This window comes from Rattus norvegicus, chromosome 5 (assembly GCF_036323735.1).
Source record: "Rattus norvegicus strain BN/NHsdMcwi chromosome 5, GRCr8, whole genome shotgun sequence".
Lineage (NCBI taxonomy): Eukaryota > Metazoa > Chordata > Mammalia > Rodentia > Muridae > Rattus > Rattus norvegicus.
In genome coordinates, this window is record NC_086023.1 from 141,411,628 (window position 1) to 141,464,837 (window position 53,210).

Consider the following 53,210-nt stretch of genomic DNA (forward strand, 5'->3'; position numbering starts at 1 on the left):
CCTCGGATGTTCCATCTGCCTTCGTCCTTTCCACGAGGTTATTTTGAAAGTTGCAGCCTCAGGGCTGGAGAGATGGCTCAGCAGTTAAGAGCCCTGACTGCTCTCCCAGAGGTCCTGCGTTCAATTCAATCACATGGTGGCTCACAACCATCTCTAATGGGATCTGATGCCCTCTTCTGGTGTGTCTGAAGACAGCGACAAGTGTACTCACATACACAAAATAAGCAAATAGAATCTTTTTTAAAAAAGTTGCAGCCTCAGGGTTCTGGAGGATGAACTGTTGTTTGCAGTCCCATAGGTACTATTGAGAGGATACTCGCCCACTCTACCTTACAAGTTGCATTTGAGTCACTGGTGGACATTTTAGGAGCTGTTTCCTAGGAAAGAATCCCTCTCAACAAAGGCTCCTTCTGTCCCCTCAGATCCATCATTTTGATTTATTCTAAAGAATCGGTCACATTTAGTCCTTAGACACAAGGCTATTGATACGTTGTCGCCTTTTCTCTGGCTCACAATTTGGCAAGGTCTAGCTTTTCTCACTCCTTTCAGCCAGTCGCGGGCCCCTGTCTTCCGGCCCGGAAACTGAGGGAGCACCTCCAGTAACCGCCGCAGTAGCCAGGAAGGAGCTTAAGCGAGCCGAGCTCCAACGGTGAAAGGCTAGGTTGTGGGGTGGGGGATGGGGAGTGAGGGTGGGGCCTAGAAAGGATGGGGACAGGTGGGACACATGCAGGATTGGGCGGAGCAGATGGATAATTCCCAGTTGTGTAGTTTAGCCATCAAAGGTCTTAGGGTGCAGGCTAATGAATCTGGTCTGAGCAGCTTCTTCGAAGCCTTTAGGGCTCAGACTTTAGCGCTCTGGTGACTACTATGCGTGGAGGACGCCAACACCAGCCAAGCTGAGACGCTGCAGCCGGCTGTGTTCAGGGTTACCCAAGCGGAAGAAGATCCCGGTTGGGACTCTTAAGGATAAATTGGTAGAGTACTTTACAAACTCTGCTGGTACAAAATCCCGAGGATATCGCCCATAAGCACTTGGGTAGGAATGAGCGGCACTGCCAGAGGCAGCTCCATCTTCCTACAATGTGACAGGGCAGCTGCTCATAGAGGACCTCAGAGCTCATGGTCAAGGGGTGGATTGTTCCGGAAAGGACAATTTAAAATGCCAGGGAATAACCATTGGGAGAGATTTTTTTCCCATTGTTATCTTTATGTGTATGGGTGCTTTGCTTATATGTATGTATATGTACCAAATGCCTGCAGTGTCTGTGGAAACCAGTTACAGATGGCTGAGAGTCACCACATGGGCTACAGGAATCAAACCTGTGTCCTCCAGAAGAGCAGCCAGGGTTCTTCATTGGCCACCTCTCCAACCCTCATCTGTTTATTCTTGATGTGCGTTTTATGTTTTGGGCTGTCAGGATAGTGCCTGGGCCCTAGCACTCTAACAAACTAGGCCTAGTAACAAATCTTCGAAGCAAATTAAAGACGGACTTTTTAGTGAAAACTAGAAAAAGATTTACTCAATATGGCTGTCTGTGTTGGGAAGTAGGACAAAGAGATGCAGTGACCTTCAGGTCCTGACTTGAGGTTTAGGTGCAAGTAACGGGCCAGAATCATGCATATCTGAGCAGTTCAGGGAGAGCAATGGGCTGATTCATCACTGACCCATCGCTGTCTTGGCTGCAGTCTCTTTGAAGGCAGTCAGACAAGAGGTCGGCATGGTGAGAAATCCCTTTCCCCAGGACAAGTCCCTCTTCTCGTTGGATCCAGGCTTCAACCTCTTGTGAGATTTCTGGGCAAAGTCCAATGCTTTGTAAACGTTTGATGGTTAAAAGGAGACTGCAAGTGTTTCTTCAGAGGTTGTACTCTGAGAGACATGCCCTGGAGAGATGGCTCAATGGGTAAGAGTGCTTGCTATCAAAGCATGAAGTCCTGTGTTTATTATAGGTGAGAGCTTAAGAGAAGGAAGCAGCAGGGTATGGGCTCTGACACCTTTAATCCTGGCACTTGGCAGGCAGAGGCAGGTGCATCTCGAGTTCAAGGCTGGCTTGGTCTCTATAGCAAGTTCCGGGCCAGCCAGGGCTACACATGGACAGTATGCCTGAAGATGTGCTGAGGAGATGGGGGGAATAACTTATTATTAAACATAATTAGTGCTGTAATGATATGCTCAGTCCTCCCAGGAGCCCCCACTGTTGTTCTAATACTGCGCTCAGTCCTCACCTTTATGAAGCTTTTGAAGTGGTGGGTGTGGCCGCTTACAAAGTTTCTGTGCATTCAGCTCTTTGCACCAGGCATTTGTCCATCTTGACATGGTTCATCACTTTTTTTTTTTTTTTTTTTTTTTTTTTGGTTCTTTTTTTCGGAGCTGGGGACCGAACCCAGGGCCTTGGCGCTTCCTAGGTAAGCGCTCTACCACTGAGCTAAATCCCCAGCCTCGGATCAACTGTGTTTTACACCAAGACCTTTCTTCTTCTTTTTAAATGAGAAATTACCTCAACATTGTACTATGTAGTTCTAAAAGAAATAATGGGGAAGTAGAGTTTGTGTTGAACTGTTTATTCATTCATATGAACTGCGTAAGTTTTCCACATGACCTAGGATTTGCCTTCTGTTTGGTTTATCTGTAACGACTTGCTACAAATAAAGGTTGCATTTTACCTTTAACACTAACATGTTTTAAATATATATTTTTTTAATTTTTTGAGATTATAATTATCGATTTCCCTCCCATTAAATGCATTATATACATGTGTCTTCCCCACCCCTACCCTAACCTACGAAGTGCCATCTTCTGGCAGAATGGCATTATTGCATAGGACAGTAGTTCTGGATTTGGCAGTTTTGTCACTGAAAATGCAAATGTGGAAGTAACATACATGTGTAAGCAGAACGAGCCCCACAGGGATGTAGCTGGCAGTCCTGTCTTCTTCCTGTAGGACATGTGCAGATAGAAGCCGCTATGCACGGCCTGGAAAGAGGCTCAGGCTGCTCTCAGGCAATGACCTTACAATGTACATTTTAGCTATACATAGTGTTTTAGATGCAAGTTATAAATCAAAATATCTGTGTGTTCTGCTTGGTTAGCATATTTGTACCTGTTCATTCAGGAAAATCCGAGGTCTTGTTTATTAAAAAAAAAAATACTAACAGGAAAACTTTGTCTCCAGCATAGAAATACTGTGTAATACTTATGTGCTATGCTTTGATTGAGGATGCTCCCTAAAGCCTCAGGCATTTGAATACATAGTCCCGGCTGCAGTGCTGCTGGTGAGGGTTAGGTGGAATAGCTTGGGAGTAGAACTAGCACTGAGGTGGGCTTTGAAAGTAGGAAGCCTCGCTTACTTTCAGTTCACTCTCCGATTCATGCTTGTGGCCGAGGGCGTGAGTTCTCAGCTTCTTGCTGGTGCTTGGTACCATGCTTCTCCACCAGGATGGATTTTTATCCCTATAGAACTGTAAGCCCAAATACCCATCTCCCACAAATAAGTTGACTTGGTCATGGTATTTTATTACAGCAACAGAATAGTAACTAATACAGGAATCACAAATAGTTCAGTCCCCACACCCCCTGGAAAAGAAAAAAAACCTAAAGAAAAAATTCATGTTCTTTAAAATGTCAGGAAGTCTTCTCACCATATAGGTGGACCTTAGTCTGAGCTCTCTGATCACTGTTTAATGGACACTAACTAGCCTACCTTTTGGCCTTTGTCTGCAAAAGGAGCTGTAGGGTTGAGTGTCAGGAGCCTAGGATAGGCTAAGGCTAGCAGGTAGCCTTCCTGGAGGTGGCCTACTGCTTCTGCATGGTCTGTGATGGGTGGGCTCTATGAGGCAAGGTCCCAAAGAGACTTCACCTGCTGATGGCTTCTTGGAGCTGATATGCCTTTCCTGTCATTATTATATAATAATCTCTGGGCATTATCCCACCCTGTTGACCAGATTTTCTGCAGATCAACATAAAGATGAATCTTCATGAATTAATGCCGTTTGGATGAATGATTTTTATAGAATTCTTGATTTGATTAAAATAATTTTAGGAAGAAAATTTTTAGAGATGGTCTTAGTTCTTTGCTAGAAAGATGTAATAAAGTTAGAATCAAGAATAGAATGTGCCCACTCCTCATAATAGTAAGTAAAGTCTGCATAATAAGAAATACGAGCTTCCATAATTATACTAAAAAGAGGAATAGGCTTGCAACAAATTTGTGTTCAAGGCTAAAATATTTAGGTTCATGGATAAAGCCACAGGTATGCACTATGACTAGGCCAGGCCATGTAAAAACTGTTGCCTTAAATGTATGATAAGCATAGAGAATAAAACACTGCTTTGAACTGAAAGTAGACATCTTTCTGCAACTCCCATTTTATGTAACATGTCTGAGATATCGGAGGTAATTTTCTAAGAGCTTTTTTCTAAGCAGGGATAAAAAGGCCAAAGAAGTAAGGTTGGTGGGTTGGTGGCTCTGCCCCATCCATGCATCCATGCATCCATGCATCCATGCATCCATGCATCCATCCATCTACCCATGCATCCATCCATCATGTATGCGCGTTTGTTATGTATGAAGGTATATGTGTAAGTATGTAAGCACACGTGAATATTTGTGGAGTTGATAAGACAGATGGCTGGGCCCAGCCAGAGTGGGTATGTATGAATATATGTTTAAAAAACATAAAAAGCTAAAAGCAATAAATAAAAAGTGATGTAGACATTTCCCACTTCACCAAGTGTATGTGTTTTCTGTGTGAGTGAATCCTTCTTTCTTTTCTGGTTTACAAAGAGTTAACCCACCAAGTTAGTCAGGAACTCCTAGCAACTAGAAATAAATCCTTTACCTAATCTCCCTACTGTTAGCAGCAAGTGTCAGTAGATCCAGAGGCTTGCAGCGTCTGACTTCAGAGTAACTTAAAGTCAAGCTATGCGTATGTTATTATAGAAAACAACCCTAATATCTTGCAAGACCAAATCTTGTCCCTGCGGACACGCTTTCCCCCTCAGCTACCTTCAAGAGAGAACCAGAGCTCCGGAGCTGGCCTCTGGCAGTTGGGAAGATGACTAAGTGGGTAAAAGTACTTGCTTCACAAGCCTACTGCCCTGCAGAGTTTGATCTCTGCAACTCACTGAAACAGTCAGGTGTGGTAGCAAGCATGCATGGTCCCAGAACCCCTACAGCGAGATGGGAGGCACAGACAGGTGGGTTGGCAGCTAACTTGGTCGTGCCATCTTGTCTATGAGTCCAGCTGTCAGGCTATGCTTTGATGTGGTATTCTGTTATCCATGTATGCTCCTGTGTGCCACTTTTAGGTGTGATATGTTAGAGTTTAAAAAGCAGCCTATAAGTAAACAAATATAAATTCAGGTCAAATTCCTTCCAATTCCTAAGACCTAAGCAAATCTAAGTTTTTTTTTTTTTTTTTAAGTTTATAAGTTAAAAAGAAAAACAAGTTGGATAGTGGTGGCACACACCTGTAATCTCAGCACTTTGGAGGCAGAGGTTGGCAGATCTCTGGGAGTTCGAGGCCAGCTTAGTCTACAGAGCACGTTCTAGGACAACCAGTGATATAAACCTGGGCTGTCTCAACCTCCCCTCCCACTCAAAAAAAAATATCCAGGACTGATAATACATTATCTTGTGCTACTATTAGATACTTAAATGTCAATGCCTTAATTTCAAAACTGCGTTTTGGGTTTTCATTACAATAATCTATGCAAAAGTCGGTAAGTGTAATAAAAGGCTGATAGAACTGGACAGACAGGGTTTTGGGTTGTCCTTGGTATGATGTCCAGATTATATCCCAGAGAGTTAAGCAAGAGATATTACTGGGTATCAGGATTCCCATTTGCAGGTTCTTTTTTTTTTTTTTTTTTTGGTTCTTTTTTTCGGAGCTGGGGACCGAACCCAGGGCCTTGCACTTCCTAGGCAAGCGCTCTACCACTGAGCTAAATCCCCAACCCCCCATTTGCAGGTTCTTAGTCTTGTTGATAAAAGAATTTAAGATTTATAAGGAAGCTTGACCATTAGATTTTGAAAGAAAACCCATACGGCAGGCAAGCTACAATCTGTCAGCAAATGGGGGAGAAGAAAAAAGGGAGAGCAAAGGAGATTTCCTCATCTCATGCGGGCTCAACTCAGGAACCAGAGGCTCACAGTCCCAGGAAGCACCCAGTGAGTCAATGGCTCTGAGTCCTTGTCTGCAAACTTGGCATTCATGGCTGATAAAGGGCGAAGGGTTTGTTCTGTTTGAGACAGAATCTCAGCATGTGACTCAGGCTGGCCTTTCACTCGCAGAGATCTGCCTGCCTCTGACTCCTGAATGCTAGATGCTAGGATTAAAGGCGCATGTTGCCATTCTTAGTAGTGAAGGTTTTCTAATCACTTTTATTTTAAAATATTTCTGTTACATTTATTGTGCACGTGTGTGTGTGTGTGTGTGTGTGTGTGTGTGTGCGAGAGAGAGAGAGAGAGAGAGAGAGAGAGAGAGAGAGTGCTGGGAGAACATGTGGAGGTCAGATGGTACTTTGCAGTACTTTGATCTCCTCTCTATGACAGTTCCAGGGATCAGGCTTTCAAGTCAAGTGCCCTTATCCACTGAGTCAGCTCATTGGTCTACCTAAGATGAGTTTTGTTTTTTTTTTAAGAGCTTATTAAAGAGTAAAAGTTTAAAAAAAGAAGGATTTTAGTTTACTAAAGAAAGCAGAGGTTGGGACAAGAGCCAGATCTCCAGAGAGGGCCCAAGAGAGGACTATGGAAAAGGTTAGATTGGCTCCACGATAGGAGGTCCTAAGAAAGGAGAAAAAAATCCAGGGCTACACTGTAGGGGCTTTTTCCAGGATGTAAGGCAGAATCTGGACAAACACCAAGGGAATTTTATTGAGAGTTAATTCTCTGAGCATCACCTTCAGTCAGGGGAGAGCTTACCTGCTCTATACATGTTTCTCTGTTCCCAACCAAGGAGGTGACCGACCATTCACATTCACTGACTCTTCATTTGTTGCTCACTCAGAGGGGATGGGGGAGGGTGAAGCTCTGTCTTCCCTTGTCAGCTGTTGACCTGGCTTGTCTACTGGCCAGGTCACTAGTTGTTGATTTTAAAGATGGCGGTGGTCTCAGGCTATGGTAGGGTCCGCTAGTCATTAATTCAACTCTATTTTTGTCCTCACCTTTATGTAGTAAGCATGAGGTTCTATCAAAGAATCACCACGTACTTAGAGGGAGCTAACTCTTGCTGCAGTTAATACGATGCGGTTGCAGCTTTTGTTGGTTACCTCATATCCAGCTCCTTATGTACAGGAGTGTGGAGTAGCCTCTCTCCAGGTCAAGGGGAGCCATGCTTTGCCATAATTAAGCCGGTTACAACTGGCAGTATTAGGAGGTAGCACTATGAAAAGGTAACAATGCCTTACTTAGTTTCCTGGGATTGAGTTAGGAGGTCACACATGGTGAGACCCTGCCTCAAAACAACCCCTCCCCCCCAGACAAACAAATGTAAAAATCCCAAAAAGCCCAACTAAGAAAACTGGATGAGTCTGCAATGCCTGAGACCAGCGACTGGACCAGGGAGGAAGGGCATTACTGACAAGATCAAAGGGAGGCAGGCAGCACCCATCGAGAGGAACTGTGCTTTGTACTTTCTCTTCAGTTGGTGGTTGAAGCTGGGTTCATGACTGGACAGTTTTTTTCCACATGAGTTTAAGTTCTGTGGCTTCTCATGACCGAATATGATTTTTTTCTTAAGACCAAGAGAAAAGACAGTATTTTCGTTATTTGTGCAATATAGAGCCATCGTTTCGCTTTTCTTAAACAGTCTAAAAACTATGCAGCTAGGGGCCAGTAAGATGGTAGGTAAAGGCACTTGTCGCCAAGCCTGACAATCGTAATTCAATTACTGAGTCAGAAGGAGAGCAAGTCCTGTGAGTCTTGGATCTCCAACCGCACCGAGGCATGAATACCCTGCCCCAAAAAGGTGAGGATAGGGCCTTACATTGAAACAAGAACACAATGAATTCTTTGTTTTGTTTTGGAGACAGGGTCTCTCTGTGTAGCCTTGGTCATCTTGGACCAGGCTGGCTTCGAACTCAAGAGATTCAGCCGCCTCTCCTTTCCTCGCACTGAGACTAAATTCGTAAGCCACCAGCGCTCGGTGAATAGAATGACTTCTATTCAAAGACATCAAAACAATATCTAGCCAAGTAGCAGGCACAACAACAAATTCACCAAAGGGCCCTCTTCTGCACCCAGAAATGTTCTCAGTAAACAAAACAAAACAAACAAACCCAGCAGCATAGCCACATTTTAAATTCATCTTCTGCATGTAGGGTGGCTTCTGGATGGGTAAAGTGGGATAAGCATTTTTGAACGAAGGAGGAACTAGAGAGACATACATACTTAGTACTACCTATAATTATTTTCAACATAAATACATGCATAATATATGGAAAAGAACTTAATGTTAACTACCAACGGGGTAAAAAAAAAAAAAAAAAACAAAAAGAAAACTAATGACACAAAGGCAGGGAAAAGAATCACGACTTCAGAGGTCTTTCACCTAATCCAACATTACTGTAGAGATAAATTTTCTCCCAGCCAGCTGCTATCTGCAAACCGTACTGGGCTTACATGAGCACCCTGAACATGGAGTCCAAGAGAGATTCAAACTCTTTATATAGCTCAGGGTGACCTTGAACTTTTTCCTGTTTTGCTTTCACCTCTCCTGTGCTGGGTATTTTTCTGAGAGCCAAGAAACACTGAAACACCGGTTCCCCACCAAAGACCTAAAAGACAAGGAGTGCGCGACTACTACCACGTGGAGAGATGCTACGCTTAAAGCATCTAACTCCCGGACACACCCATACTGGGCCTCACAGGACGTTCGTTCGGCTTTACCGAAACCTCGCCTCTTGCTAGGCAACCGAATCTCCGCGGCGACCGGAACAGGAAGATGCGAGACTGCCCGGAACCGCGTAGGGCAGGCGCACGCAGTCTCTCTGGGCTCCGAGGAGACAAGGATACACAGCGTCCCGGTCGCCATGAAAACAGGCCACACCCCGGCGGTCCCGGCCCGTGCCTGCCCAGTGCGCAGACGCGCGCGCCGTTCCGCGCAGGAGCAGTGAGGCTTGGAGCCCGCCAGCCAGTGTCTCCGGCGCCAGCTACGCCGCTGTGGCTGTCACTATGGCCCATTACAAAGTGAGGGGGGCGCGGCGTGGCTCGGGGCGTGCGGGCGGCGCCGGGTGGGAGTTGGGGCGCGTGCAGGGCTTGGGGCCGGCGGCGGGGCGCGCCGTCTTCCTGCTCCGGCCCCGGGCTCCGGTCCCTGACCCGCCGTGTCTCCTCAGGCCGCCGACTCGAAGCGCGAGCAGTTCCGGAGGTACTTGGAGAAGTCGGGGGTGCTGGACACGCTGACGAAAGGTGAGCGGAGGCGGGCGGCTGCAGCCAAGGTCCGCGCGCTCTTGACCAGGTGGGGCCCGCCCGGGGACTAGCGAGGCCTTGGGGTCCCATGGGTTGAGCGCACACCGGCCGCGGGACTTTGCCTCACCCCCGTGGTCGCTCTCTGCCCGGGACTGAAACTCTTGCAGCTGTTGCAAAGTCTCTCCAACTTCCGTTGCTTTCCCTCGAGCAGTCGCAGTGGACACGTTAGCAAGAGACCTTGAGGTCCCAATTGCTCCCGCCGTATAGTGTGCGGGATTTTACAAATTTTTCCTTTGGACAAAGGCAACTAAGAAAATTACTGGATTTGAAAGTGGGTTATTAAGTGGCTCTAGTCCCCGAAGCTGGAGAGTATCACAGACAGTTTGGGCTGTGGCTTTTCAACTCTTTCAGCCTGTAGTAATTCCTACTTTGTGTAGATATCATAATTAAAGTGGAATTACAATTTGAAAAGTGCTTCAGAGCACATAAAAATGGCTATACTCTTTACTTTAAAACAATGGAAGATTACTTTTAAAGTGCATCCCTTCCTTTCTGGGAGTAAGGTTAGAGGGTATGGTGATTGAACCCAAGGATTCCCGGAAAGAGAATACAGCTAAACTGTCCTTAACAGTATATTGAATACCTGCTACATGTTGAGTAAGAACTCAACATTGCTTGGTGTTTCCAAGGGAATAGAATGGAATGGCTGGCAGGGATTGAACCCTTGGTCCTTTTGAGAATAGGAGGTGTCTGGGAAATAATTTTGTATCTGCTTTTTAGTGAAACAAAAGCTAGGGGAAAATTTGGAAGGACTTAGAAGAAAGCAGGGCTTTTAATTCTTTTACATGGATGAACTGACAAGTTAGAATTACTACTAATTTCCTTATGTAGTTTTGCAAGTCGATGTGAGCAACATATAAGGAACTGCTCTGTGAGACCACTGTACTTTGTGGCATCGGAAGTGTCACAGATGGCTTGGAATTCTGGTAAAAACCCCTCATGTTTCTTTGATGTGATGATTTTATTCCAGCCTGTGTTCTGGGTACCAAGGGCACAGCCACAGACATGTCCCTGCTTTTGGGAGCTTGTTAGGGACACACACTGTAACACAGTGCCAGCTAGTGGTTGACATATAATTTAAACCATAGCCAGGATAAAGGTGTGACATTTTACATGGAGTAGCAGAGGGCAGACCGTGAACAGAATTTAAAGTATAGATAAGTATAAAATTTGAAATCTGGATTGCTCCCAAATCTGTAACTTACTGAGCATTGATGTGGAAAATCCCATACTTGACTACATAAATTATGTCAGTCATAATTCAGGAGCCTAGGAGTATGTACTTGTTCAAGACCATGTTCATCTTATGTGGATGAGGTCCGAATGGAATGTAAGTGAAGTTCAAGTTTCCGCTTGGATCTCATCCCCAAAATGTCTCATTATTCATGAGTAGACATTTCAACCTCTGGAGATAAAGACTGATACACTTTTGATCCCAAATAATCTGTGTGGGGAGGGCAGGGGGAAAGAAATGGATGCGGTGAGTGGACAGGCGAGAGCAGTACAAGGCAGATGGACAGCAACTGGAGATAACTGAATGCAGGCTGTTTAAGAGAATGGAAACCAATTTTAAAGGGTCAAACATAGATGCTTTATACACGTTTACATCTTCCTATCAGCAACATTTCAGAGAGGATTTAAAGTTGTTTTTAACATCAAAACAATGTAAGAAGCCAGGCATGGTGACATGTTTTTAGTGCTCTAGTGAGGGAAGGCCGATCGGCATTCACTGCTTGCCTGGAGCGCATATCAAGACCTGTCTCTCTCTAAAACAGTAAACGAGAGCTAGGCTAGAGAGATGGCTTAGAGGTTAAGACTACCTGATATACAACTACAGGGACTAAAGTCGAGATACCGGCACTCATGTACTAAACCAGGCGGTCTGTGTGTGTGTGTGTTCCCAGCCTAGCCAAAAGGATGGAAGCTCCAGGCTGGGAGACCTTGTCTCAAAGGTTTGAGGCATATGCAGAAGACTGTCGACATCTTGTTTCATTTCTAATTGCACTTGACCAGTTGAAATAGGAGGACTGCTTGAGTCTGTGACCAGCCTTGGATAAAGAGTAAAACTACATCTTAAAAACAAAAAACCAAACTTAACCAACCAGCCAAAAAACAAACAAACAAGCAAAAACAACAACAACAAAAAACAAACAAACCCAAAACCAAAACCCAAATTGTATAACCTTCTAGACAAAAGCATCCAGGAAGAAGGTGAATGGATGGAATAGCATTTTAGTTATTCTGAGCAGGGTAGCAAACTTTAAAAGGCTCTAAGTACCTAGGCTGCTAAGGGCTAGCCAGAAGGCTCAGCAGGTGAAGGTGCTTGCTGCCAAGCCAAGTGGACCTGAGTTTGATTCGCAGAGGGTATAGGTCTCTGAACTGTGTCCTCTGATTTCTACCTCCTCCCCAATATTGTAATAACAGTAAATTTAGCTTCTAAAGCAAAAGCGAATATGATTTGGTTGAATTCTCTTCAGATAAAAAGCACAATTATTCCACAGAAAAGAACACAAAACTTAACACTTTGTGGCTCCAGCCATGCAGACACCAAGGCAGGAATTTGGGAGCTGGAGGGAAGTGAGGATGCAGTGACGGAAGGAAAAGGCAAGAGCACTAATAGTCACACCCTGTAGATCCTTGCCGGCCTAGTGGTGCAAGTGTTTAATCTCAGCACCTGGGAGGCAGCACTCAGAGAGGCAGGCAGTTTCTGTGAGCTCAAGGCCACCCTAGTTTACATAGTTTCAGGACAGCAAGGGCTGCACAGAGAGATGCCATCTTTAAAAGTAAGTAAATAATGACTAAGACTCCGTACAGATCAGTGGAAGTAAATGAAGAAACACTTTTAAATGTATTTTTTAAAGCAAAAAAGTAGTAGTAGGGATTTGAGATAATGTAACATACTAAGAGATGGTCAGATAGTTGCGATATAAATGTGGATTTCTCAAAAAACTGTGTATTTTGGTGTAAAAGTGCTTGCTCACTTGACATTTTTCATATTGTCTGTACTTTGTCATTAAAACTCGAAAACCCAGCACATGTACATTGGTTTACAACAGGATTTCTTAATTTGGACTCTCAAGTTATGCACATTGAAGTTGCATATTTTACTTTTGTCAGATTTTTATAACACTTGTACGGGGGGGGGGGGGTGCTGAGGCAGGAGGATTGCCATGAGTTTGAGGCTAGCTGGTAGTACAATAGTGAATTGTAGGTCAGCTTGGGTTACCTGTCTCAGCAACACACTGACTCAAGCATACACAGCCTTAGGAGAGTTTTTCAAATTGTCCTCAGCACAAGTGTGGAGACCTTGCCCCCTGCATACTGAATCCTTGTTCAGTAGGTGAGAGACAGTGTTGACAGGAAGTGCTAGCACATTGTTAATGCCAGTCTGAGCATGTTGACTGTGGTAACGTTTTTTTGGTTGGTGCCTAGCTTGTCATACATGAAACTTAATTCTTGAACGTTTCAAATGGAATGCTGTTAATTACCTAAAATGTCTTCAAGTACATTACATTAGATTTTTTGTTTTTGAGACAGGGCTCCTTGTAGTTCAGGTCTCCAGCTCATTGCTTTTCCAGGAATGATCTTGAACTCCTTAGTCCCCTGCTTCACCTCCTTAGTACTGAGAGTACAGGTATGGGTACCCGGCTTTCTTCTGGGCCATTTTCCATGTCCCACTTAAGTCAGGCTTGTATACAGCATTCAGGAGTGACCCTGCTACCTCCTTGCTTTCAAACTGTTGAAATAATGTTTGTAGTCCTTAGGATCAAAATTCAACTAAGCTTTTCTCAGTTGTCTCAGTCTGGCCCCAGACTATCTTTCCTTTTATTACCCACAACCCCACAACATACTTGACCTGTTGGTTCCCTTGTATATGCTTTGAGCTTTTCCATTTAATCTGAAATGCAGCTAGGTCTCAGATCTGCCTCTGATGCTGAGTATTCTAAAACTCACTAACCACTATTACAGCTGAGTATTCTCTTAGTTCCTTATCTTTTACGACAGATTGATGAGTTTGTTGCTAGCAAGGGTACTGTCTGACTTGTTCACCACTGTATGGACAGGACAGTCTTAGCAATCTGCTCACCGTACAGCAGGCAGACAGTGTTTACTGAGTTTCAGAATATTTCAGCCGTCTACACTGGAGACTTAATTGTTCTTTCTCTTTGATTTGCAGTGTTGGTAGCCTTATATGAAGAACCAGAGAAGCCCACCAGTGCTCTGGAGTATCCTTTTCATCTCTGAAGGGAAAAAGCCATATTTCTGACATTTTTATTTATTCACATATATAATGCGCTTTCAATACTTTGTTTGTTGAAAAGTTCTTTTGACTCTTCACCTGACCCTGGACAACCGCTGTGGTGTGGTGGTGACTGTCCTGGCCCACCCTGCTCTGAGTATGTTCTTAACACTGATGTCAGCTTTTTAAAGCATCACTTAGGAGCTGCCACCCCGGAGAACCCAGAAATAGAGCTGCTTCGCCTAGAATTGGCAGAAATGAAAGAGAAATATGAAGCTACTGTAGAAGAAAATAAAAAACTGAAAGCAAAGGTAAATTTAAAAACCAAATTCAAATTAAAAAGTAATCTTGCCTCTAATGATTATCTGACCAATCCTTACTGCAGGCCAGGGATATAGCTCAGTGGTCGAGCGTCTTTCTGGCATGAGTAGAAGGTCCTGGGTTCCATCTGTAGCATGATAAAACCACAGTAAACAACTAAACCCAAAACTCCACTAATGGGTAGCAGGGAGGGACAGTATCAGTTTCAGTCAGATCCATGGCAAACTTAAGCCTCATCTAGAAAAGTCCCAAGACCGATAAAAAGTTGGATAGGCAAGTATAGTCACGAAAAGGGAGTGAGAACCTACATCAATGAAAAGGTGGGGACATTGGCTGATACTGCTTAAAGTAAGTTCTTAAGCTGTTTAGGTCAGTCTAGGCCACTGCGTTGTTAAGACACAGTCTGCATTGTCTGAAGCATGCTAGCTCCAGGTTCTCAAAAGGACGGAAGAAAGCTGTACTCGACTTTATCTAGAGCTGAAATTTGCCTTTGCTCAAATTCCCATAAACATGAGCATCAATCAGAGTCTGAGGTTTATCACATTCCGAACCACACGATGTAATTCCCAGTCTGAACCTAATTGAAAGAGGTCAAGTCTTCTGAAGTCTAGTGTTCTTGTAAGCAGTCACAAATTTCTATAAAAGAAAAGGCAAGGTTTTAAATCACTAAGGATGCTGAGATCTGTAGTTGGTAGTTGCTCTGTAGACCAGGATAGCTTGAAACTCAGGGCAGACCTGCCTCTGCCTCCCTGTTGCTGATGTAAAACTTCCTGGCACTTTTAAAGTCAGACATCGGCTTCCCATCGGCTGACCATACTAACAGAACCATGCAGTGACTGAACAGTTCAGTCGTGAACTGAGGCGTGAGTTTAGTTCCCCAGCAATGCTAAAGATTTATACAAAAAAGGCTTTTGTTAGGTTTAATTGTACTCAACCTTAAGTAAGTGAATGGTTTAAGAAGGATAATACAGAAATTGATTACTGACTCAACTAAGTTGAATATATTATCTAATTTCATTGTATTACTAAGTTTTTTACCCAACTTAAATAAAATTCATCTAAATCCTCTGTCTTTGCCCCATAGCTTGTTCAGTATGAACCACCTCAGGAGGAGAAGCGTGCTGAATAGGATTCTTCTCAGTTGAAAAGACACTGAAAACTGGTTTTGTATCACTTGAATAGCTTGTATAGTATATGATCTTTCCTGAAAAGATGCTATAAACTTTTAATATGTTAAATTCACTCATCACACTTTAATGTTATAAACACATATACATAGAATCACCAATAAAAACTCAATATAACTTTCTTTGGGTCTTAAAGCAGGAGAATCCAAAGTAGATCGTGAAGAAAAGCTAAAGAGCCACCTAACTTTTCACCCTGACAGCATTTTATTTATTACTCAGTTAGGAATAATGGTACTGGTTGTATTTTAGCTAGAAGATTTAGCAGGGAGCTATTCCTTGGTCCAGGACTTGAGCATAGTAGGCACACTCATTCTTGACAGCGTATATTTCCTGGAGACAGCTGGACATATCTGTGATGTACAATGCTTTTGCATGGGTTCCCATGCACTTCTGCTCTTTTATAGAAATCGAGAACAAACAGCTCTTCTTTGCCACCACTTTGCCTTAGACAACTGTGCGTGCCAGTGTGAACGCTGACACCACGTTTTCCTTCTATGCAATCATGCCTATCTGATAATGCTGCCTTGCTGTGTGTGCTTTAGTGTGTTCTGGTTGCACATTAGTCTGGGTCATTTTCAGTTTGTGTAATGCTGCAGCTACCTTTGATTGTAATTTACATGCTTCCCACAGGACTACACTCTTACCCTGCCTTCCTTCCTTCCTTCCTTCCTTCCTTCCTTCCTTCCTTCCTTCCTTAGTTGAGCACAGAAGAGAGATAAAAGTCTGGGTTCATACACAAACTGGGATGGGAAAGGAGATGAACTGTCTATGTCACAGATAATTATAATAAGTAATTATATAGTGATTTCTTTCCCTTCAAACATTTTTTTGAGCCTTGAATTCACTTTATCTTTATTATCCCTGTGAAGTAGGTAGGGCAGGTAAAGGGAAGGTTGGGTGTTGAATTTTTAGGCCAAAGACTGACACACAGATTTGTTGCTAACTGTAGAAACCTGAGTAGGTCAGTTAATGGTTTGGAGACCCCCATCCTCATCTGTACCATGAAAACATTTGCTGCCTACCTCACAGGGTTGTTGTGAGGTCAAATGAGAGAATGTATATGAAAGATTTGTAAATGGTAAAGTACTTGTTTTGTTAATCCTTTTCTTTCTTTTTTGGTAGGGGACAGTCTCATGTACCAAGGGCTGGCCTTTAATTCCTGCCTCCAACTCACGAATGCTGGGGTTATAGGCACTCCCACTCCATCCGGCCCTTTCCCTTTTTCCTGGCAAGAATCACAGTCAGAGGTGTTGTCGATTACTTGCCTTCTTCCCTGACAGGCACATAAGCCCTTCTATACCACATCTTCTAGCCTTGTCTTTAAACTTTGATCATAGCACACATCCAGTCAAAGCTGGTTTAACCAGTCAAGGTACTGGCACCTGCTGGAAACTCTGACCAAGCCATTTACCAAGGCATTGCAATCAGTCACATTGGCAGGACTGTGGCAATGGCCTGCATTGTTTCTGGAAGGTGGCCAGATACTGAAAGAACATGTAGCTGGGCAGATTCTCTTTGTTTACCAATTTAGGTGCCTTCTGGAATGGATATCACTGGGCTAAGTGCTGGTGAGACACATGCAAACATCGACAAGGTGGTTAGGATGTGCAAAGAATTGTAGGCATAATGAAACAGGGCCTCATGAGAATTTGGTAGAGAGGGGACTTAGCTTCTTAGTGGTTTGTATGGCCATTATTTTGTTGATACTGATAACTACATTTTGTTTTCCGGCTACTAGTCTTCCCCACTCCTCTTGTAGTACTATTCACTCATTCATTCATTCATCTCACTGTAAATATTATGTAGCTGTGATTGGCCTGGAACTATGTAGCTGATGGTAGCCTCAAACTCAAGAGTCTCATTCCTCTGCTTCCCAAGTGCTGGGATTAAAGCTGTGTACTTCCCTGCCGGTTTAATGATATGTTTATGTCAGTAGGTCTGTGACTGTCTTGAACCATTCTGTTGCACATTAGTTGCAGTGTGTGGGCTAGATTACCACCTGTAGGTGGAACTGACTTGAGCCAGCCACTGATACTGAAGAATTCAAATTCTGGGCCTGGAGAGATGGCTCAGTGCTTAAGTGCACTGACTGCTCTTCCAGAGGTCCTGAGTTCAATTCCCAGCACCCACATGGTGGCCCACAACCGCCTATAGTGGTTATGCCCTCTTCTGACATGCAGATATACAGATAGAACACTCATACATTTAAAAAGTCAATCAATAAAGAATAAATACAACCAATATATCTTAGAAACAAAGATTTTGAGGTCACTGGGCATGGTTAGCCACCAAGTTCGGGTCCTCTCTAGGACCACTGAACCCCTCTTCCAACATTTCTTCCTGTCAAGGACTTGAATGAAGAGCGTGTACACGATGCTGAGTGGAACAGGAAATGTAAGCCATCAGTTCAGTTCCCGCTGCACTGAAGCTGCTTCATCTGTGAGACAGAAATTAGGGCTGTAGACATGGCTCATGGGATGGGGTTAGGTGAGGCCTGAAGAACTCAGTTCAATCCCTGAATCCCTGAATCATCTCCTGAGAGTTGTCCTTCTGCATGTGCACACCTGCATGCACACAATGCATATAAAATTAAAAGCTCTAACCAGACATGATGGTCCATGCCTATAATCCTAGCACTTGAAGGCAAGAGGGCTAGGGATTTTAGAATTACCTCTGACAGTAAGTCAGAGGCCAGCCTTGGCTATGTAAGACCATCTTGATAACCACCCCATAAAAGGTATGTGTGTATTTGTGTATGTATGTGTCTTCACATCTTGTCTACCTTACAAGGCTAATGTCAGGATCAGATTAAATACTTTGGATGCAAAAGTGCCTTGCAAACTGTAAAGGACCACCTGCAGGTCAGTCAGTAGTGCTGCCACATCTGTAAATACCACAGAGTTGAGAAGGTTGGGTATAGACTACTTTGGAACAGGTTTGAACATGAAAATCTGGAGTACCTATACTGCTGGGCACAAACAAGTATCAAATTCTATAGTGGTTAAAATAAATAGTTACACAAAGTGAACAGGAGTTTTGATAAAATACTAGTTCTGGTGATCTCTAATATGAGCCATTTATACTCCAAGGAAGCTTAAAAAATCCATTTTAGAGAACAGAAATATTGTCCAGGTGCTGCTAAGTACGTCTTTATTCTAAAAGTCCTATTGTTACTCTGTAGGTACCGGGCATCTGAGGGATGCTGACAAGCATGAATGTATTTTAAGGAAGAATGATCAATAGGGAGAAGGGATGTGAAAGCATGGCTGAGTTGTTCAGTGTGGTTGTCACCAGCTACAAAACTCAGTTCCTCAATCACACTACCAGCCCTTCTAGCATTCAGTGCACAAGTGGCAGCAGGTACTCTCCTGAACAGTTTAAACACGACCTCAAGTCCTGTAGAACAGTACTGTAGAAGCCATGATGGACGCAACTGAAGATAACAGGGAACAGAGAAGCCTTTCTGGGGCCTGGAGCTCACTGTTCTATCGGGTTGAGAAGACTTGGTGTGTAATAAAGACTGCATTTGAATAGTAGAAGGACTGTGGCAAAGAAGTGACTGCTATTTTGTTCCACTTTAGGCTTTGAGGAGTTTGACTGTTGGCTTGAAGCTTAATTTTGACTGATTTTGATATTATAGCAGGGAATAATCCTGAACTTCTGGTCTTGCTTTTGCTTCCTTGGTGCTGTGATAACAGGCAAGTGCTACCAGGCCTGGAGTTAGGTAGTGCTGCAGATGGAACCTAGGGTTTCCTGAAAACTAGGCAAGCATTCTTCCAACTGAGCTGTATCCCCAACCCCTTGAATAAGAAACTTTATAAAAATTATTTTTATTTTATGTGTATGAGTGTTTTGCCTGCATGTAATTTTGAGTACCACCTGTGTGTCTGGCATCCTCAGAGGCCAGAAGAGGGCACTGGATACCCTGACACTTTATAGTTGTGAGCCATTATATGGGTGCTGGGACTGAATGTGGGTCTCCTGCAAGAGCACCAAGTGCTTTTACCCACTGAGCCATCTCTGGAGCACAGAATAAAATTTATACAAAATAGAGCTTTGAAGATGGCTCAGTGGGCAAGCACTTGTCAAGTAAATGTGAGGTCTTGAGTTTGAACCCCCAAACTCACATAAAGTTGAGCATATTTATGTCAGTAATCCCAGGGCTCCCACTGTGAGCTGGGAGGTGGATAGGAGTCAGCCCAGAAATGTACAGGCTAGCTAGCTTTGCATATGCAATGTTAAACAAAAAGAAGAAACTCTGTTCCAAAAATCAAGGTTAAAGTTTAGGAAAAGATATCTGTTATCCCATTATCCTACACTATCCCATTATCATACATTCCGCCCACAAACTTAACATTTTTATCATATGTTGAATGTGATTTCCCTTGGCAGAGCAGTTGGTTCTCTGAATCCATAGATTAAACCAACTGGATTGGAAATATTTTCGGGGAACTGTACTGAGCACGTGTAGACTTTTTTACAATCTAGTCAACAACTGTTTAGACACATCCCAGTCTTTTAAAAAGGGGGTTTCTAGCTTAGGCTGTCAAGGATGTGTAGAGCAGGGTGACTTAGAACTTTTTGCGGGGGAGTCCTACATCTGCCTCTGAAGTACTGAGATTTACAGATGTGTGCCATTATGTCTGGCAAAGACACATTTAATTTTTTGTTGTACTTGTTTTTTTTTTTTTTTCTTTTTTCTTTTTTTCATAGCTGGGGACCGAACCCAGGGCCTTCCACTTGCTAGGCAAGCGCTCTACCACTGAGCTAAATCCCCAACCCCCCTGTTGTACTTGTTATAATTAATGCAGATGATATAAAGTACATGGAGTGTGCACAGGTTCACATGCAAATAGCCTATATTAGGAATTTGACCGTCTTCCAGTCAGTTAATGGGATTAAGGGTGTTCTGATATTGAGAGACATGTACATTTGAGTGCATTCTGCCTGTCTATTAGGTACTGTGGCGTTGATTTTTTTTTTTTTTTTAGGTGAGGTAGTGATGACCTTCGAGGATAATTCTGTCTTTAATGTTGAGGATCAGGTATAATCAAAATGCCAGATCTAGTAGAGCTTACTTTTCTCTCCACCAATCAGAGTAGGAGATGAGGCTATGTGGTAGAATTTGCCTGGCATGTCCCAAAGACCCCAAATTTCATCCTCAGCCCTGCAAACAACATTGTCACCTTGTAAAACCAGAACCCCTACTCCTTTTAAGTGTATAGGACTGTACTTTAAGGGTTGTCAGATTTCTACTTCTGGAGTCTGAGACATGAAAATTCTCTTACAGCTTTCTGAAGTATACAAATCCCTTCACTATTCCTAATTCCTCTAGTCTCCAATCACAAAAAGTCAAGTCCTCAGTTGCTGGGTGGGATACTGGAGGAGCACTCTGGCTAAGTGGGAGCGAAGAAGATGGAGTGCGTGGAATATAAGGACTGTATCCTATCAGCGATCTGCTTGCAGAATGATGTTTTTATCATGCTTGTATCTGTTTTCCTCATTGGGCTCCAGTTACCAGCATGGGCAAGTTATCAATGAGACTCATAAATGCCTCTCGAACATACTGAATCTATAGGTCTGGACCGGCTCTCACACGACCTCCTGTGGACTTCCTCACCCAATTCCAGAGCAATAATTCTGTCCTCATGGCCTTTCATATAAAATATGCACTAAGTCAACTTACACAGAGGTCCAATCTCTGTTAATCTTCAAGCAACTTGTGGGCAGGGAGGGTCAATTCAGTTTCAGTTTCCAGTGCCTTCCTGGTACCCAGGACCTGGCAAGCATATCTAAATACCCGCACGGCAGCTGCAAACGGGGGATGGGGGAGTACAATGAATTCTTACCCAGACGCCTAGAAGCATCTTCCCTGCGGTACACTCGGAGCCCGGAAGGAGGCGGGGAGCAGCCCAGCACGCGCAGGGAAGGCAGAGGTGCGTGCGGGCTGCCCCCAGGGCGAAAGCCCGGAGACCGACGAGAGGCGCGGCCCTGCCATCTCCTCGTGACTCCTCCCCCCCGCGCCGCCCCCACTTCAGCCGCTGCTAGTCAGGTGATTCCGGGCACGTGATAAGCACCACTTACCCTGCTGCCCTGGGAGTGGCAGCCTGCCCAGCCAATAAGAAGACGAAGTTTGGCGGTAGCCCAATTGGAGCTGGGTTTGGGGGCGGGCCTTACGGCGGCTGCTGCCGGGGGCGGCGGCAACAGCGGCGGCCTAGGGAGGCGGCGGCCTAACCTGGCCTGGCCTGTCAGGGCGCGGGCGGTGGTGGTCCAGCACCATGTCCCTGCAATACGGGGCGGAGGAGACGCCCCTGGCCGGCAGTTACGGCGCAGCCGACTCATTCCCCAAGGACTTCGGCTACGGCGTGGAGGAGGAGGAAGAAGAGGCAGCGGCGGGTGGCGGCGGAGGCGCGGGGGCCGGCGGCGGCTGCGGCCCGGGAGGCGGTGACAGCTCCAAGCCAAGGATCTTGCTTATGGGACTACGGCGCAGCGGCAAGTCCTCCATTCAGAAGGTGAATGCCCCGCACCCGGCCTCCGGTCCTTGGTCTTGCTGGGCCCACGGCGCTCAGGAGCAGCTACTCGGGCGGCCCGAGAGGGTGGCGGCCTGGTGCTGCGTTCCGGGGCACTGTCCACACCTGCGAGCGTGGAGCCTGGGCGCGGTTCGCCCAGGGTTCCCGACCTGGGCCTCCAGGTTCGACTTCCTCGGCCGACGGCCGAGCGGGGCGAGGAGGCGACGCTGGCTGGAGGGAGGAGGCAGGTGCGGGTCACCGCCCTAGAACTCCTCCCTTCTGGTCGCTGCCCTTGTGGCATTGGCGAAACCGACCCGCCGTCCCCGGTTCTCACGTGGAGAAGTTGGTGAGCGTGCTGTCCCGGTGCATCTCCTTTAGGTGACCTGGAGTTTTCAGGGAGCCCCTCCCAAGCTCCAGACCGTAGCGGCTCCTGAAAGTGTGGCAAAGACACTGGACACCTCAGTACCTTTTGTTGTCAGCCTGTTGGAGACTTTTGTAACTTTTATTTTGGGCGTCCTATCACTGCATCTACTTTATGTAGAATTTGTAGCCCTGTGGTTGCAGTTACAGGTGACAGTCCCGAGTAACTGGTCACAACGATCTTTGGAGACTGTTTTGCAGGCAGACAGACATCAGTTCATTTGTTTTCACTTGGGTCTGTCATGAACGAATAGAATGCCTAAGGCTTTTTATTTTTAGTGAATAGGGATTTAGAGGCAGGGCTGACTTCTTTCAATCGGCCGGCCATCCCCATTACAAACAGAGCGAACTTCTGGCAAAACTATGTCACAGACACCCAGGCTTTCCCATTTCCACTCTGACACAAAGGTCTATTTAAAAAATAAATCTCTGGTATTTTGTAGAGGTGGCCTTTTTACAAAGCAATACTGCCGCCCCCCACTCCCCTGCACTCGCGGGACTACTGTTTTATCTCCTCACGTCTGCGTCAGAGTTAGACTTTTGAGGGGAGTGCTCACGCTAGGTGAGCAAAGTACCACTTGAAACCCGTGAGGACTTTCTCTTCCAGGTTAGCACTGAGACACAAGTTTGCAGTGTGTTGGGGTTGTATCAGGCAAGCCTTAAAGCTACATCTCCAGCCCTGCAGTGGTTTTTGTTTTTGTTTGTTTTCTTCCTGTATCCCAGGCTGGCCTAAAACTGAATATACAGCCAAGGCTGACTTTGAACTTCTGACCCTGAGCCTACCTCCTCAACTGCCGAGATCTCAGGTGTGAGCTATGACGTTGGCTTTACGTGGTACAGGTGCTGGAAGCCAGGGTGGGATGCATGATAGGCAGGCACTGTGACCACACTCATCTACATCTCTGTCCCTTCTGTAACGATTGGCAACTTACCGTCTTTACCATTTCTTGTCTCATGGAGCTGCCTCTTCTGTCTTCCCACAGGCCTCCCTATGTCTCACTCTGGACAGTTTAAATGTAGGCAGGATCCACTCTATTTTCTTTTCTTTATTGTTCCTAAGAGCCTGAGGTAGGCATTTGTGTTATTTTTGAATGAGCACAAAGTCTCAAACATTACCTAGAATAGTTTCATGGTCTTAAAACAGGTCTTGACAAGTTTAAATCTTCGATCAACAATTGTCATGTTGATGCCATGGGGTTTCTATATAACTTGTTTAATAGTTAAATAGTCTGAAATTGTCTCTGTTTCTCCTCACAACCCAATAGAACCTGACAAGGTGGCACTATAGATTTCAGTATTGGAGGAGGCAGAGGCAGGAAAACTGAATTTTTGAGGTTAGTCTTGGCTATACAGTTGAGGCTCTTCTCAAAACACACCCCCCCCCCCAAAAAAAAATTAGAAACACTGAGACTAAAGAAGCAAACAGGTGGAAACAGCATGGGCCTGAGATGGTGGTGCTAGAAAGCCGTTAAAGTAGTAAAAAAGCAAAACAAAAACAAAACCCTCATCTTCACAGCGAGTGGAAGCTTGCTCGGTGCCTTTTGTCAGGAGTTGATTAACAGCAGCAGTGATCGACCGTCCAATTATTCCTTACTTATTCACTTTGCATCAAGGTCCCAGTGGGAATGTTGGTGCCATGGGATTTCTAATATAACCTGTGTAGTTAAATAGTCTCAAAATTGTCTCTGTTTCTCCTCACAGGTGGTGTTTCATAAGATGTCACCCAATGAGACTCTCTTTTTGGAAAGTACCAACAAGATTTATAAAGATGACATTTCCAACAGCTCCTTTGTCAACTTCCAGATTTGGGATTTTCCTGGGCAGATGGACTTCTTCGACCCAACCTTTGACTATGAAATGATCTTCAGGGGGACAGGAGCATTGATATATGTCATTGATGCACAGGTAGTTAGGCATGATGGTGTGTACTTCTCTCTGGTGGCAAAAGTCAGAGAAACAGGAAAGCTGTGTGTCTCCTTTGTTGTGTGCTTGAAGCTACTCTCTTCCCAGTAGCTCTCCTTATACTGTGTGCACCTGAGAGGTGTCTGTCATTGTGAGACTGCAGACTCTCAGGTGTTTAGGAGATGTCACTCACATGTCTTGATTCCCAGTTAATGGGCATTCACCATTGGCTTTCTGTCTGTCAGTCAGCAGTAGCCATTGCGTGCTTTATAACTAGTACAGGGTCACAAGGAAGTAGCCCATCGGCAGCCCCAGGACCACAGGATCAGAAAGAACAGGAGAGATTAGTCCATTATAACTCTCCTGATTTGTTTACGTTGATTTTAATCTAAGAAGATATGCTGAGGGCCCACGTGGAAGGTAGTCAGATGGCTGGGCTCTGTCCCTACCCTTTAGTTTACCTTTGTAAGCCGAAGCATTAGGAAAGCATTCTGAGTGGCGCCAACTTGGTAGTGAGTGCTTTCTCTTATGTGGTCTGATTTACTCTCCAGAGTATTGCGTGGGTAGTTATTCCCATTTACAGATACTTGACTCAAGACCAGGCTTTAAGCAACTTGCTTGGAGCCATACATCTGATAAATGGCAGAGCTGGGATTACTTAACAATTCTATTAGGAAGGAATATGCATTTTACCTTTCTTTTCCTATTAGTAACATTTAAAATTTAGTCACTGGCATTTGATTTTCTATGTTAAGAAACTAAAGAGCTGTTTACTAGTTATGTGTCAGTATATTTGAATATTTAGGAATAATTAAAATAACTTTTCTGTGGCTGAGGAAAGAGGTAGTTTGAGACTTTTCCTAACCTGTTACTTGGGTTTTATAAGATTTCTTGTTAAAAGCATCTTGTTCTGACTTTCAGGATGACTACATGGAGGCTTTAACTCGACTTCACATCACTGTATCTAAGGCCTACAAAGTGAACCCAGACATGAACTTTGAGGTTTTTATTCACAAAGTTGATGGTCTGTCTGATGATCACAAGATAGAAACACAGAGGGACATTCATCAAAGGGCCAATGATGACCTGGCAGATGCTGGGCTGGAAAAGCTCCATCTTAGGTAACAACATGGGTGTTTGATGTGAGAGCCCTAAATGTATTCCGTCTGTTGTCACACAGCCAGGTCTCTGACTGTGTGCTTTTCCCAATTCCGTAATAGTTTTGATCTCTTTTGTTGATTTCTAAGCTGTTTTGTAAGCCTTGTGCTACTGAGAAGTTACTTTTCCCCTTTTTTATTTTCCTGATGATTGAAGTCATGTGAAGTGTTTCCATTGACGTTCTTGCAAACTCTTCTCAAGGGACTGTTTCCTCATGGCATGAGTCTGCTTTCGGACTTCTCCTCTCTGGGTTTCTTCACTTTTTAACCCCCACTGGTTTTGTTTAAGAAATATGCCATATTTTTTGTGAAAGTTGATTTTGGGTCTTAAAGGTGTATGCTTTCAAGTTTGAGCTAATTTTAATGTGTCTTAGCTTTTAAAACAATTTAAACTTCTTAGAAACCCTGAAGTTAGGTAGATTGGCCTTTTGCATTTACATAGTGTTGCTGTTGGGTTTGAAGGACTGCTGGTTTACAGTTAAATATTAACTTACCTTAAAGAACACATACTAATTTGGATTGATAGTTATGTATTTTGTGTATTTGTATTCTAAAAGTATATGAGGGATGTGTTTGCATATCTTTTATAAGAAGAAATGAATATTTATAACTATTAAGAGGTTGTCCACTTGATCATAAAAGCAGCTCAAAGGGGAAGCCGAGAGGAGATGCGGGTGTAATTTCCTTACCCTTGGTTTGTTACAAAAACTTCCTTCTATACTTAAGTCAGTTGTCCTCTCCCTAAGGTTTCCTGGGCCTTAGGCTGTAGAATCTTTCAGGGAGTTTCTAGAAAACATTGTGTGAGATATCTCATTGACCCTCTTGTATTAAAATTTTAAAACATGAGTAATACATGTTTTAAAAAAAAAAAGTGAGAAAGTTAAGTCTTGTAAGAGTTGTACATGGTGTTGTACTTTAGTAATCCCAGCACTCAGAAGGCCGAGTCAGGAGGACAGTTGCAAATTTGAAGTCAGCTAACCACGGCTACTTAGTAAGATCCTGTCTTAAAAAGCAAAAGTAAATACATGTTTATAAGAGAAAGTAAAAGTACCATCCCATGAAATCCCTCAATCTTAAGGATCTGTTACTATTTTTTGCCACAATTTTTAACCGAGGAACTGTTAGGATTTTCTCTATTCCCTGTTTGTTGAGTGCTTCAAGACATTTCATGGTTTCCTTATCCTCAGAAGGGCTCTAAACTAAGCCTGTTACCCTTAGTAGAGTTTTGCATCGAGCTTTCACTACACTGGGGATTGCACCCAGGACCGCCTATAGTCTCTGCAAGCATTCGTTCTACCCTTGAGCTACCCCAGCACATCCCACACCTTTAGTACTAGCATGATGGGGTGCAGTTTGCTTTCCCACTTCTAGGAACCCAGCTTATGAACATGCTCTGATCCTTGCGGGTTCTATCTGTCCCCATTTATCTTCAATTTTGAGGACCCTAATCTTGTTAAAGGTTTTTCTTAGAGGAAACACTGAAATGTCCCTTCCCTGCTAGTGTCAGGAGTCATGTGGCCTTGCCTGCCATGGTGCCCTTGCCTCTAGAATAGCGCTCCTTCTTGGTTAGCTTCTTAATTCACTTCCTTGAAGTTTTCTTTAAATCACCTGTAAAGTATAAACACAGTCTCTATTTCTGATGTGGTAATTTGTACCTAAATATATCATGGATACAACTAAATGATGAAAAAAAAATGTCCTCAATGAAAAAAGCAGATAGAATAGTCCACAGTGTTTAAGGGGCCCCTCTCTAAAATTCATGTTTTGTTAAATCTACATTGATTTCGCTGTAATCCATTTAGAGTCCAACTCCTGCTCTTTATGGGTCTTTATCCTCAGGCTAATTGCCTAATGCTAGGCACCGGCATAGTCGTTTATTCAGAGGAGGTGGGTGTTGTGGCTGTGACTAAGCTTTTATGCAATAAACTCTCATGAACACATTTGAGGGCAGTGGGCTTGCAGCTGTGAGGGAGATGACAACGCTGCTGTCCTTCTGGAGCTTACGATCGAGAAGGGTACGGCTCATAAGAAGTGTGTGGTGGAGTTTGAAGTGCTTACCAATGCTGTAAAGAACAAATTTTGGCAAAAGGGTAGCAGGTGCATGTCTACTATTTACGTAGGCTGGTCAGGAAAGAATATTTTTGAGGTGGGAAATAACAGGGTCTCACTATATAGCCCTGGAGCTCTGCTGTGTAGACCAGGCTGACCCCAAACTCACAGGGTTCACCTGCCTCTTCTCAGGTGCTGAGACTATATGTGTACACCGCTGTGGCTGGCAGGAAAGAACTTTCTGTGGTGACATTTTATTAGAAGCGTGAATAATATTTAGTAAATACCTTACTCTACTGAATATGGTGACAAAGTCCTGTAATTCTAGCTTTACTCAGGGAAGTGGAAACTTTAGGATTAGAAATCCAGGGTCATCCTCCACTACATATAGTGAGTTTGAGGCCAGATTGGCCTCCATACTACTGTGCCTAAAAAGCCAAAATAAAGCTAATGGCCATTTCTCTACCTTGAATTTTGATCTTTTTCCCCCTCAGTTTTGGGCTTTGGAAGTAAGCTTTAAAGGGTGGTTTGCTTGTGTACCCTTTGTTTTCTCTCTTGAAGAGCCTTCCAGGGTGCTCCCTCAGTTGCTTTCTACGTAATGTAGCAAACACACAGCCAGACTGGGGAATGGTCTTCCTCTCAGAACTGTGGGTAGAACACAGGGTACATTTGAATGTTAAGAAACTTGAAATTTAAGAGAGGATGACAGTAGTTACTGGACTTCGTTTATAAATAACCATCCTGTGTGGTGTTTTTCAGCTTTTATTTGACTAGCATCTATGACCACTCAATATTTGAAGCTTTCAGTAAGGTGGTACAGAAACTCATCCCGCAACTGCCCACTTTGGAAAACCTATTAAATATCTTTATATCAGTAAGTAAATTATTTACTTTGATTTAATTTCCAATTCTGCTGTTGTTAAATATGTTTGTATTTAATTCTCCAAAAAAGATGTGAACTAAAGGTGAGTGGTTCAACACGGAAGCTGAAGAGCGTGAAGTCCAGTGTGAGTTGTTGCATTCTGATGGTGGGTGTGGTTCCAGGCAGCGTGCCCCACACTTCCTTAATTGTAACATCTTCACGACGGTTGGAGAGTGTATTGCTTAGCATAGGAAAGGCCTTAGGATCATTTTTTAGCACCACACACACATAAGTAATAATAAATCTTGCTGGGTGTGGTGATGCACACATGTAATCCATCATATAAGAGGAAGAGGCAGGAGGATTTCGAGTTTAGCTTATCCTAAGACTACCCAGTAAGGCCCTGCCTCAAGTCTCCCAGCCAACCGTTTTTTATTTTGGGGGGTCTAATTGTATACTTAGAAGTGATATAAAGATTTGGGGGTTAAGTTCAGTGAAAGAACATTTATTGGACCCTGCATTCAGTATACCAGAACCAGAAAAAAAAATAAAATTTGGAAAATTACTTTTAAAATTAAGATTGTTTTTTCAGTAATTTAAAGTCTTTGAAATATTGTAAATTGTGATTCTTAAAAGAAACACTTACCCAACTTTGTTTTTCCCAAGAATTCAGGTATTGAAAAAGCTTTTCTCTTTGATGTTGTCAGCAAAATCTACATTGCAACAGACAGCTCCCCTGTGGATATGCAGTCTTACGAGCTCTGCTGTGACATGATTGATGTTGTAATTGATGTGTCCTGTATATATGGGTAAGTCTTACACACTTGCTAGACAGGTGGAAAGCTTGCCTGAGTCTTACCTCTCCCTTACACTGAAAGAAACGAGAATCCTGTCTTAGTTTTGAAAGTACATTTGTGTACTTACTGTGTGTGTGAGCACAAGTGTGTGGGTGATCAGAGGACAGCTTTGTGGAGTCGATTCCTCCACTGTGTGGGTCTGGGCTATTACTCAGGTCAGGTTTGGTGACAAGCGCCGTTACCTACTGAGCCATGCTACCAGCCTGAAGTGGGATTGTTTAGAACATGCATATCACCTTAGAACACAATGTCTCTGTGAGCTCGACCTTCAGACAGGATAGCAACAAACACTCGGAAAGTCCCTTTTTTTGTACATGGGAGAGTTTGTATTATCTTCTGTCTCCTGGGACTTGGCAAGGTTTAAACAAAAGAACCTAACTAGATTAATTTAAAATGATCTGGGGAGGTGTGGAGGCAAAGGCAGACAGATCTTTTAAGTTTGAGGCCAGCCTAGTCTACATAGTGAGTTCCATGCTATCCAGGCCACAAACGAGACCATGTTTCAAACCATCTGCGAGATGGTCTCAGCAGCCAGGTGGGGTTGCTCATCTGTACAATCTCAGCAGGTAGGAGGCTCAGAAGTCATGCCCTGTCTAACCAAACAACGCACTAAAGTAAAGCACACTAAAAACATCTGAGTAATTCTCCTGTCTCACTGAAACTCAGGTTTCATGGAGTGAGGGACTTCTGTTTTTTTATTTATTTGGATTTTATTATGTAGCCTTGGCTGGCTCTCTATGAAAACCAGGCTGTCCTTGAACTAATAGAGTTCCTCCTACCTCCACCTTCTGAGTGCTGGTACTAAAGGTGTGTGTGTGCCCCACACCTGGGAGAATGAGGTTGTTGCTCTTTTAAAAATTGTAATGATTTATTTTTATTTTATGTTTTTTGGTATTTTCTCTGCATTAATGTTATATCCCTCGATCTGGAGTTTTTAGGCAGGTGTGAGCTACCGTGTGGAAGCTAAGAACTGAGCCCACCTCCTTTGGAAGAGAAGCCAGTGCTCTTAACCACTGAGCCATCTCTCCAGCCCAAGTGAAGGATTCTTAATTTTGTAGTGTATTTAAAATAAAAATCTGAATTTTTAATCGGGTCTGATGGATAATCTCAGTCTTTGGGAGGCAGAAGTAGTCAGTTCAGGATAGCCAGGGCTGTAGCATTAATGAGACCCTATCTCAAACAATCAGAATTTTAGTTATTGAAGGATTACACATAAAATATTTGACAAATACATCTGAGTGTCTGCAATAAGTCTCTCAAATACAGAATATTCTTAAACTTTGTAGAAATTTATAAAATACCAAAACCGAAAAGATTTTGTAGACTAGACCAGAGGAAGAATGAAAACTTTTTGGCCAGCAACATTTTCTGTAGCTTTTCTCCTAGCTCTCATTCTTCTGTGTATCAAAGCCAGAACACCCAGGGTGCTTTTAGCCTCTGTGCTTTCTAGTGCACCTCCCTCCTCTGTCCGTGTGCCTGCTTTGTCAATGCCCTCCTTCAGCTGCCCCGGAGCAGCGCACCTCACCTTACTTGGTCTTGTCTAGCTCCGTCTCCTGCCACTGATTCCATGCTGTTCTTCCTTGTACTACCTTCTGTAAGAAAATGAGATGATCTGCTCCTCAATAAACTTCTGTATTTTCTATTCTTAAAAGTAGATCAGGGCTGGGGATTTAGCTCAGTGGTAGAGCGCTTACCTAGGAAGCACAAGGCCCTGGGTTCGGTCCCCAGCTCCGAAAAAAAAAAAAAGAACCAAAAAAAAAAAAAAAAAAAAAGTAGATCAATAAAACACATTGCTTTAAAAAAAGAAAAAGCTAATCAAAAGTTTATAAGCTAGTTTTACATTTTCATACTGTTGTTTATTCTGTGTGCTCACACTCCATGGTGCTCACTGAAGACCAGACAGCTGTCAGGAGTGGGTCTCACCTCCTGCCTTGCTGAGAGACTCACTTGTGTTTTGTGTGCTGTGCACTCCAGAGTTACTGGCCCTGCCATGCTGAGCCTCGTGTCCCTACCTCTGCACTCCCACTGTGCAGCTGGGATGTCAGGCTTTTGCAGTCAATGGTCTTATAAGCTGAGACCTTTCTCTGGCCTGTCACTTGGTTTTTGTACCTTAAAAAACAAACAAACAATAAAACTAATACCAGTTTGTTTGTTGTAGATCTTTCATTTGCAGGCTGTATCAGTGCAGATAAGTATGAGGGAAGATTTGAAGTTGCTGTGTTCCATGCATCCCACATCAGCATGAGAGTGGGACTGGACAAGTGACAAGTGTGCAGGACACTGGCGGTCACAGGAGTGGTGTATGTGGTTGATATTTGGCATGCCCTTTATTTGAGGATTTCTGCTACAAGCTTTTCATTGAGAATTTCAGCAGTAACCAGGTTCCCTTTGCTTTCACCTGAATCCCTTTAGGGTGTGTTTCTTTCTTTTTTTTTTTTTTTTTCTTTTCTTTTTTTCGGAGCTGGGGACCGAACCCAGGGCCTTGTGCTTGCTAGGCAATAGGGCGTGTTTCTTAATCTGTTTCCTCTTGGCTGTGACCTTCCTGCTTTTGCTTGGACATATTTTGACTAAAATTCAGATATATGGTACTGGGATATATGGCCAGTTACATCCCTAATTCAAGCACCTTAAAGTCTTGCATAGAGGGTTTTTACCCAAAACAAACAAAAATCCCGAGTCTACTTTTAAAAGTCACTACCATATCTTATTAACTTTATTAACCATCAAAATCTGTCTAATTTCCATGCATGAATAGCTATCTAGATTCTCTATTATTCTTTCTGTCCCTTGTAGTTTTGCATTTGCTAAAAGCAAGCAACCGCTTACAGAGCTGTGTCCCCAGCCAAGAATGTGCCTTTAACTTTTTTTAATGAAAAATGTGAGTGTGAGTGTGTGTGTGTGTGTGTGTGTGTGTGTGTGTGTGTACGTGCATGTGCATGCATGTGGTCCTGTGCACACACATGTGAACATATGAGAGTGGGAGAGTGCAGGGGCTTTGTGTACCATGGTAAGATATGGAGGTTAAAGGACAAGTTCTTTTCACTTCCTTGCTTTTATTTTTATGCAGGTTCTAGGGATTGAACTCGGGTCATCAAGCTTGCATGACATAATCTCATGTTAGTTTGTGACTCAAGATCATATAGCTCACCCCTAGAAACTGCAGCTGTTAACAACTGCTGGCTCTGGGTCCAGCCACAGATGTTCATGTCCGTCTGTGCTGCTTGTCAGCTGGTGCCCACTCTCACTTCCTGTGCAGCACAGAATGGGATCTCCTTGACCTCTGGCTGTCAGCTGACAGACAGCACAGAGCACTTGCATTTCCTCTTCTTCCATCAGCAGGAAGCTGTTTTCTTTTATACTCTTATAGCATGTGGTTCACTCTTCCCTACTTCTGTAATATTGGAAACTGCTTGGGATTGAATTAAAACCCTAAGTTTGAGTCCAGATCTTGCCAGACATTTTTTACTTTTTATAAATTAGAGTTTTATGACTTTCAAGTGCGCGCAATTGTCTATTGGTATAGATTACTGTGTTTTGCTCCCTTGCCTTTATGCCCCTCAAAGTTAAGTGGTTAAATAGTCAATAGTAACAATTCTCTATGTTGTTTGTGGGAATCAAATTAATATATGAAGAGGTAAGCTGTAAGATTTAGGGCAGTTTAAAAACTAAGCTCTCCATCATGAAAATAGTACATGAGATGGTAAAGACAAAACAGGAGGGAAACAGTGTTTTCCACTAGACCCCTGTTGTAGCATTTCCTTCTTGGTAGGCTTCATTTACTTTTTTCTTAAAAACCAGTTTTTTTGAAATACTTTTTCTCTGTCTTTGAAAGAGTCTTACTTTAGGCCAGGCTGTGCATTTTCATCCCTCAGACTCTTGAGTGCCTGTCCTGTGTCTTTCACCCTCATTTGAAAGACAAATACTTTTTTAAGATTTATTTTGTGTATTATGACTATGTGTATGTGCCTGCATGAGTTTATGTGCATTGTGTATATGTAAGCCCTTGGAGGCCAGAGCGCATCCTAGATTGCTGAAAGTGGAGATAGTTCTGTCCTGTCTTGATGTGTGTGCTGGGAACCAAGCATGGGTCCTCTAGAAGGAGCAGTAAGTGCTTTTTAACCAGTGGGCCATCATCTTCTCAGACCCCAAACACCTCTACTACAGAGGCAGTTTTGACAACTCTTTAATTCCTAGCAGGTGCAGGCGTATGCCTGCTATGGTACCACATGTGGAAGTTAGAGAACAACTTGTAGGAATCCTTTCTGTGTTTCCACTTGTGGATCAAACTCTAGTTGTCAGACTTGGCAGCAAAGTCCTTTACCCGACAAGCTACCTTTCCAGCACTCAAACCCTTTAAAAGTTGTTGATTTTTAGCATAATTCCTCTCTCTCTCTGGCTGGAATTGACCTTTGATAGACTTTTATGAATTTTCTTGATTTCATTCATTCATTCATTCATTGTAAGGAAACAATAAACGATGTTTGTGATTGGTTTGGCATGTAGAATATACCCTGTAGTAGCTGGCTGAAGCTGTGGCAGGTCCTAGGTGGTCATGTAGCTCGAGGGAAGTGGGGAGAGCAGGCCCTCAGAGCAAGGTTGGGGCAGGTGAGTGCCTGGCCAGCATGAGTTGGCAGTGTCCGTGGTTCAGAGCTACATGGTTGTTAACCATTGTCGCTCAGTGGTTGACCACCTTAGTGATGGAGAGAGGTGCAGAGCTTTGCTGTTAACAGAAGCTCTGGATTGTGTTCTTTGTGAATCCTAGCCCCTAAATGATGACTGTCCCAGTATATTTCAGGCAGTGTTATTCTTTCTCAAAAGACGTGTGGGTATCAGGGCGGAAAGGTTTGCTCCTGTACAGAATGCCTAGTTGGGGAACTTGTAATAAATGGTGCTTTCTTTTAAACTAGATTAAAGGAAGATGGAAGTGGAAGTGCTTATGACAAAGAATCGATGGCCATTATCAAGCTGAACAATACAACTGTCCTTTATTTAAAGGAAGTCACTAAATTTTTGGCACTGGTTTGCATTCTTAGGGAAGAGAGCTTTGAACGAAAAGGTAATGAAGTTTTTTTTAAAAAGCTGCTCATATTTATTATTGTTTCGATTTCATTCCTTTCTTATTTTGTATGTGTGTGTGTGTGTGTGTGTGTGTGTGTACACGCACGCGCGTGAATGCTCAGGTATGTGTGCACGTGTGCAACTGAGTATATATCTATGTACCACATGAATGCAGTGCCAGTGGAGGTTGTCTCCTGGAACTGGAGTTACCGGACATTGTGAGTCATCATTGAAAAGAAAAATAAAGCTAGGCAGTGGTGGCTCACACTTTCAATTCCAACATGTGGGAGACAGAGGCAGGTGGATCTCTGTAAGTTCAAGGCCAGCCTGCTCTGCAGAGGACAGCCAGGGCTACACAGAGAAACTCTGATTGGAAAACAAAAACAACAAAAAGGACTTATTTATTTATTTATTTATTTATTTATTTATTTATTTATTTTTGGTTCTTTTTTTCGGAGCTGGGGACCGAACCCAGGGCCTTGCGCTTCCTAGGTAAGCGCTCTACCACTGAGCTAAATCCCCAGCCCTGACTTATTTATTTTATGTGTGCGTACCTGAGTATATGTATACCGCATGGGTGCAGGAGCCTGAGAAGGTCAGAGGAGGGTGTTGGATCCATAGAATTCGAGAACTATGGGTGCTTGTGAGCCACCACTGGGTGCTGGGAACCAAACCTGGGTCCTCTGCAAGAGCCGCAAACATCCTTAATTGTTGAACCATTTCTCTAGCTTTCAAAGAGTTCGTTTATTCTTTTTCTTTCTAATTTTTATTATTTTATGTGTATGAGTTTTTGCTTGCAAGTATGTTCGTGTACTGTTTATATGTAGGTCCCATAGAAACAAGAAGAAAAGGTGTCAGACGCTCTGGAACTGGAGTTTTAGATGGTTGTGAGCCACCATGTTGGGGCTGGAAATCAAATCATGGTCCTCTGGAAGAGAAGCCAGAACTCTTGTCCATTGAGCCATCTCTTTAGCCTAAAGAGATATTCTGTTGTGGTGGTGGTTTGATATTGAGATTATATAACTCTGGCTGTTCTGGAACTTGCTATATAGATCAGACCAGCTTTGAACTCAGAGATCCATCTGCCTCTTGGATGCTGTGATTGAAGGTGTGGGCCACTATACCCAGCTAAAATGCTGTTCTTGTGTTACATTTCTGTTATGATTTTCAGATTATAGAAAACAGTCATGTAGTAATGGCTGTCTTACGAGTGAACTCATACATCTGTACCTTCTGTCTGTATGTAGCTTAGACATTCTCTTTCCTTTTAATCTCGTGCTGTAATTCAAGTTTTTTTTATCCCGTCCTCTCTTCCTGCATTACTTTTCTTGGCTCTTCTTTCGTGGAGTTTGTTCTCTATCTGCACCAGTCTGCAACTCTCCCCTCTGGTGTATTAGTTGCTGATCGTCTTCTGGAGCCTGCGACTGCCAGTCCTTCCTCAACCACAGCTTTCTTCTCTGGATCACCTTCAATATTTTTCTGTCTCCTATTTCCTTCTGGCTAGTTTTCTTTTTCCGAATCCCATGTTCTTTAGAGTCAAGTCTTTCTGCTTGCTTCTTACTTGTCATGTCTGCTCTTCTGTTTATGGCTTGGAAGTGTGTTCTCTTCTGCTGTGGGTTCTAGGGATTGACCTCAGGTTGTTAGGCTCATAGAAAGTGCTTTTGTTCGTTAAGCTGCCTTTCTCCAGTCCTGTGCATGGTTTGGGCTAATCAGTTTGTGACTGAAAGTTTAAACCTACAACTCTTTCTAGAACTGAGTTCTAGTACCACATTTGGAGGTATTAGTGAGACGTCCTTACTCCAGTATTGTTGCTGTTCTAGCCATCCTGGGCAAGTACTATTGATTGATGACTCCCACAATCCCCCCAAAAATCTTTCCACTCTGACTCTTGCCTACCTTGCATCTGTCACAAGTTACGCTGTTTTTCTCATGTTTAAACCTTTATGTCTTATAGTAATTAATGTTTTTAAGATGTCTTTGTATATTGGTGCATAGATGGAATTTCATTTTCTTCCCTTTTCATTCTTCTGTGTTGCTCACATTTAATTTTTTTTAAAGATTTATTTATTTTTATGTATATATCAGTGCACTGTAGCTGTCTTCAGACACACCAGAAAAGGACATCAGATCCCATTACAGATGGTTGTGAGCCACCATGTAGTTGCTAGGAATTGAACTCAGGACCTTTGGAAGAGCAGCCAGTGAGTGTTCTTAACTGCTGAGCCATCTCTCCAGCCCGTCACATTGAATTTTTACCAACTCTTATCATTTGTTCCCTGAAACTATTCCTTGTGGTTCCTTTCCGTTTCTGCCTTTAATGACTCTAGCAAAGTGCACATTCCTGCAGACTGTGGTACTGCGATCACCTGCAGCAGAGGACTAGGACTGATGCATAGATCTCTACTGCGTGCCATGTTCTAGCACACACAGCAGTCAGCTAGAGACCCTGTTTCAAGGTAGAAGTTGAGGCAGGAGAGAATACACACTCAAAGCTGTCCCTGGTCACATACGATGTGGCAAGTATATACCTGCACTCAGTGCACACATTCACATATGTGCACACATGTGCACAGATAAAAAGTCCCATTCTTCTGCCTGAGCTTCAAAAGAAATACTTAATATACATGTACTTTTTCATATTAAACAAAATATATGTATTTATTTTTTATCTTAAGAACCAGTGTGGAGTCTGGAGAGGTAGATCACTGGTTAAGATCACTTCCTGTTCTTCCATATGATTCAGCAGCCATGTGGGGTAGCTCACAACCCCTGTAATTGTCACTCCTGGATCTGACACCTGCTGGCCTCTGTAGGTACTACACTCAGGTACACTCATACACATGGGTAACAAAAGCGCTGGGATGACATACAACTGCAGACTTGTGTATATTTCTCTTGCTTTACATCCTTTTTTGGTGTTGTGTATTTTATTTTTCCTATGCATAGTTTACTCTTTTCTTGTATACCTACTCATACGTAATGTTTTGTAAGTGATACTGAATTGAAGTTAGTTTTTGTAACGTGTTTTCTCCTTGCTCGGGGTTATTTTTGAGATTTCCCACGGCTGTGTATGGGTTGTGTATTAAACCTTGTTCTTGTTGCTGGACAGTCAGATGCTTTTAAAGGTATAATTTTGGGCTGGAGAGATGGCTCAGCGGTTAAGAGCACCCGACTGCTCTTCCAGAGGTCCTGAGTTCAATTCCCAGCAACCACATGGTGGCTCACAACCACCTGTAAGGAGACCCGATGCCCTCTTCTGGTGTGTCTGAAGACAGCTACAGTGTACTTATATATAATAAATGAATAAATAAATCTTTTAAAGGTATAATTTTGTGACAAGTGTCCATAAATAAGCTATATATGAAGGCTCATGTCTTTAGTCCCTGCACTTGAAAGTCAGAGGCAGGATTGTTGTACGTTTGAGGCCATCTAGGTGTTTTAGGGTCTCTCTTGCTGTGACTAAACACCATGATTATGAACAACTTTGGGAGGAAAGAGTTTCAGCTTAAAGTTCCAATTATAGTCCCATCACTGAGGGCTGTCAGGAGAGGGACTCAAACAGGGCAGGATCCTGGAAGCAGGATGTGATGCAGAGGCCATAGAGAGTTGCTGTTTACTTGCTTGTTCTCCATGGCTTGTTCAGCCTGCTTTCTTATAGAACCCAGGACCATTTACTTGCCCAGGGTTGGTCCCACCCACAAAGGCTGGGCCCCTCCCCATGTCAATCATCAATGAAGGAAGTGCTATATACACTTGCCTACTGGCCAATCCTATGGCATTTTCTTGATAAGATTCCTTCTTTCCAGATAATAACCTACCTTGTATCAAGTGGACAGGAAACTAGCCAGCACACTAGGATTGCAAAACAAGATGTCATCTCAAAACAAGGCAAATGGGCTGGAGATGTGGCTCCATTGTTAGTGTCTGTGTAGTGTGCAGGAGGCTCTAGGTTCACAGTCCCCAGTGTCACACAAACTGGGTGTGACGTTACACACCTATGATGCCCAGCACTTGGGAGGCGGAGGCAGGACTAGGGATTAGTTTAAGGGTCATCCTTGGCTACCTAATGGGTTTGAGGCCACTCTGGGCTGCACGAGAGACTGCCTGAAAAATGAACAACAGTAACAGCAGCGAATCCCAAACCAGAGCCGTTGCCTGTGAACGTCTCATCTGTCTCTAGGGTGCGTGTGAGGATGGGTTGTATACGTGCATTAACACAGGACTCCAGGTGGCTCTACATTCGTCACCTCATAGCTCTGTGAGAGTGTTCTCATCATGTTATCTCCTTGAGAATGCTTGATACCGTTGGACTCATATTCTCAGTCTGTAGGTGTCAAATGGTGTCTAAGTTTTAAATATTTAATTGCTAATTAGGACAGATATTTTTATAGCAAAGCACTTATTCATGGGCATTCAGGTTTCTTTGGTAACTTGTTTGTTTGTGTAATCTCAGTACATTTACATTATTTGTGTGTATGTGTGCAAATGTACAAAAGCGCTAGGATTTATTGAAATCCAGGACACCTGACATTCAGCCTTAGCCCTGGCATTCCCATTGCCAGCTTTGCCCCGCCTGCATTTTGCTCTCCTCCTCTGTGGACTTCTTTTGCACTTGTAGTTACTTGGCAGATTATTTTGATCTGTTGCATTTTGGCTTTCTGCCCCAGCTAGCATATGCTTGAAAATGTGGACCTGATGTTGCCGCTTTTGACACATTGCATCCGTTCTCATGCTGTTAATAAGTGTTCAATGACTTATCTAGTCTGCTAGATGTTACTGAAAGGTCACACGATGATTAGGTAGGCCATATAGTGCTTTGGTGTTTGATGTGGACAAGTATGGATGGGGTGGTCTTGCTGTGCCAGTGAGTATAGGTGATGGTTCTTAGGACTGAAGAGCTCGCTATCTAGTTTGGGCGTTTCATAATTTTAAGCCAAGTGCCTGTATCCGGCTCAGGGGAGGCCAGGACCTGGAATCTTTAAAGCTCAGTGTCAGTTGACCGTTTGGAATTGGGGTTCCACATGCAAAGGTGAAGGAGGAAAGTGGCAACCCACCCTTTCTGTCATAAGAGAAATCTTTGTTCACCCCAAGTCTCAAGTGGATGTTTAGTCCCTGAAACAGATAGAGAGTAGCTGTCTCCTCTCAAAGTTGGGCGGACGTGGCTGGAGCCCTGCTGAGCTTGTACCAATGCTCCCGCCTGCTTCCTGCAGACTTACTAGCTGCGCTACAGGGCCATTGGTAGAAAGAATGCTACCCTGTCTTCAGAGTTTATTAACATAGTCATCTGCCCATTTGATTTGTTAGGTTACCGCCCTCCCTGTCCACTTCTGCCCTAGAGGTAACATGGTTAGTTGCTGCATTCTTGCTTTACTGTGATTGCAGTGGAGAGAATTTCAGAGAGTGGGGCGCTTCACAGTTGGCATTTAAATAGCCAGGCTCTTTTTCTCTCTTGCAGGTTTGATAGACTACAACTTCCACTGTTTCCGAAAAGCTATCCATGAGGTGTTTGAGGTGGGTGTGACTTCTCACAGAAGCTGTAGTCATCAGACCAGTGCTCCAAGCCTGAAAGCCTTGGCACACAATGGCACACCTCGGAATGCCATCTAGTCTGAATCTCAGCAGTGGAGGCTCAGTGCTGGCTTACTCCTCACTCCAGGGTCAGACGCCATGTGCTGCAGGACTCGAGAGCCGCTGCCCATGGGAGTTGGAGACGATGGTGGAGCTTCTCTCTTGATGAAGGCCCCTCAGCCAGCCATGTGCAACTGAAGCTACTCTCTAAATAACATCGCAAAAGAATGGCAGAGACCCCAGAACTCGGTGTGTCTTTTCTTCTCTTTCGAGTCCTACTTTAAATAGTTGGACTATTTTGGACCTGGACATGATACCAGTTATCCATCTTTACCGGTGAATGTCGCTGTCAGTTCCAGCCTGAAACAGTAGGAAACTGAGTTTTATATGCTTCCCTAGGCCTTCACTTGAGTAGTGTCTAAAGACTCGCTTTGCTTACGTTCTAACACTGCCTTTCAGAGCTCAGATCTCACTGTACCTCTAGGACCTCGAAAGTGCATTAGCTTGCTGACTCAGAAGACAAAGCAAAGGATGTTTCTATTTGTCCTGAAGAAAAGAGGAAGTTTCTGTGCGGCACTGGGGAGAGCCAGGCTCGGCAAGGGCTGCATCAGTTCCCTGGATGTGTTGAGGAAAAAACTTTGAAACAGAAGTGATTTTTCACACCTGGGGTTTGGGTAGCAGATGGATGTACTCTCCTCATTTGATCTTGATCATGCACAATGTAACAAAGGGAATTCGACAGAAGGGCTTTCCCCAGAGTCCCCACAGTGAGGGGGCAAACTCATTATGTCACTGAAGTACTTCGCTCACTTTTCTTTAGTCCTGGTGCCATGGCTGTCACTCTATGCTGTGTAGGCTCTTTAAGAATTGTTTTTGACCACAGATGACCCTGAGGCTCTGGCAGACTGTCTGTCCTCTGGGGGTTGGAGGAGGCCTGTGGTGGTACAGCGTGCTCTGCAGTCTTCTGACACCAAGTGTCAGCTGTGGTACTTTGCTTTGCTGAGGTATGAATTCATAGCTGTTCCTGTTGTTCATGGCTGATACCCTTTCCCCGTTGATTTAGGCTTTCACATTTTCTTTACTACACATGCCCAGTAGTCACATTCCAAAGCCACTGGGCCCCTTGAGTGCGTCAGTGCCGCTGGTGAGGGATGTACTCAGGTCTGTTACCCAGCAGTGAGACTTGGAGCACTTCCTGCAGATGACTGACTGTTGAGTATTTACTTGGACCACGGTGATAGCCAAAGGAAAAATGCTTTTATATTTATAGATTATTTCATTGAACTATATGTAAAATGGGTATCAATAAATGTATTTACTCCAAAGTCAGTTTTTGTGTGATGTATGAGTGCTTGTGGTTCTTCTCTCACTATTCACCTGCCCTTTGCTGCTGTGTACAGCCACCATTGTTTCTGTTTAGCATGTCTGCTTTTGTCCTGAGGTCACTTTCACGGCCCATTTCTGCAGTGGAGTGGGAGGTGTGGACTCAGGTGAGAACAGGTTTGGATTTGCGGTTTCCTGTTAACACACCTCACTGGTGGTGAGGAGCATCCAGAGCCTGGCAATGCTTGTACATTGCATCCGGGAAGAAGAGTAAGGAAGCTGAGGTGAGGTAGAACAGTAGACCATGGTGGGTTGGCTGGCTCAGTTGGTGAAAGTGCTTGTCACCAAGCCTGGTGACCTGAGTTCAAGCCCTAGGATCCACATGGTTGGAGGCAAGAGCAGACTCCTGAAAGTTGTCTTCTGACCTCCTCCACACATACACTGTAGTTCATGGTTGTCCCTACCCCTATCCTCTAAAAGAGCCCCAGAAACCATGGTACCAAGTTTCTCAGGTACTCACTATTAACCTTTGGATTTCAGTGTTTACATTAGGTTGAGCTAAACTGATGGAAGAACTATTCATTAACCAGAGGAGGCATTGTTTGAAGGATTGTTTCATTTCAGAATTGGACGACTTTAGAAGTGAAACTCCAAAACAAGCTGTTTGGAAAGGATCTATCAAATGTACCTAACCGTTCCCTCTAAGTCTTCACACAGTGAAACCAGGTGGGCTGGGGAGAGCCTTGTTGAGAGCTGCAGATAGGCTGGTGTGTGCCTTGAACTCTAAGCCAAGGGAGTTCTCAGGCTGAAGCAACAGCTGTAAAGCTGTGCCATGGGTAAACCGAGGTGGCCAAGCATCGGATGTGATTGGTGGCTGAGGAGGGCATGTATTCCAGTCTGACACCTGTACTCCTAACCTGCCTCCTGCCTCAGACCCAGGCTTGGGGATGCTGCTTCAAGATTTGCATGGCACAGCTGTTGTGACATGCGCTGGTGGCCGGTGGCCGTAACTACTCAGGGTCAGTGTAGAAGGGCCACTTAAGCCAGCGACTGTGAGATAGCTTTTAAAGAGAAATGCAACCAAAGCCAAAACCCAAGTATAATGCCAAGCTCCAGAGGCAGGAAATCAATTTGTTTGAAGCATAGTACATAGAACCAGCACACAGTCCTAGGTCAGCCTGAGTCACAGAGTGCAGACCCTATCTTACAAAAAGAACACATTTCTGGGGGTTGGGGATTTAGCTCAGTGGTAGAGCGCTTGCCTAGCAAGCGCAAGGCCCTGGGTTCGGTCCCCATCTCCGAAAAAAAAGAAAAGAAAAAAAAAAAAAAACACATTTCTGAGGAGTTCAGTGTGCGAAATCGTACCCTTACAAAATAAGTGCAGGGATTAGGAAAGGCAAAAAGCTGAGTGTGGTGGCACATGCCTTCAATCCTAGCAGATGGGGAGACAGAGGAGGGGGTTTGGGGGTGGGGTCTCAGAGTTCAAGGCTAGCCTGGTCTACAGAGTGAGTTCCAAGATGGCCAGGGCTACACAGAGAAATCCGATCTCGAGAAAACAAAACAAGTGGAAAGAGTGAAAAATAAGTGTGGAAAGGAAAATATTCAGGAAGGTTTACTCCGAATGTGTGTGCCTGGTGGGAGTTTATCCACAGTACCTCAGGGCTGGGAAGGTTGGCTAAGCCCCTCTGTAGTGAGGATGTTAGCTAGTTCTCAAAGCTTGTCTATGGCCCACATTCATAGGTGCCCACAGATATAAATGCATGGTCATACACAGACTATAAATAAACGTGTTATAGATGTATTTTGCATAAAGAGATACAGGTTATAAATGTATACAAGATATACGTGTGTTTTGCACACACACGTGTGCATATATATCAAGATCATTTGTGGCTTGATTTTACACTTGAGCTTTGTACTTGTACAGAGAAACATGATTTAAAAGATAGCATCATCGTTCTCAAACTGTATTGGGAAAAGCACTGTGATTCATAGACTTTGGCGAGGTTCTTTGTCCTTGTTTGGCTCAGACCAGCTTGTCTTGAATGCACAGAGATCTGCTTGCCTATGCCTCCCGAATGCTGGTGTATTTCTCTTAAGACAGCTTCCCTGAGCTGCCTCAAGACACCCGAGGACGTGAGGAACAACTAGTATCAACTGTCTTGGGTGGTTTACATTGCAGTCTTCAGAATGTGCTATAGCCACTCCATTTCTGTTGTGCAGATGGGGAAGCTGAAGCACAGAGAAGGTAAGTTGAAGTGGGGTTAGAATTGGAACTCTTGTTTGGAGTCTCAATCCTGGCACTAACTCTTGACCTTGCTGGGTTAGGAGGGAGGGTTTTTTCAAGGGCAGAAAATGATTCTACGATTAGAGCTGGAAGCACGCACCTCGTTATCACTTGTGGGAGATGGACTTTTTACAGTCAGACACCAAAGGATCTGAGGAAACCCATAAGCAACCTGCTTATCTTGGTGCATATTTCATGTCTATTTGACCTTTTAGGAGATAACCTATAAACCGGGGTGTGAACAGCGCACAAGGCCACAGTGAAACATTTCGGTGGGGTAGGAATTTGTCTTTTATTTTTAGTGCCAGGGTGAGGGTAACAGGCTCAGGAAGGCGAATGCTTGCTCTCTAACTTTGTATTACATTCCCGATCTGGAACAGATCTTTTAATACGATTTTCCAAGTATCTTGACCGAAGCAAGCTGGTTTCTTGGTTGGGTAGTTCGGTACCAATTCTTGTAGGTAATGATGGGATGGCCTTATTTGACTAGCCTTTTCTCAGCATGGCCATGTTGGAGAACAGCCTTTGCACGTGTGAACTGCCTCACACCCTGGCTTTGCTAGGGTGCTGGTTTGGGCGGTAAAATAGCTTGCCCAATTTTTTGTCATGTCCAGTGCCTCAGCATTTGACCTCTAGGTGGCGCTGTTGCACCATGGTAGTGCGTAGTTTCTCGGCTCTGCACATTAGCTCAGTTCTGAAACTTGTTATTGTCTGTACCATTCAAGGGTTCACCTAACTTACAGAACCACAGGTTTTCTAAAGTCGTCCCTCTGGGAAGATATTCAGGAATTATCTGAGATATTCTATTGGAAGTGGAACGGTTTGCAACTTTCTCTTTTTAACAAAGGGTTAGCTAGGATGAAGATCACAACAGACTGTGTGTTGAACTACAAAAGGTCCTTAAGATAGCTCTCTCTGCATTCCCATAGGGACCAGGACCTTCTGCCTCCTAAGCCATTTGTTGTAGATGTGTTCTGAGTGCCCTTAAAGACTCCCATGGGAGGAAATGCTACACATTTAATTTAAAATACCAGCTTTCATCATTTTCCTTTGCCTGATACGAGCTTTATTGAAAGGATTTCACACTTGAACTTGAGGATAGGAATTCTGTACAAGGAAAAGCCCAACATCACATGATCCCTTCAGCACCATCGCTGCTGTGGCTTCGGTTTCCAAAGACAAACTTGATACAAAAGGAAAGAGATACATCAGTGCACCTCCAGATCTGTTTAAATGCAACTGGCAATATTGCATAGACAATGTTAAATGCAAGGGGACAGACACAGACGTGGGTGAAGGTAGAAGGGGGCCTAGTTGGAAAAAGGAAGGGGTTCAGAGGGGATGTGAACAAAATAAACACACACACACACACACACATATATAAATTGCCAAAATATATTAATTTTAAATTACAAAGGACAGAAGGAGGAACTGAATGGTAGGAAACCCCCACCCACCACCCCTGACCACTTCAAAGTGTCTGCATCTACCAACCGCAGCTCTCATAAGTGTCACAACTTTCTCCGAAAGTTTCTTACACTTCAGAAAGCATCCGAGTTGTAATGAGCAAACGTCAGGGAGGCATCTGGGAGATAATTGATTTAGTTTCTTATAATGCAGCCTATAGAATGGACAGAAGCCTGGTCTATAAAGACAGAATATTAATATTCCTCAATGTCCCTTTTCTGTTTTATTTAAGATTATCAATTCACGTTGTGTATGTACCTGAGTGTGTGTATGTGCATGAGTCTGAGGAGGTCAGGAGAGGCATCAGATTCCCTGGGACTTGGTCCTCTGCAAGAGCAGTAAGTGCTCTTAACCACTGAGCCAGTTCCCCATCTCCTTGTGTTTCTTTCCAAACCAGGCTGGGGCACCTGCGGTTCGGATAAGTTGCACACATCCCTTTCAGCATCCTGTCTCCATCCAAGTTGGCATGCACACTTTGCATTCCAGGTAATGAGTCAGCTCAGAAGAGAATGTTAATTTATTTGAGCAGACGAGGCCTATATTATTCCAAAATTCAGTGCTGGAATGTTCTGACTAGTGACTTTTGTTCCCGAAAAGACCCTGGCCTCGAAGCTTTGGGAGATGGACAGAGAAACAGCCCAGAGCTCTATCAGCCCTTTCCCTAATAACCTGTCTTGAGTTTGAAGATGGAGGGGTTTGTAATTTCCATGCACGGGGGCTGTTTCTGTGTCCCACCGTTGCTCTTTCAGGGTTAATGTTTAAGATGGAGCTCTTGGGCTCTGTGTCCCTACTATGTGCCCCTCTGGTAGCCTTTTGGGAGAAATGGGATAACTGAAAAAGGCAGGCTGTTTGGAAAAAAGGAACTCAGGTGGGGCTTGGGGTAGGAATGTCCTTTGACAACTAGAGGGCTAGAGAGGGGGCTAGAATCAAGGGTGGGCTGTTGGACTGAGCAGGGGGCAGGGCGAGTGCAGGGTGGGCTTAAGGAGGACCGTGCTCACCTGGCTGAAGAAGTATAGCTAGCTGTTGGGTATTAGGGGACTCTTGGCAGATGGAGAGGGACGTCAGATGGCTGGGAAGCTCACCAGCAAGGTTCAGCATACAGACCTGGGGTGGGGGTAGGGCTGTGAGAACAAATAATAGCCCTTAATTTGCCTAGGGATACCAGTGACCTCAAAAGTTTTTCCACATGGTGACCTGGGCTGCTCTACACCTCCGGAGGCCTCTGACTCTTCTCTTCCAATGCAGCCTTAGAGCACAGGTTATTTATTTTTGACTTTTCTTCAGATCCAAGATAATAGTTGGGAAGATGCTTGTTAAATTAGTATCTTGCTCCTCCCACTCCAAGTCTAGCCCTAATGCTTCTTTCTTAGGTTACTTTTTAGATTGCTTTCTTTTATTAAAAATTACCGAGTTGGGCTGGAGAAATAGCCGAGTTGGTAGAGCACTGGCCTAGTGTGCTTGAGGTCCTGGATTCTGCCTGTTAGAATCCTATAAAACTGGGCATGGTGGTGCCCATCTGCAATCTCACCAGGAGGGAGACAGAGGCAGGTGGAACTCTGAGTTCCAGGCCAGCCTGGTCTACACAGTGAGTTCCAGGTCAGCCAGGGCTACACAGTAATATCCTGTCTCAAGGTGGGGGAAAAATCCCCATTAGGCTCTAATGACAGTCACATCTTAGAGCTCTTTGTGGGAGCTGCGTCACTCAGGGCCCAGTACCTGGTCGACAGACAAGCTCTCTCCTCATGGTCATCAAGGGTGTTCTCAACATCTCTTGTAATTAGGGGTTGTTGTGTAATTTCTAGCCACACAGTATGAAGCCACACCGATGGCTTCAAGGTTCAGCCCTGAGTCTTCCCATGGCTGATCTCTCTGCCCAGAGTATTACAGGTGAGCACAAAATGCCCAAACTCCAGTCTCCACACAGAAAGACTAGATATCAGGGTTTACTATGGAAGACTCATCCCAAACCCTCACCCTGGAGGCACATGTATGCGGGGCTGATTTCTCTGGTATGAGATTGAAGGCTTCGTTACAGCAGCTGGTCTTTTCCTGACAGATCCATCTGCACACTGTCCTCTGTGTGGGTCATGCTCCTTGGTTAGGGACTCAGGCAGGTAGTTGGAGGGAAAGAAAATAATCGTGGTCGGGAACTAGGCACAGTTGTGCCTGCCTATAATCTAGGTATTCAGGAAATGAAGGCAGGGGGATTATGAGTTCATGGACAACTTAGAGTATACAGACCCTGTCGCCTCAAGTTTTTTAGTATTATTATTATTATTATTGTTGTTGTTGTTGTTAAAAGAAATGAACTGGAAAGATCTAGTTTTTATGTCAAGTTAAAAAAAAAAAATCCAACAACGTAACTCCTTGGCTAGGACCAGTTTCTCAGATCACAGAATTTGAAGTCTAAGGTCAGGGTAATGCTTTTTGAGGTAAACTCCTACATGAGCATAGGAGTCAGGAGATGGGGCACAGGACTTCTGAAAGACCCTCAACTTGTGCACAGCATGCTCTGGATCAGCCTGCCTGCCCTCCCTCGCATCCTGAAGCATGAAGAGCTAATGGAGAGTTAGCCGTAAGCACAAACATAAGCCAGTTAGAAAGTGTCTTTGGACAGACCTGGCTGCACATCCAGAATTTTACCCACCCCACTTGAGGTTTCCAATTCTGCCGCCATCTACGTAAAATGTACAAAAGGAGAACTCCTCTTGAAGCGGAGACATTAGCACTTGGCACACATGCCATCAAGCAAGCACAAGAGTCTGGGTGAAGGAAGTCATGAATCTAAACCCAGCTGTCCCGTGGTCAAGTGGGGCATTAAGTCCTTGGAACCAGTGTGAGGCCCTGTAGTTGTTTATGACATGGCCGACAGCCTCCTCCTCTCTGGATGTTTGCACTCCTTTTGTCTGTTTGCTCGGCTGGGTTCCTACCCCAGTGAGCCTTTAGACCCTGCTTTTCCCTTCTTGATTTCTCAGTAAGTCTCCTACCTCCCCCTCCCCCACGGCCCCCCTTCCCCTCTCCCTCATTCTCCCACTCTGTGCTTGTGCAGGGCACATGTCACTCTCTTTCCCCTCACTGCTCCAGATGAACTCTCACTGAGTCCGGAGCCCACTGATTCAGCTCGACCAGTTTGTTCTCAACCATCCTTCCTACTGACGAGACCCTTTAATACACTTCCTCATGCTGCAGTGACCCCTGGCCATAACATTATCTTCATTGCTACTTCATAACCGTCATTTTGTTACTTTATGAATCGTAATGTAAATGCCTGTTTCCTGATAGTCTTGGGTGACCCTGTGAAAAGGTCTTTTGACCTCCAAAAGGTCATGACCGGCAGGTTGAGAGCCGCTGAGCTAGACTATCTGGCCAGCAGCCCTCGGCATCTGCCTGGCTCTACCTCTCTAGTTCTGAGATTGCAGGTGCACGCCACCGCATCTGGACTTTTAGATGAGTGTCGTGGAGCCATATCTAGATCCTCATGCTTGCAAAGCAAGCACTTTACCCACGGGGTCATTTCCCTAGGGTCTATAGGCAGCCCGTGTTCACTTGGACCTGCAGTCTTCCTGCCTCAGCCTCCCAGTGCTAGGATTACAGGTGTGCACTACCATGCCTGGCTCCACCTCTCTCTCTCTCTCTCTCTCTCTCTCTCTCTCTCTCTCTCTCTCTCTCTCCCCCTCCTTCCCTCCCTCCCCCCTCTCTTTAATTTACATTTTGAATGTTATCCCCTTTCCTGGTTCCCCCTCCAGAAACCCACTATCCCATTCCGCCTTTCCCCCTGCTTCTCTGAGGGAGCTCCCTCACTCGCCTACCCACTCACTCCCACCTCCCCACCCTGATGTTCCCCTACACTGGGGAATCCAGCCTTGACAGGACCAAGGGCCTCTCCTCCTATGGATGCCCAACAAGGCCATCCTCTGCTACATATGCAGCTAGAGCCATAGGTCTCTCCATGTGTGCTCTTGGGATGGTGGTTTAGTCCCTGGGAACTCTGCGGGGGGGGGGGTCTGGTTGGTTGATATTGTTGTTCTTCTTATGGGGTTGCAAACCCTTTCGACTCCTCTTTCAATAGTGTTAATTAAAAAAAAACATTTTATTAGCCTATGTCAATTATACATAATAAGGGATTTCAGTACGTTTTCATACATATGTGTGATATATTTTGATCATATTCCACCATTTTCTCTCTTTCCATTCCACCGATACCCCTCCCCATTCCCAGCCAGACTCCTTTCTACTTTATGTTGCGCGCGCGAGTGTGTGTGTGTGTGTGTGTGTGTGTGTGTGTGTGTGTGAGAGAGAGAGAGAGAGAGAGAGAGAGAGAGAGAGAGAGAGAGAGAGAGAGAGAGAAAGGAGAGAGTCCATGAAGTTAATCAGGAGTCCTTACAGGGACGTGGCTAAGGAGCTGTAACAGGCGCATGGGTACCTTACCAGTGGCTACCTCACTGAAGAAAGTATCTTCGCCTCCTGTAGCAATTTTATAACTGCTTATAAGTCCTCAGGGAGGCAGGTCTTCATGAGCTCCCCCTTTTCCGTGACAGAGGTCGATGGACCCTGGTGCAGATGATGAGTTGTGGAGAGCTAAGCCACGCCCAGATGGCTACAACAAGCCTCTCTTTCCTCTGTCCCTTACATTCTCTTTGTCTCAGTCTCCCCAGAGTTTTGTGAGCCAGGGAGGAGGTGATCAGTGTCTCATTCAGTGGTCACTTCTGGTGCTCTGGGGCTGTGTGTTTAATGGAGTCCTAGAAGACATCGCTAGGCGGAAAGGCAGGGCGGGGCCACTGGCGCCCCTCTGTGCTGACCTCCAAGTCAGGCTCCCATTGTACATTCAAGGTAGGCTTCACTCCACTGAGCTTGGGACTGATGGGACCCTGTGAGCTGTATTGCCAGAGATGGCTCCAGGTTGGAAGACTGTTTAGGACCCGTGATTTCCGGGTTCTGCTGTGGCCTGGGGGTAAAGCCAGACACTCACACATTCACCATGTATTTATGGAGTGCCTATCGGTTGCAGGGCTCTGGAGATGTACCAGTGAGCAACATGTAGACATTACAGTGTGGATTGAATTTCATCTTGAGGAAAAGTTAGGACAGAGAGGGGAGAGGCAGGGACTCTGGGGAAGTGACGTGACTTGTCCTAAGTCATGCAGCTGGTGAGGGAGAGTGTGGATCTTCTGATTCTAAGTTGTGCAGGCTCGCCAACCTAACCAAGAGGGGTAGGGGAAGCAAGCTGGGAGAGGCGATGATAGAAGAACGGTGTTGATTGTGTGTTTGTGTTTATGTAAGAACGAAAGCTTCTTTCTGTCAGGATCTGCTATAAACAAAACAAGAGAAACTGGGGGGGGGGATGTTTGCTGCGCATAATAGACAAAGTTATTATTTTTATACACTTTCACAAATCAGTAAGAATTACACTCCAAAAATAAAACAGGGAAGGGTATTAGTATGTGATACGCATGGATAAAGCAGAAGAGGCCCAAAATAGGAAGAGCTATAGACTCACTAGAAGAGATACTAGTTGAAATAATGAACATTCCTGCCCCTTTACCACATGGGCACTGTTTCAAAGGACAAAGACTGCGGAGGAGAGTGCAGAACAGCGTTCTTTAGACGAGCCTCAGCCACCAATTTTAGGACATTCTTAAATAGATCGATTCTTCTACTTTTCTTAAAAATAACATAGATCTGAAAAGCTTTATAACTTTTGGGTTTTTTTTTTTAAAGACCATATTAACAGCATCTTCCAGTTTTTCTAGAGTAAATGAATATGTATCCCTTTTATAATTAACAATATACATATATTCATTTTGTAAAAGGACTATAAAAATAGAAGTGAAAGTGAAGAGATGTTTATTGCTTTTTCATGCATCAGACTAAGGCCCTCCGCTCAGTAGGGGGCGGGGCTTATCATCAAGTGTCACACTGCCCTGCCTTTGTGTGCCCTTGCACACCCTCTGTGCCGGTCACTCTACGGAACCAGGTCATCAATGCCTGGTGGCCTGGGCCTGGGCCATGAGGAGTTCATTTGGTCATTGTTCTGCTCTTCCCCAGTGACACCACCTTGACTTCCCCATCTCTTGAGGTGGCTAAGATACAGTGATCCAAAGTCCCCCCCGCCCCCCAGATGAGCAAAGCTGTTGTCATTTAGCATTGAGGACTTCTGACCTTGAAATCGGGTCATTTTTCTGTGCCGAGGCTCAGGCGTGGGACAGATTGTAGGCTTCTTGAAATAACTGGGTTTGACCTCCTAGCGCTTCAAACACAAAGAATCGATCTCTCTCTGTCTCTCTGTCTCTGTCTCTGTCTCTGTCTCTCTCTCTGTCTCTCTCTCTCTCTCTCTGTTGTCTGTGTGTGACCCCAAGTGCCAAGCAGATGCACGTGAATGTCGGCTGTGTATCTGTTTTCTTCTAAATTCCTGGGTTGTGACAGCTCAGAGTAGCAGGACTTAGTACTGGGGTTATTGTGAGAATTTCAAAGCAAGATGAATTTTGACTCACTTAATTGAACACTATATTGACAGAAACCATAATTACCCTACAAGGTGGTGAACCTCCCCGTGGCTGGGCCAGCGTAGGTACCCAACAAACATAGGCTGGATGAACACCTGAGAATCCCGAAGCCAGGGCAGGACAGCACCTCTCACTTCCTGCTTGTCCTCTATTAGACTCTCTGACCTCTCAGCTACTCCAATTCCTCTTGACACCATTCTGCTTCTACTTGAGACAGAGGTTGAATGTCACTGTTTAACGAGGATGTTGTACCCAAGCAACCGGCAAACACTAAATCATCTTGAAGGTAAACCAACTTGTGGACAATGTTCAAGGACTTCATTAAAGAACCTAGGTCTGAGGGTTGGGGATTTAGCTCAGTGGTAGAGCGCTTGCCTAGCAAGCACAAGGCCCTGGGTTCAGTCCCCAGCTCCGAAAAAAAAAAAAAAAGAACCTAGGTTCATATAGAAGGGCTGTCAGTATTATCTTTTCCGTGTGTGTGTGTGTGTGTGTGTGTATGTATGTGAGTGTGTGTATGTGTGAGTGTGAGTGTATGTATGTGTGTGTGAGTGTATGTATGTGTGTGTATGAATGTGTGTGTGAGTGTATGTATGTGTGTGTATGAGTGTGAGTGTGTGTATGTGAGTATGTGTGAGTCTGTGTGAGTGTACATATATATGTGTGTATGAGTGTCTGTATGTGAGTGTGAGTGTGTGTGAGTGTATGTATGTGTGTGAGTGTATGTATGTGTGTGTGAGTGTATGTATGTGTGTGTATGAGTGTGAGTGTGTGTGAGTGTATGTATGTGTGTGTGAGTGTATGTATGTGTGTGTATGAGTGTGAGTGTGTGTGAGTGTATGTATGTGTGTGTGAGTGTGAGTGTATGCATGTGTGTGTGAGTGTGTGTGAGTGTATGTATGTGTGTGTATGAGTGTGAGTGTGTGTATGAGTCTGAGTGTGTATTTGTGTGTGTATGTATATGTGTGTGAGTGTGTGTATGTGAGTGTGTGAGTGTATGTATGTGTGAGTGTGTGTATGTGAGTGTGTGTATGAGTCTGAGTGTGTATTTGTGTGTGTATGTATATGTGTGTGAGTGTGTATGTGAGTGTGTGAGTGTGTGTATGTGTGAGTGTGTGTGTGAGTGTGTATGTATGTGAGTGTGTGTATGTGAGTGTGTGTGTGTGAGTGTGTGTTGTTTGTGAGTTTTTAGGGGGCTGGGTCTCATGGATTCCAGGCCTCACACTCTGATGTAGCTGAGGATGACCTTGGCTTTTTAGTTCTTTTGCCTGGACATTGAAGTACTAGGGAGTGAAGACATGGGGCTTATAGAAGCCCCACCCAGTTCATGCAGTGCTGGTCACGCAACACTCGTATATTCCACGCACAGCCTATCACTGGAAGCACACCCGCAGCTTCTCTGGTGGCTTTAAGCTGTTTTTCTCTGCCACCTTTTACTTCCTCACAATACTCCCCCCACTCTTCCTTCTCTGACCAACGACCCGGAGACATACAGGTAGGAGCCTCCACACCTTTTCTGGTCCCATCTGTTCCTGTAGGCAGGCGTGGGAGTATGAAAGCAAATGTCACTGCTGCAGCCATAATTTAAGACGTCCTGTTAAAAAAAAATTCCAATCTCATCATTTCACAGAAGAATAGATCAATATTTCTACAGTTAAGAGTTTAGTTAAAAACCCTGCCGCGCAATGAAATAATGCATCTGCTATCGGCGTGGAGCGCCTGGGATGTTAATTCCTTGGTTTTGTGTCAGTTAAGGGCAAATTAGCCTTCCAGCACTAGTCATGACTCATTATGTCATTATGTAGAAGGCATTTACTGTACCTCCACTACTATGCAATTTAGATCCAATAAAAATTGTGACAGCGTTTTTATCCACTTCATTAAGCTACTAATTTCTTGTAAAAAAATGTACATTAATCTTTTTATAGCTTCATGCAGAGTGGCATATTTTTAGACTCTAACATTGATTAGGTCCTGGTTAAGAATAATTTTCACAGTACTTTTAAGAAATGTAAATAAAGTTACAATAATTTAATTTT

At 44.3% G+C, this 53,210-nt stretch overlaps 3 protein-coding genes across 4 annotated transcripts in view; all 3 read left to right on the forward strand.

The window, feature by feature from the left end:
* The window catches only part of LOC134479028 (uncharacterized), a 13,960-nt gene extending 13,355 nt beyond the window's left edge, over window positions 1-605 (forward strand). Inside the window, exon 2 of the mRNA XM_063261327.1 lies at window positions 1-605. This exon is cut by the window's left edge and continues 10,105 nt beyond it. The gene's annotated coding sequence lies outside the window, so the exon portion shown is untranslated.
* An 8,494-nt stretch (window positions 606-9,099) lies between these two features.
* Mycbp (Myc binding protein) lies at window positions 9,100-16,311 on the forward strand. The gene is given in 5 exon segments (NM_001271324.1): window positions 9,100-9,185; window positions 9,332-9,404; window positions 13,642-13,690; window positions 13,886-14,015; window positions 15,110-16,311. Coding segments are annotated over 5 exon segments (312 nt in total). The 5' UTR covers window positions 9,100-9,170; the 3' UTR covers window positions 15,155-16,311.
* A 5,075-nt stretch (window positions 16,312-21,386) lies between these two features.
* Rragc (Ras-related GTP binding C) lies at window positions 21,387-40,919 on the forward strand. Of its 2 annotated transcripts, NM_001048184.1 has the most exons (7): window positions 21,448-21,724; window positions 23,843-24,046; window positions 24,965-25,164; window positions 28,009-28,123; window positions 28,778-28,920; window positions 33,876-34,024; window positions 39,482-40,919. In NM_001048184.1, exons 1-7 carry the CDS (start codon window positions 21,491-21,493, stop codon window positions 39,631-39,633), a joined length of 1,197 nt encoding a protein of 398 aa, NP_001041649.1. In that variant the 5' UTR covers window positions 21,448-21,490; the 3' UTR covers window positions 39,634-40,919. The 2 variants fall into 2 exon arrangements, with proteins under 2 accessions (XP_038965544.1, NP_001041649.1); XM_039109616.2 differs by lacking the exon at window positions 33,876-34,024 and having other exon boundaries at window positions 21,387-21,724.
* Window positions 40,920-53,210: the final 12,291 nt, after the last annotated feature.

Coding starts and splice junctions, on each gene's coding strand:
- Rragc (NM_001048184.1), top strand. CDS start 21,491: ATGTCCCTGCAATACGGGGCGGAGGAGACGCCCCTGGCCGGCAGTTAC. Junction 21,725..23,842: donor GCAAGTCCTCCATTCAGAAG/GTGAATGCCCCG, acceptor TTCTCCTCACAG/GTGGTGTTTCATAAGATGTC. Junction 28,921..33,875: donor GATGTGTCCTGTATATATGG/GTAAGTCTTACA, acceptor CTTTTAAACTAG/ATTAAAGGAAGATGGAAGTG.